Source organism: Ochotona curzoniae, unplaced genomic scaffold (assembly GCF_017591425.1).
Source record: "Ochotona curzoniae isolate NIBS_2020 unplaced genomic scaffold, NIBS_Ocur_1.0 contig_2688, whole genome shotgun sequence".
Lineage (NCBI taxonomy): Eukaryota > Metazoa > Chordata > Mammalia > Lagomorpha > Ochotonidae > Ochotona > Ochotona curzoniae.
Genome location: NW_024465553.1, coordinates 25,855,668 through 25,927,756, shown reverse-complemented (window position 1 = coordinate 25,927,756; position 72,089 = coordinate 25,855,668). Strand labels below are relative to the sequence as shown.

General features: G+C 45.7%; 1 protein-coding gene and 1 pseudogene across 1 annotated transcript; one reads left to right on the top strand and one right to left on the bottom strand.

Annotated features, from left to right (window-relative positions):
* Window positions 1–18,136: 18,136 nt before the first annotated feature.
* LOC121153247 lies at window positions 18,137–36,873 on the bottom strand (annotated as a pseudogene).
* On the top strand, window positions 36,872–43,371 carry CUNH2orf78 (chromosome unknown C2orf78 homolog). Its single transcript, XM_040975719.1, has 3 exons — window positions 36,872–36,878; window positions 39,300–39,995; window positions 41,744–43,371. The coding sequence occupies exons 1-3, from the start codon at window positions 36,872–36,874 to the stop codon at window positions 43,369–43,371; spliced, it is 2,331 nt and encodes a 776-aa protein (XP_040831653.1).
* Window positions 43,372–72,089: the final 28,718 nt, after the last annotated feature.

The window sequence follows — 72,089 nt, the reverse complement described above, 5'->3', positions numbered from 1 at the left end:
GTGGCTGGAACTTCCCAGCATCCTGGTCGGAGAGCGGCCCGTTTTCTTCTCGGTCTTCTTGCCCAGTGCGTGAAACACCTGCACAGACTCCATCATGTGCATGCCGAGGCGGCTGCGAGGTTTTTGGAAGGTCTCTTGTGTAAGTGCCGGTGGGTTTCTCTTCCTCGATGTCTTGGGGATGGGTGGCTTGTCTTGAGCCTTGCCTTTTTCACCTGAGTGCTTGCTGTTCCCAGGTCTCTTGGTGTCCTGTCCTTTTGTGGTGGTGTCCTTCACCTGGCGCTGGCTCTTGGTTGTCCTGGATCTGCTGGATGCAGGTTTGTGAGGCTTGTTGGTAGCTTGCTGGGCCTCTTTCACAGGACTGCTGTGACTGTCTGCATTGTCGCAATCGACCACTTCTCCCTCCTCTATGAGGTGCTCTGGGGTCTTTGGCGGGATCTTGGCCCTGGGTGCACCGTGGAGAGGCTCTGTGGCTTTGTGCTTCTTCTTCGTGCTGAGCTGATTGGAAGGAGCATGTATGTCCGTGACACTGTCCTGTACCTCACTCTCTTTGGTGGCTGCAGGCTCTGTGGCACTGATTTCCACGGAGCCTTTGGGTTGGTCCAGATCTATCAAGGGACTGAAGGTTTTGGGCAGGCAGATGTTCTTCAGCAGCAGCGCAGGAATGTCTGCAAAGCCATTGCTAGCTGGAGTGTCACCTTCTGATCTGTGTTGGCCATCAGGAGATGGGCTGCTGTGTGGGAGGTCAGCCATGGTGGGACCAGGCTGCTCCTCTCGGCCAGGAGGAGCATCACTGCAAGCCAGAAGATGACTGTCTGGGATTTCCAAAGGCAGCAGTGGAGGAGCTTGGATTTGTGCTGGGCTCTGCACAGTATGCAGAGGTTGTGGAAGCTGAGTTTCAGTGTCTGGCAGATTAGCCTTGTGTGTTTGCTCCTTGCTTAGGGCTGGTGGCAATGCCCAAACTTGAGTGGGACTCTGTCCGGGAGCTCTGTTGGAAATGTGACCTAGCTCAGGTGGTGGGTCACTGTCCACTAAGTGGATCATTGTGCTCCTGCAGGACCTGGAAGCTTCTACCGTTTGGGGCACACAAAGGGTCTGCCTTGAAGGTTGCACTCCCTGAGAAGTCTGCGTCCCCAGGGAGTTTTCCATCACTGCAAAGGAACCAGGAAAATCAGCGTGTGGTATGTGACGTGCTCCCACCCCACAGCCATGCGGCATTCAGGTAACGTCCAGAAACAGGCCCAGCTTTTCAGCTCACTTTTTCTAAGGACCATGGACTGAGCTCTGGGCATTCACTGTTGTATTTGTCCCTGTTGTGATTATGGGCTTGATTGTTCTCCCCACAGTGCGGTTAATAGCAAGTCCAAGGAAAATGTTTGCAAAAGGTTGAAATGTTTTCTAGGACCCACCATCCTCATAAGTGTGTTTTCATTTCTCACCTCCCTCCTGAGAGAACAGCTTATGATTTTTACTAAGAGAGGCTGGAGCTATTCCTCATGAGCTACCTAAACAAGGGCAGAGTGTGGACCTGTGTTCTTTGGACAGACTCTCTGAACACAAGCTCTTACATCTGGTTCCAGTGAAGGACACAGATGGTCACGACCACATGAAGAACTCTGAAGTTCTTGACAAGGGTTGCTGAAGCAAGGCAGATTGGGAAGGCCTGGGATGATTTGGGGAGGTGGATGATCTATGGCTGTGGAAATTGTCTTATCTGTCAGAATGGCCCTTTTGGATTTATTTGTAGTTGCAATCAGTTTCCTCTCTATTTAGCTGTTCTTTTTTTTTTAAATAATGTATTTATTTTTTTTGGAAAGCCTGATATACAGAAAGCAGGAGAGTGAGAGGAAGATCTTCTGTCTGATGATTCACTCCCCAAGTGACCTCAATGGCTGGAGCTGAGCCAGTCTAATCCAAAGCCAGGAGTTCTTCCTTGTCTCCCACGTGGGTGCAGGGTCTCAAGGCTTTGGGCTGTCTTTGAATGCTTTCCCAGGCCACAAGCAGGGAGCTGAATGGGTAAAGGAGCTGCCAGGATTAGAACCGGTGCCCATATGGGATTCTGGGTGTGCAAAGCGCAGACTTTAACCACTATGCCATCACACTGGCCCTATTTAGTGTTTTTGTATAGAGGCTGAACTGGAGAGCCCTGAAGGCTGGTGTCTGGCACAGCAGGTGCATCAACATGAGCATCAGGATGCGCCCCCCTCAGGGTCCAGCTCTCCCTGCTAATGCCTGGGAAAGCAGCCTCTAGTGCCCCCAGTCCTTGGACTCCACACTCTGTTGTGAGACTCTGAAGAAGTCCCAGAGTCCTGATTACAAGGCCTGAACTAGCTCCAGCTGTCATGTGCTTTTATCAAAATACAGCAGTGCATCACAGAAATCTTTCATTCTCTTCCTCTCATTCTCTCTCCTTCTCTCTGTAGTGCTGGTTTAATAAAGTAAGTACTTGTTTTAAAGCAACAGAGAAAGAGAAAGCAGAGCCTGAGCTAGGTGATGGTTGCTGTCCTGTCCCTCTGAAATGCAGGTTTGACCTCTTTGGATGTTCTTCCTTTGCTACCGACTTGATTCCACTCACCTTGAAATGTTGTTCCTGTGGCAGGTTGCGACGAGGCAGAGTAGTAGGTTGCAGAGGTTGAGACTGGTGTTGTGTCATCAGTTGGCTGAATCTGCCTTAGCACCATCACCATTTCTGGGTAAGGTGCAGAGGCCACAGTTGCTGTGTGTGTCCCAGGGGCATAGGTTTGCAGGCAGGGGCCAGGTTGTGCCGAGAGTAGAGAGCCTACTGTGGCTTGATGATGGTCATGGATCTGGCTTGCTTGCAGGTATGGAAGTGACAAGCCATGTCCCTGCTGAGTAGGAATGTGAGCTGCTGTGCCCGGAATGAGTGATGGAAAGAGAGGGACCGTGGCATTGGCACCTGTGGTTTGGTGATATGGGGCTGTCATCAGTGTGCAAGGAACAGCTGTGTTCTGGTTGGTGCGAGTGCCCTGAGTGAAGTGCCCGAGTGCTGAGGTGTTCTGTGCAGTGCCTGCTGTGAGATGCCATTGTAGAGCAGCTGGGTAGGAGGCAGCAGACATGGAGGTCTGGCTCTGGGCAGGCACTGCAGAGAGCATGGTTGTGGCTGAATGTTGTTGGTAAAGGTAGGCACTGCCCCTGAGTGGCTGGAAAGAGGTGGCAGCAGCTGATGACAGTAGCCATGCTGAGCCGACCGTCGGGGCAGACACTGTGGAGAAGTTGGTGACGCTTCCTGTGTGGGAAGCTGCACTGCTCCCTGCAGGGATGGAGAGTGGCAGGGCAGTTGCAGTCCCAGGGAAAGGTGGATTTGGGGGATTCTCTGTAGGAAGCAAGAGGCAGATGGGAAAAAATGGATGAGCTGGAGGAAGTCTTACCATGATCCACACAGTATTGCAATTGGAAAGCATCTAAGCACACTACTCCCTCAGTCTCCAAGAATCAGTTTGTGTCTGGCTGTAAGTGTTCCAGCAGGTTCGTTCCCTTCTGATGAGCTTGCTGGATTCTTGACTTGTGCACAAAATGGAAGACACTCAAGTCAAAGTTCATGGTGTAGACTAGAAGCACACTTGGCCCTTCCTTGTTTTTCCCTGGAGCCTGCCTTTCTATTGGCTCATAAAGATTGCTGGTGCTGAAGCCTTATAAACTGGAAGGGCTCTACAGAGCGTCTGACATTCTCAGTAGAGAGGTGAGGGAAACGAGTGTCAGAGAGGTCAGGCTGACTAGCTCAAGGGCTTCTGTGCTGTGATCATCACTACCAGCTGACAGCGCATTCCCCTCCCCAGGACCCTGGTCTCTATGGACACTAGAGACCGTGAGAGGTACAACTGTGGATATTGGCATCCTTGTGTCCCTTTAAATTTAGTCCCGTATAAAATAGCACAGCACTGACCAAGTTCATCTTTCGTGTGTGAGCTTGTTTGTGCTGGCTGCTTGGCAATATTTGGTTGGGTTCTACCTAGACACTAACCCTGCTGCTCAGTCCAAGGTTCCTTCTGTGTCGTCTTCAAGCCTGACTTCTGATCCCAGGCTACATGACCTGCTTAAGGTAGCATTTCATCACAGCTGTGATGTCTGGCACCTGAGCCAATGGGATATGTTACATGTGATGTGTGTGGAGAGGAATGAAGTCAGTTCCCAAATGGCAGATGGACTAAAATCCTAGAAGACCAGCGAATATCCCAGACCTCAAATGAAGATTGATTGATTAGTTGATATTTTGAATTTCATGGTACAATTTTGTAGTGTCTGGGATTTCCTCCCCACCACTGTGTAATTCCCAAGCCCTGACTGATTTTCACTTATTGTTATAAAAGTATTATCCTTCCTAAGGAGTTCCAGTTGCATAGGTCTGTTTTTGACCTGTGCCCAGAAATTGCTGATACAATCTGACAATCCAGCATCCCATTGTCTAAACATGTCAGAGTTACATTGAGAGCCCATCTTTGATGTGGCAGTAGAGATGCATATTGTGTTGTGTCTTCACATCTGAATATGTTTGAAGACTGGCTTTGAATCTGTTAAGTTCTCTGTTTTAGGCAAGGACACAGTTACATGGATGAAAAGTGGATATGATATGAAATCGGTCCTATGAGGGAATTTGTCCTCCAGTTGCAGGGTAAGACACAGTATTTTTAAAAAATTTTATTTAGTGACATAAGTATACTTTACCAATCAGGATGAGCTAGAATCCTGAGAACCCCATTTCTCCCAGCCTGTAGATGATTACTGTAGCTAAGATGCTTGTCTGGTGGAGGCATCATTCCTAATACAGATTTCTAATATTCATTTTCATAACTGTCAGGAGTCAGAGATGTTGAAAGAGGCAATGGAAAAAAAAATTGGAAGCCCCGACAACTGAATGTAACTTTTCTGAGAAGCTGCTTTCCCAGGGATGCTCTATGTTCACCTTGCTTTCCTTGCTGGTCAGTGATTCAGGAATCGTAGTGCTCTGAGCGCATTTGACCCACTGCTGCTGTCACTACTTCCAGCTCAGTGTCTTTGTTCCTCCTCAATACTCTGTGCCAAACCCAGCTCTCGTTCCTTGAGAAGTCCTCTGCACTCCCCATGGCTTAATTTTCCCAATTTCCCCTTCATCCTGTGTTATCTTTGCTCCTCATCTGTCCTGTGGTCCCCAAACTCCTGTGCTAGAATATCTTTCTCCCCAAAGCCCAGGTCACCCCATCCAGCCACTGTAGTTTCCATTTGACTCTCCCTGAAAGAGAAAGTTCTAAAATTTGTGAAGATTACACTTTAAAAATAATTTTAAAAGTTGAAGTATTGATGGAGGGAGATGCTGACCATTGGAGCATCGTGGTCCACATGGACAGTTTTCTCTACAGCCTGGGTTTGTAAAAGCTGTTTCTCAAGGAGTCTCTGATGTTCATTTTCTATGTGAATAGCCTCTAGGATTCAACAACAGAGAAGAAATGCATCACAGAGAATCACCGGTCTACACTTGGAATGTGTCATATGGGGACAGAGGTTTCACACAAGAGTACGGGTATATTCAATCACCTGGTAGCCATTCAGTGTCAAAATCAAGTTGAGATCCAGTCTCCTGATTCCTTACTGTGATACATTCCTCATTATTCCAACCTGTTTTGACTCTACTACTCAGTTTGACAAATTATCAAAAATAAGCAAAAATCTTGGTGGGCTCCTTGACAGTTTCTTTCCTTACCTGACATGGTCAGAGAAGAGGATACGTTGAGTGTAGGTAAAACCGATGAGGAGACGATACCAGAGGACGTCTGGGTAGCAGGTGCTGAAGAGCGCATGTGTCCAGTACGAGGGTCACTGGTCACTGACAACTGACCACTGGTCACTTGCCACTAGTGATGATCCAAAGTTGTTTACCAACAACTCCATGGAAACCCCAAGATTCCCCGAAGGGGGGGGGCAGTTTAGCCTGTAGAATGATGTCACTGGAGAGGCAGGTGAAAGGTCAGAGATAGCCAATAGGAAGGCGACATTCCAGGGAGAGGAGAAGATTGGCTGGAGGGAGGTGGGTAGAGCTGAGGAATGAGGAAGTGGACATCCATAGGGAGCAATTGGAGCTCTTCAGCAATCGTTTTGTCTGATAGTGAAATCCCTGCAGCTTGTAAAGACCAAAGGAAAGACTGCACTAATTCCTGTAGTGATTTTGTTGAAGGGTAGAGTGAAGTGTGATGGGTGCACCTTGTAGGGAGTGATGGAGTCTGACACTTTTGTGCTGCAGTTTCTCTGTTTGAGTCCTACCTTGCTTGGGCAGGGTGTGCCCTGCTAGTGGGGCATTGTTTTTCTGCTCTCCCTGTCCCATTCCTCTTAGCCATTTCTTTGGGGACAACACTTCCTCTTACTTTCTTGCACTAGTGTGGTTCTTGTTGTCCCCATAGGAAAGCTGGGTAACTTCTTACGAAGCTCACAGTGGAGAGGAAAGAGATCCAGGTGATTGCCAGCCAAGCTGCTCTGGGCCATTGGTGGTGATCCTTTGCCCATCATTTGTGAACGCTGGCATGCTGGGATGTGCGGACGTGTCACATTCCTTCTTCAGTGATAGAGACATTTAGGGAACTCTCCCTCCCCTCATCAGGTTCGTGCAGTGTGGCAGTTTCTGCCGAAGCATAACAGTAAAAGCATCATTAATGTTACATATAGGCTTGTCATGATCTTCAACATCCAGGAAATTTTCATCTCTAAGATCTAGAAAAGTCCATAGGTTTTTCAACATGGTTTAGATGATTTGGGCCTCTCTTCATCTCCCTTGCCCCATGCCTCTTCCTCTTTCTCCTATCTCCATCCGCATTCTCCCTTTCTGTCTTTGTCTGTCACTTTGCCTTTTTGAAATACCAGAATAATTCTTTAAATAAGCACCTGTGCCCTGCACAGTGACACTGTGAGCCTTAGTCATGTGAGGGATCAGTTAGGGATGGCATTGTCCAGATGAAAGAAGATGCCCATGATTCTTCTCTGTCAGAGCCTGGGTAAACTTCACGGCTGAGCTCCCTGCCCTTGGGATGCACTGAGGACAGGCAGAGAAGCCTCCATTCTGGACTCTGAGAGCCAAGTAGGAATCCCATTGACCTCTCTCTTTGAACATGCTGGTTACATAATACCATGTCAACTGATTCCATTACGTTATCAATTGTTACTGGTATAATGTCGGGGCTTTTAATTGATGGGGATGATACTCTGAGGGCTCTACCTTCAGACCAGTGACGGTCTCCCCATGAAACTGTTGAACTTATCTGGACAATAAGATGCTGGACTCTCTGCTTTTGTAGATGCTTGCAAGGAAAGAATCTCAATTGAATTGGACCTGTGGTAATACAACAAGATGGAAGAATACACCATGGGGTGGAGCAGGTTTTGGGGACGGGAGGGGATGGGGGAATCCCAGTGCCTGTAAATGCATGATGCAATGTAGTCAATAAAAAAAATACAGAATACAAACAAACAAACAAATGAAAAAAAAATGAGGATTAGCCAGTTGAGCTGTCACGCTGGCCCCATAATATTTTTCATTATGAGTCTTTGTCACCCACTGGGCTGCAAGACACCAGAACCCATAGCATTGAGCCTACAATGTTTTAACATCCATGGTTCATTATTGCCCCACCCTTCCACTTTCCTCAACCTCTAGTAATTGCTATTTAAAATTTGAATCAAATATATGTGCATATATATGTATATATGTATAAATTACATGCAATATGCTTATTTTTTAAATCCTCATATGAGAAAGGACATGTAATATTTGTCAAATTTGTTTTGCTGCCTGGCTTATTTTACTTAATATAATGGTCTCCATTTTCTTTTCTTTTTCTTTTTCTTTTTTTTTTTAATATTTTTTATTTTAACAAACTTTACATGGTTAATTTGTGCATAAAGTGTCTTGTGTGTGTAAGACGAGGAGTTTAACCAGTATGCTATCCCACGGGACCGTGACTCCATATTCTTAAATTTACTACCCACCTGGGCAGTTGTTCAGAAAATACTTCTTCAACATATACACTTGGAGTTGCCTTTTTTCCTCTTCTGATTTACAAAAGTAGGATTGGTTTTGTTCAAACCCAACTCATCATCTCCCCTTCAACCCAGCTTCACATTTTCACTTATGAACTTTAAATAAATTTCAAATACTAGGATCATCTTGAATTGTTTCTTTTTTTTCTTTTTCTCATCTTAATCATCCCAAGTGTTTTCTGGTCTTTTGTGGAAGAGTGTTGTGACCAGTGAATTAAACAGGTCTCAGTGGTTGATAACCGCAGCCTGTGTGAAAACAAGCAAGCATCATCATCGTGAAGCCATGAGCACCTGTGGCTCCTTGGGATGGGCTGAATCGGCTGTGGTGTCCTCAGATTGTACAGGCTCAAAACTTCACTCCTTCCCATGGCCACATTCCACCAGCAGGTGCAGAGCGGGAACGTCCCCTTCCTCATCAGTATCAGAGAAGAGTCTTTATTCTAAATGCCCCAGGTGGATCTTCCTCATTCTCACGCAGCAGAGGCTGGGAGAGCATGAAGTGGGCTCTGCCAGCAGGATCAAAGGTGCAGAGAATTAATATTGGGCAGAGCATCAATGTCTCATTGTCTTCTCACATCAAGAATCTACATCCTGTTTGCTGTATGTCTAAGACAATCCCTTCATGGCTAAGGAAATCTCTCCCTAAGAAGCTAGAAAACTGGCGTTACGAGCCAATGGAATTCTTGAAAACCAATGTGCCTGATACTTGGGTCAAAGCTTTTGAAGTTTAAAAGCAAGATTTTAGAATCCAGTGCAGTAGTTTGGTCTCTAAAGTCTCATTTGGGCACCAGGTCTAATCCTGGCAGCCCCATTTCTCATCCAGCTCCCTGCTTGTGGCCTGGGAAAGCAGTGGAGGACAGCCCAAAGCTTTGGGACCCTGTGCCCGTGTGGGAAACGTAAAATGAGGTTGCTGGCTCCTGGCTACGGATGTGATCACCTCTGGCTGTTGTGACCTTTTAGGCAGTGAATCAGAGACGGCTCTTCCTCACTGTCTCTCTTCCTCTCGGTATATCTGATTTTCCAATAAAAATAATTTTTAAAAAAGCCAAGATTACAGTTCCTTTGATATCATATAAAATCATAGCCTTGTAGATGCAAAGATTAAGTTAGAAACAAGGGAAGAAATGTCAGTGGCAAATGGGACAGATATGGATAGATGATAGAGACATGAAATGAAAAAGACACAGGATTCAATAAGAAGCAAAGTTGGAAGCCAATGCCTAAGGAGAGGAAGGAGGTGAGTTATAGCTAAACATGGGGATGGGTATTGGGTAAGGAGCCCCGAAATCACCGGAGCAGAGAGGTGCATCCTGGAGAAAAAGAAGCATCTTCAGTCCAAGAATCATGAAGTGATAAAAAGAGGATTCTGTGGTCAGAAGAGGGTGCTAAGGGAAGTTGGGCATGTGGGGTGGGCTCAGTGTTTTCTCTCACGTAGTTTGCAGGGTAAGCTTCTGAGAAGGAAAGGATAAGATTTAGGAAGAGGAAAATTAATTCAACTGCCTCTATCAGACAGAAGGGAGGGAGGACGCAATGAGTGGATGAGGACTTGCAGCAGAGTGAAAGGCAATCCGTAGTGGACATAAAGACAACATTAGTTCTACGGGATGAATAACCGAAGAGGCTCAAACATTTGTGGGGAAAATGAAACAAAGTTCTGTTAAGGGGAGGTCTTAAACATGCCAATTAAAAGCACCATATCCTACATTTGACTAGCTGGGTTGGCCTTCTGCCTCATATTCCCAGCTACAGCTTCTGTCCATGTAAACCCTGAAGGGCATCAGTGATGCTCAAGAGGATAGATCACTGCTGTCCAAATGGGAGACCCGGGTGAATCCCTGGCTTCGGCTATGTCTGGTTGCAGCCATTTTGGACATGAGAGATCATCTATTTCTATTTCTATTTTACTCCTTTTTTCGCTAAATTTTTTATTTTAGATGATGCTTATATAATTGATCAGGATGTCAGGGTGGGTAGGATAGAAGGTAAGGGATAGGTGAGTGTGATCATTGTTTTCCAAGTTTTTCATTTTTGTCTTCTTGTGTCTATGGGGAGGAGGGAGACCAGGGGAGAAGCCACACCCAGTCTTCAAATTGCCTTATTACCTGGGGATGGGGAACAGCCACCAATAATGACCCAGGCTCCTGATGTGGCATATGCTCCAAGGGTTCTGACCAGGTGGTTTCCATTGTTTTGAAATGTTGTCGATCTTGCCTACCCAAAGATAAGAGAACACACATTCGATGTCCATTGGCTGACATAGTCCGATTTGGAGTCTCCATCTGTAGAAATATTTGCTGTCATATTTGGGCTGGGATTCTGTTCTGTTCTTCCTCTGCTATGGCAACAGGTGTTTTCTGAAGGCCCCAGCTGGGCTGCCATTTCCTCTATGTGGATCTGGGCCAGACATCCACTACTCTGTGTTTTCCACTGAGGATAATGAGTTCTTGGAGGCGAGCCTGGCAACCCAGACCCCACTGGACACGTGGACCAGGTGACAAAGTCCCCACCAGATACCCCACCCCCTGGGGCTCACAGACCTGGTACCTACTGCTCTCATGACCCAAGGACTCCAGGCCAGGTGACCCAGGCCCCACCAGATGCCCTGACCCCGGGATTCACATGTCTGGGACCCACCCTGCAGACAGGCCTAAGGAACCTTGTGTAGATAGGCTCCAATGGCCCACCTGCATCTGGGGCTCATGGATCCAGCAAGCATCATGTTGACAGGCCCAAGGACCCAGGCCCATCGAGGCCACTCATGCCAGACCCACACCCCACAGCTCCCGGATCTAACACCCAGTGCTCAGGTGGGCCCAAGGACCCAGACCAGAGACACGTGCCCCATCAAAAATTGAAGGACTCTAACCAGTAAGTCTTTTCTGCCACACTTTTTCTAGAGGGCAGCATGGGGTATCCCATGTAGTGGGGGCTGGCAGCACCACGGACGTTATGGAATTCTGACATCTTATCAGGGTCTCTTTACAGGCAGAGAGTAATTGTAAAGTTAATTTGTATCACCTGGAGGTGTGGTGGGGGGACACAAAGATTCCACTTTGGAGAAGAGAGTCCTGGATTACAACCTATTGCAATAAAAAAACATGCACAAGCAAAGTGTAGCACAAAAAAGGATGAAATTAACTCTAAGCAGGAACTATTAGGTCACACTGAGAAGCACTACGTGCGTGTTATCTGAGTTTTAACGGGCTACAAGAGTTCCCTTAGGCTGACACTTAATACAGGAAACACAGCATTTCAACAAGAGGGAAGAGCAGGTCCCAGAGTACTTTCAAAACTCAATGGAAAATGGAATAAAAAGAATTCAGTTTATTTTGGTGCAAAAATAACTTTAAAATCTATGCACCTTTTTCATAATACACCCTTTCCAAGTGTTGTTAGTAAAACATATTTTGTGTCCTCTGAAATTTACAGCAAAACAAACTCACCTTTTATTTCCATGAACTTTTCCTCATTCAATAACACTATATAATAAAATCAGATGGTCTTCATGGAAGTATGTAAGATTTGAAATTGCTGAGTGATAAGAAAGGGCAAAGTGGGAACAGCAGAAGGAAATGAAATCAAGGGGCAGAAGGAAAAGGGCTAGCAGTGCCCAACTGCACCTTGACTTAAAACAGGCACCAAGTGACCCAGTGATGAACATGATGGAAATACATTGGAGGAACTGGTCAGAGGACAACTGACCAGTGCGGCAGATGGCACAGCTGACAAGACATGAGGAGGACTCAGAGGACAGCGAGGGGACTGAGACAGGAAAGGAGGGCACACAGACAAGAAACATCCCCTGATGCTCCAGGAGGCTTGGCCATCCCCAAGGAAATGGGTGGGATATTGTGTAACACAGCTGCAAGCAACTTTGAAAAATTGATGTGGAATGAAACAAATCTCAAATCACTACCTAGGAACAGATACTTCCTTGTGTTTTCAATTTGAATACGTACATAGGAGTATACCCATTTGGGAGACTATAGAGTTAAAAAAAATCGGGCCTGGCGTGGTAGTATAGGAGCTAAAGGAATAGACTTGGACACGCCAGAATCCCTTATTGTCACAGGTTCTAATCCCAGCTGCTCCACTATCCGTCCAGCTCCCTGCTTGTGGCCTGGGAAAGCAGTGAAGGACAGCCCAAAGCTATGGTACTCTGCACATGTGTAGGAGACCCCAAAGATATTGGGGACCTGGCTTCAGATTTGTTGTCTCTGGCCACGGTGGCCACATGGGAAGTGAATCAGCAGACAAAAGATCTTCCTGTCTGTCTCTCCTCCTCTGTATACCTGACTTGAGAATAGAAAGAAAATAAATGCTGGGGGAAAAAAAAAAGGAAAAAAGGAGTAATAAATATGAATCAGAAAATCATTTTGGATGGAAGCTTGGGGGAAAGAGGCTAAGGGGGATTAGATGGTCTCTAATATTCCATTTCCTGGATTGGGTACCAAATTCATGCGTTTATCAAGATTCAAACCGTAAATTGATGCAGTCCTTTGAGGGCTCATCAAGAAGACAGTGTCAGGACTAAAGATTGTGCTTACTTCTTTTTCTGCAATAACGGTTCTATTGAAGCAAATGAATGCGTTTCCTAAGCAGTTTGCGATTTGAATCCTTTCCTTTTGAGGCCCCTAAGCTGGTTTTGGATGAACTGCGAAGGAAGGAAGCATCTTCACTGTGTGGTGCCCACCTGCTTCTCCCTCCCGCACTCTCTCCCCTTTCCCTTGGCCAAGGTCTGCTGGGTAAGGAGAATGCGGCGCCCCCACTCAGCAGTGCGGGATGGGGGAGCGGCCAAGGATCTAAACGGCTTCCAGGGGACAGTTGGAGCAAGAACGAGGTTCCAGAGGAGACCAGGAGAAAAGGGGCATTGGGGATGGACCCAGCTGGGACTGGGCTAAAGGAGCAAATCCGGTGTGAGGCCCAGGTGTAATGTCCTCAGCTCCACCACCGGGCAGGGCCAGGCCACTGGAGGCTGAGTCTCCCCTCAGGAAGCCGCCTTCTCTGCCGCCTCCTCGCCCACAGGCAGCTGGGACGACTGTGAGTGTGCCCACCTCCTCCGCCACTACCGGCCCCTCTGCCCACTCACTGCCCGCGGCCATGTCACAGCAGACAGCCGCCCTGCCCTCAGAGAGGTGAGTTCCCTTCCTAGTCTCGGGGACAGCGCCATCCCCTCTGCTGCCTTTCGTCAGCCAGGCCTAAACCTGGCAGGGCCCATTTTGCTCCATCTCAGCACCGCCCACCCCGCACAAGTCCTCCAGGACTCAGTGAAAGCCTCAGGTCTCACGGCCCATCCCAAGGATGAACTTACAAGCTCCACCTCCACCCCAGTGTGCATGATTTGAAGCAGTGAGGGTGTTCCCTTGATCCCACGCAAGGATGGAGGTCCCCAGGCAAAGAAACTGAATGTACTTCCAACTTGGATGGAAAACAAGCTTGCAAGGAAAACAAACAAGCAACAACAAAAAACAATGTTTCTCAGGGGCTTTCATGGCCTGAGCGGTGTTCTGTGGGGAGAGGAATGAGAGGCTCCAGGTGCTGTGGCCTGAGGGTCAGGGAAGGGGAAGTGCTGGAGAAAGGCCAGAAAAAGAAACTGGGAGAAAACCCATTTGCTGGGAAAATTCCCCATCCTGTGGTGTAGAGGAGGGATGGACTGTGGGAAGGTTAGCACACCTACTTGAGCTTTAACATAACGTGCATTGGATTTTAGGGGTGTAGGGGCTGGTAAAGTGGGCTCTGCTGGGGAGACAAGTCAGTCACAAAGTTTGGTGGAAACACAGGCTTCTCCCATCACTTTGGAGAGTTTCCTTTGGCTATTTCAGGTTGTGGCCTAGTCAAGTAAGGTTTAAGGACCCATATGTGTTTAAGAAATGCTCTGATTATTCCTAACAGATAGTTCTTGCTTATCTCAATGTCAGTACGTTTTAAACATTTGTCTTTATTTTTATTGGAAAGTCAGATGCATAGAGAGGAGGAGAGAAAAGAAGATCTTCTGTCTGCTGATTCATTCCCTAAGTGGCCATTACACCAGGAGCCATCCTGAAGCCAGGAGCCAGGAACCTCCTCCAGGTCTACCCATGGGTGCAGGGTCCCAAGGCTCTGGACCGTCCTTGACTGCTTTTCCAGCCCACAAGCAGGGAGCTGCAAGGAACATGAACCGGAGACCATATGGGTTCCAGATCATGCAAGGTAAGAACTTGAGCGGCTAGGCTACCGTGCCAGAGCCTCAATGTAAGTACTTGAATTCACAGGAAGTATGATTTACTGTAAATATTGCCATTGAAATGCATCTGAAAGAAGTTTTGGAGATGTTCTTCGATGGCGCAGGCCATTCCCCTGCAGATCTCCACAGAGCATTTTGTTGTCAATGTACATTGTCGTACACTGAGTAATGTCTATGTAGGTGAGTTACCTTTTCCCCCCCACTTGCCTACAAATGGAGAGATTGTGGATGCGGACAGACAGAAAAAATAATTCAACTTGATTTCTGCTTAAAGAAAAAGAAGAATGTTGTTTGGTACTATGCTAATGTCTTTTGCTTTTGTTTTTCAGTTGTAGTTTTCGCATTGGTGTACAAGATGTCAAAGAATTGTCAGGTTTGTAGCGATGTGTTTACTGCTGGGGTCACTAAAGGTGCCTGCAAGGAGCGTGGGCTCATCTGTTTCAGCTGGAGCTGACACTGTGGAGGAGCTCCTTGATTTTAGGATTGGTACTGAGCACCTGTCAGGGGAGGTCAGACACTGCCAATCAGGGAATATCAGAAGCCTTCAAACATTACAAGTGGATATTGAGCCATAAACTGAAACAGCAAGAGAAAAGAAATGCCTAATCAGAAGCCCTAGGGAAATAAGCGTGTATGCTCAAGACTTGTTGGGAAGGGGATCAGGCGGCTTGGTGGGACACTTAGTGTCTCGTTAAGTCAAACTTTCCAGATGTTGAATGACTCAGAAAAGCATGGTCACCCAGTAATGATGGTACCGTGTACTCAGAGTAGAAAACCACCACAAAAACAAACAAGACCCTTTCGCTCATTTACTTCTTCCTTTTACCAAGAGCAATTGTATAAACCCCGTTTCAGAGTAGAAGAAATTCCGGCTCTTTATTTAGTTATTAATGATTTTGCATAGCAGTTACATACAAGACTCTCCTTTGTCTCACATTATTTAGTAAAGTTTCAAGTGGAGCAACAGTGAACCCACAATAAGAAAATCCAGCTAACAACCTTTCCTTCATTGACTCCCATCTGTGAGTGCCAGACATCATGCTTCATGCTGAGGACATACCGATGAATTTGATGAAGCTCCATTAAAGAGCTCAGTATGTGCAAAGAGCTCAATATGTGCAGTAGTGAAATAATTTTTAAAATAAGCAGGGAAATGGATTACCAGGCTATGAGGACTGTTCCACTGTTTATTATAAATCTTCCCAGGGTGTGTTATAACCTGCAAGCACATGAAGGCATAGTATGGTGTAAATGGAACAGTGGCGTCTGGGAAGAAGAATTAAGAAACTTTTAGAATGAACTTTTCATTCTCTTCATCTGGCAGGTTGGGAATGTCTTCAGAGAGATGAATGGCCACGTGTTAGCTCCAGATTCTGTTAGAATCCGGCATGTGAAAGTTCACTAAGCTGCTCTGACCGCCAATGTAAGTGTGCTCCTTAGTGTGTTCCTCGCACCCAGGTAGGGTAGAACCTTCATTATTTGCCACCTGACACAAGTCTGGCATATTCATTCCTGTTTATTGCCCTGTTGGCATGAATGACATGTATTTAGTGGCTTCTGATGCAAACTCTCTGTCATGGGATCAAGGAAATTGATGGATTTGGGTAGGACCTCTACTCAGTTACTGATTTAACAAGCAGAACCCCTGATTCCTAGCCACAGAGTTCTTATGAATATAAAGGAAAGACACTGTTTCAATGAAACACTATACACATACACACATAAGAGCATTGCTCCCAGCTGTCTCCTTAATTCTGTTGTATTCTGTAGTTACTATGCAGTGGGAATCCATGTTTGGAATCGTGATCATCTAAAACTTGTGGAACTGCTTAGCCATGTGCTAGTTTCATAACATGAGAAGCCAAGACAGAAAGAATTATGGCTCTGAGTGTTCATCGAGCTGACAAGACAGAGCTGAATATCTTGGACAATTGTGATTTCTGAAAACTTTCGAAATGTGAAATGACTTTTAGGGGGGAAAGAGAGTCAAATTGCTTTAGAAAAGGCTAACAGAATACCCCAGTCTGCTACATCTTAGTGATACACTCTACTGATTCTTTGCTACGTTTATGATGGTTTTAAAAGATTTGAAAGGTTAAGTAAGGTTGTTTCAATGCTTGTAATTAAGGATGTTTAATTAAGGAGGGTTATCTCTAAAGGTATAATCATGAAAAATAAGTCACATGTGCTCTTTGCAGAACTAAAATGTTTTCTCTCTTTTTCCCCAGATTTTAGAAGTCATTTATTTGAATGGAAGGGTGAAAGGGAGAAGAGTGAGAAACAGTGAGAAGAAGAAGAAAAAGAGAGGATGAATGCACGGCTGGGCCATGGAGTAACCAGTCGTCAGGAATTCCATCTGTATCTCCCATGTGGGTGGCAGGGGCCTAAAAAGCACCAGAGTCATATTCTCTTGCTCCCAAGTGCATTGGCAGGGAACTAATGGGAAGTGGAGCAGCTGGGACCTCACCTAGCATTCTGATACGAGATGGCAGCATTTCAGCGGGCAACTTGGCTCCCTGCACTGCAATACTAGTCAGAATTCTCTAAGCTTTTCTTTGTAAAAAAGATTTCTTTATATATCAGTGAGGCAGAGTTGTACAGAGGGAGGGAAAGGCACAGAGAGAATCTGCGGACTCACTCCTCAAACAACTGCAATGTCAGAATCCAGGAGCCAGAATCTTCCTCTGGGTCTCAGCACATGAGTGCAGGGGTGCAGGTACCTGGGCCATCCTCTGCTGTTTTCTCAGGCATGTTAGCAGGGAGCTACACTGAGAGTGTGGCAGATGCCAAGAACCACTCATATGAGCCGCCAGCACTGCACCCAGTGCCTTTACTCACTGTGCCACAGTGCTGGTCCCTCCCCATCTTGCTCTGTCCTACTGTTCCAGACACTCTCCATTTCTCTCCACTCTACACGTCCATGTTGATCGTGGTCTCTCCAGGAGCACCTCATTCTCACAGATACCTGGGTGATTTCGTTAGGCCTGGTGCGCATGTGCCTTCCCTCTCTAGACATAGCAACTGCAAGCTTTGTGCGCTTCATTGAACAGAGATGGGTCACCTTGGAGACACGTGCACATTGGAGAAAGAAGACAAGTTATGTTGTTCACATTAGCATTTAGGATCCTCTGGTTGTCTGATGCTGTGTTCTTGGCTCGCTGTTGTAAATGGAAAGTCAGGTTAACTGCAAAAAGGCTCTTGGAAATTGAGGAGCTAGGAGGCCCCCAGGCTGCACATGCAGTCCTCCCTCCTGTTACGCTGTGTGACTCAGCCCCCTCCTCTTCCTCACTACTAAAAATGCATTGGTATATTGCTCCTGGCCTTCTGCTGTTGATTATGGGGTGATCTGAGGAAGGCTGTCGTCCTGCCTTCATTTGTAGGGTCTAGAGCAAATTTTGTTGTTTTTTCTCCCTGTTCTGGTTGGGCCTCTGCTCTGCCATGCACTCAGTGTCTCCTGTTAGTGCCTGTGAGAGAGCTGCAAGCCCTTGTCACTCCCCTGGTAGATTTTCTGTGATTTGTATTCAGCTTTTCCTCGTATAATGATGTGGGGACTCAACTTTGTTAGCAAGGAGTCTTGAATCTTACTTCCTAGATTACCTATCTGGTAGGTAATAGGATGCTGGCCAATATTTTCAGAAACCGACCTGATTGCATGTGTTCTGATCAAGCAATAATCTTCTGTGATTGTCAATTTTAAAGCATTCTATTTACTTAATTTTAGATCTTACCTTGGGTTCTCTGCATTAATCCAAGTTCACACTAATTCCTCTTTCCTTAGTGTGTTTTCCTCTAATTTTCCTCATCCAGGTTTGCATTCATTGTTACTAATGCAACCTCTAGGGTCTACCAATATGAAAACATGAAAAATAAAAACATGAACAACAGCTTCTGAAAAAAGAATACTTCTTTATTGAATATTTATTACTTTGATTTCAGCTTTTGACTGCTTTAACTATATCAATAGTAGAGAAATTTCTATCTATCCTAATGAACCTGACTTGAAGAATCTTAGTGGGTCTTCTATTGCATAGCCAGAGTATTGAAAATTACACATCTCTTTTTTTTTCTTCTCAATGAAATACTGGAATTTTCCATAAGAGATGTATTTGGCAGCTTCTTCACACTGTAGTTGAGCCTGCCTCTTCATGGCCCCACGCTCTGTCCTCTGTTCTTCAGTGATGGGAGTTGACACTAAAAGCCCAAGCATCTCAGGTTTCCTTCCTGGGATGGAGGCTGAAGTCCTGGATGAAATATGGATTTTGAGGCTTGGGTCGTTGCTGGAGCTTGGGTACAGCAGTGAAAACAGGTTGCAACTTGAGAGAGCTTGAAGGTAACTTTTGGTTGGATGCAGGCATAGCCACAACCGATGGAGGGATACTGCATTGGGGAGGGTTGACCAAAGCCGATTGGGTTATATTGGTTGAAACAGGAAGAGTCGGTGTGGCTGGACACTTGTAAGATGCATTGGCAGATGCAGATTGGTCATATTATTGCAGCAGGCTAAGCTGGGGTGGCAGAAGTAGGCCAGACATGGGTAGCCACTGCAGGTCTGTGGAAGAGGTTGAACTTGAGGCCCCTCATGGTGGGAAAAGTCAGGAGCATCAACTTCACCTTTCAGGAGGATATCCTCTCATAAACGGGTGGGGACGTGTGGCCTTTCTCAGCTTCCTCATCAGGGTTCTGGGCTTTGACTGGAGCTTTCTCAAGGTCTCCCCGCCACTTCCAGGCGGTTCAGCATGGTTTTGTAGCTGAGGATGCACACTGGTCTTTGATGAAGCTTGAACTTCCCAGCATCCTGGTTGGACCTAGTCCCATTTTCTACTCACTCTTCACTCCAGTGGAATGAGAAGTGCATAGCCTCTAGCATGTGCATGCCTGGACAGCTTCAAGGTTTCTTGAAGGTCTCTTGTGTGATCTCAGGTGAATTTCCCTTCCTCTTTGTTTTGGGGATGGGTGGCTTTTCTTGGGTCTTGCCTTTGTTGCCTGACTGCTTGCTGTACTCAGGTCTCTTGGCGTTGTGTTCTTTGGTGGTTGTGTCCTTTACCTGGTGCTGGCTCTTGGTTGTCCTGGATCTGCTGGATGCAGGTTCTGAGGCTTGTTGATAGCTTGCTGGGCCACATCCACAGGACAACTGTGGCTGGCTACAGCCCTGCAATCACCCATTTCTGCCTCTCTCATTCACTTTGCTTCCTTCAGCTGGCTTATGGCTTTGACCTACTATGGACAGGCTCAGCATCTTTATGCTTGTTCTTCACCTATTTGGAGAGAACCCTTATGCCCACATTCATAGGACTGCTGTGCCTGGCTGCAGCCCTGCAAACAATCACTTCTGCCTCTATCATTGTCTCTTGTTTCCCTCAGCTGGCTTATATCTTTGTAACAGTTCGATGGGTTCTTGTTCTTGACCTAATTGGGAGGAACCTTTATGTGCACATTCACAGGACTGCTGTGACTGGCTATAGCTCTGCAATCACCCACTTCTGCCACTACCATTGTCTCGGCTTCCTTCAGCTGGCTTATGGCTTTGGCCTATCATGGACAAGCTCAGCATTTTTATGCTTCTTCTTGACCTAATTGGAGGGAATCTTTATATCCACATTCACAGGACTGCCGTGACTGGCTACAGCTCTGCAATCACCCATTTCTTCCCCCCCCCCATTCACTTTGTCTCCTACAGCTGGTTTATGGTTTTGGTCTATAATGGACAGGCTTGGCAGCTTTATGCTTGTTCTTGACCTAATTGTAGGGAACCTTTACAGCCACATTGACAGGAATGCTGTGACTGGCTACAGCTCTGCAATCACTCACTTCTGCCTCTAAAATCATTGTCTCTGGTTCTTAGCTCACCTGTTGGTTAGGCCTGTTATAGTCTCAGCAGCTTTATGCTTCTTCTTCCTGACCTGATTGGTGGGAGCCTGTATGTTCCTCACCTGACATGCACCTTATTCACTTCAATGGCTCCAGTGTCTCATGTGTAGCATTGAATTCTCTGGAACCTATGGGCTGGTCAACATCTATCAGGGGACTGAATATCTGAAGATGACCAATGCCTTCCAGCAGTATAGCAATGTCTACAAAGTCACTGTTCTCCTGTCCCATCATCAAATCACTCAGATTGCTCAAGACTTGAACAGTTCTTTTTTAGATCAGCATTTGTGTTTTGCTCCTGTTGGCCAGAGAAGCATCAACACTCCTGTATTATGGTGAATATCAATCATTTCCAAAGGGTCTGAAAATTTGGTTTTCATCTCTTGCATATTATGCTTCTGTATGCACCTTGCTTGTACCTGGCTTCAATGCCAAAAATGTTGTAGGACTCGGGCCTAGATCTATCATGGAAATGTTTCTGACACACATGGTGGTTCACATTCAAGTGATGACAGGACTTGTGTAGGACTTGGACAATTTTCCTGCAGTTTGTGGCAGAAAAATATAACCTTGGTAAGAGGTTGTATGACCGAAAATTCTGTATTCTTAGGGATTTTGAGATGCTCTGACTACAAACTGATGCAGTGCTCAAGTACTTTCCATGTGAGCAAAGAATTTCTAGCAGATCTTCCTAAGAATCCTGAATAGCTAGTCTGTGATTGTTAGTAGTTGTCACTGGTGAGATTTTCGTTGCTGTTGTTTTTCCCTGCATGGGATTGTTATGTGAAATAGCAAAAGTGGATGTAAAAGCCTGCTATTCCATTTACAATGCTTAGCATTCTCCTATTAGGTCACTCCTTCCCTGAGAGAACAAGAACACATGATGGACTCTGAGTAAGTAGAGTTCTTTGTCTTGCACTATTATGCAAGGACATACTCTGGGCCTCTTTCCTTTAGACATGAGGTCTGAACAAAGAGCTTCAAGATGGTGCCAGTTAAGGAAACTAAAACTGTCCCCAGTAAACTATGTCATTATTTCAAAACAAACTGAAAGAATTTCAAGGAGAAGGGAAAGTGATGTTTTGGTGAAGGAAATTGAATGGTTAGGGCAGTGGAAGGCATAGCATCCCTCGAAATGCTCATGCGCTGTGCTCATTATATTATACAGATGTCTCGTCTGTATCAGGTGTTCTTCGCTGGAGTATGAAAAGAGAGGACTCTTGGCAAGTATAATTTTTGAAGACCCTCTGCTTGGCTGGTTGGGTTATGCATTGATCTCCTTCCTTCCCAGCTTTCTGCTTGCACTAATAAACACCAGAAGTTGAGATTAGTGATGGGTTAAGATTGTGCTGAATCTTCTTTAGCACCATCACTATTTCTGGGTAATGGGTAGAGGCCAAAATTCCTGGGCATGCCAGAGAATCATAGGGTTACAGGCAGGGACCAAGTTCTCCAGAAAGTAGAGGCTCCTCCTGTCCTTTGTAATAGTAATCAAGGTGGCTTTCACCTGCCATGAATGCAGTGGGATCAATGATTCTCCTTGCAACAGGCCCTCTGTGTTGTTTTGGCTCGGATCGGACATTGAATGCACCATGGCCTGGCTCAACAACATTATGCTTTTTCCCTCCTGATCTGATTGCAGTGACCCTGATTGTCACTTGCACTGTCCTGTATCTGATCCTATTGATAGCTCCAGGATCTGTGGCACGGAGTTCCACAGGACCTTTGCAGTGCTGCAGATCTTTCAAGGGACTGATGATGTATGGAAAGCAAATGCCCTCCACCAGTGTAGCAATGGGTGCGAAGCTGTTGCAATCCTCAAGCCTTTCTTCCAATCTCCTTGGGCCTTCAAGATTCAGGCTGGTCTTTTCTCGACTGGCATTTGCAGGATCAGGCTGCTTCTCTTAGCCAGAAGGAGGATCAGTGCATAAGATGATGAACATTAGGGATTTTCAAAGGGATCAGTGGAGGTTCTAAAAACTTGCTTTTATTCTTGTCCAAATCATTACCCTTCCGCATTTGTTCCTGTCTTGAGCTAGAGAGGCTGTGCCAAGACACAGATTATGCAACTGAGCTGTCATTGAAATGCTTCTTGGATTAGACAGTGATTCTTGCTCAACTCTATGAATACTACCACACTAAGAATTCTGAGGTGCTCTATGAAATGCAAAAGCAGGTAAGAAAAGGATGTCACTTGATGTTAGGGAGACTCACTAGGCATGCAAAGTGTTGTTTCCCCCAGAATCCTCCTTGGCTTCTATGGAACACAGACATCTCTTCTGTGTTAAGTGTTTTGGATAGAGTTGCAACTATATATACAAGGACGCTCCACATTCAGTGATCCTCTTTGGATCATACTTCTTTGAAGTTTAAATTTGCACTCCCCTTGAATACTTGTTCCTGTGTTGGGTTGTGCAGGCGTAGGACTGCAGATTTCAGGAGTCGAGGCTGGTAATGACACTTCCATGAGCTGAATCTCCCTTAGCACCATGACCAGCTCTGGATGATGGCCAGAGGCCAAACTTTCTGTGTTTGTCACAGAGCCTTAGAGCTGAAGGCAAAGGATGAGTTCTCCGGACAGTAGATGCCTTGATTATAGTATTGGATCTTGGTAGCTTGTGGTATGGAAGGAATTTGAGATGTCATCCTCTGAATGAGGGATGGAAAGACAGCGACCATGGCATTGATGTCTACAGTCTGGTCATTCCAGGCTACCATAGTTGGGGCAGAAACACTGTGTTCTGGACTGTGAGAGTTCTTCCAGTGCAGTCCTCTTGTGGTAACGACTTCTTTACAGTGCTTCCTATCATCGACCATGTTAGAAGAGCTGGGTGGCAGGTAGCAGACATGGAAATCTGGTTCTCCCCATAACCGCAGACAGAGTCATTGTGCTGGCATGTTGGCACAGGTAGGCATGGCCCATACATCATGCCTAGAAAGAATTTCCAGAGGCTGATGGCCTTGGTTTTATTTGTTGACAGCTTGCTTTCTGCAGCTACTTTAGAGATGTTTTCTTGAGTTCTTTCAGCCTTTTTAGCCCACGGACCTTGGTTCCTAAGGATTACATGATAAAACATTCTGAAGTCTCTCATTGGAATTGAGGGACATGTTGACTAGATCCCTTTTACTCACTGGCTATAACACTGGCATGAGTGACTTCTCCCTCCAGCAGGACCTGTAAGTCCTTTGCCTGGTTTTGGGCCTTGAGCACACCACGGACATGTCAAGATTTTGTTTTTCTTCCTGGTCTGGTTGGAGAAATCCTGTTTGTTACTTGCACTGTCCTGTATCTGATGTGCTGTGATAACTTAAGGAACTGTCACCTTGATTTCTGTGGGACTTCTTGGTTTGCTCAGATCTTTCAAGTGGCTGAAGTAATCAGTGGAAGACAAATATCCTTCACCAGGGTAGAAATGTATGCAAAGCTGCTGATAGCCTCGGTGTTATCTTCAAATCCCCCTTGAGTGTCAAAACTCAGAGCATTCTTTCCCAGATTGTCATTGGTGAAGCCAGGCTGCTCCACCTCGCCCACAGGATCCTCAAAGCCAAACTAAGTAAAAAACAATGATTTGCAAGCCAGAAATGATGAATATCAGTTATTTCCAAATGTAACAGTGTAGAATCCTGATTTTTCTCCTGGGACCAGGGAGAATCCAGAGCCTCTGCAAGCTTGGTTTCAATGTCTTCCAAATCATTATACTTCTATGGCTGAGTTCAGCTCCAAGTTCTCAGTAAACTCTTTGCCACTGGGCTCCTGGTGGAGCTCAGATCCTGCTGGGCTATATCACTGCAGCTTCACTCTGCTGTCTCTGCTGCTTCCCTGTGTCCACAGGTGTCCAGATGTCCTTCCATCACTGACCTGTACTCTCCTATTTTCAGAATTGCGCCTGTTCTGCTTCAAATTTGCTAATGATTTTCAGCTCTTTAATCCTGTCCTCCCCCATTCCACCATCTTCAAACTTCTCTCTTGGTTTTTGCTTCATAGGATAATACGATGATAAAAGAAAAAAATAGGACAATACAATGAATGCAGTCCAACAAGAAATATTAAGTATAGGGAAGCAGATTCCCATAGGGCCTTTATCTCCTCTCCCATAGAGGGGTAGTTCATGTCACAGCACGAAGGTTGAGTAGGTGGAGCTCTTCCTCATGAATTGTATGAGCATAGACAGATTCTGGACTTATCTTCTTTGAATATGCTCTATGATCAAAAGATATTTTATCCCGGTGTCAATTAAGAAAACTTATAGCTGTCACGACCCTGTTGTTGAGAGACTGAACTGTTGTCACAATATAGGGGCAAACAGTGTGGGGAGGGACTGGCGGAGGGTGAAAAGGGTGGAAATCATGTGCCTAAGGGACTGTGTCATTAAGAATAAAGAATTTATATTAATTAAAATAAAGTAAAATAAAATTGTCACTACCTCCCTATGAACTCTGAAGTGCTTCATCAAATGCTAAAGCAAGGGAGCAAAGGCTGCCATATGATGTTTAGGGAGAATCATTAGGGCAAGGAAAGGGTTGTATCCCCCAGTATCCTTTTGGATTATGTTATATATAGCACAGACTCTGAGGTTTGCAGTGGGACACATGTGACCTAAATCTGCCATAGCACCATCACTACTTCTGGATAAGGGACAGAGGCTAGACTTCCTGTGTCACAGAACCTTGGAGTTGCAGGCAGGGGTCAAGTTCTCCATACAGTTGAGCTCCTATTTTAGCTTGATTATAGTAAGAGATCTGGCTTGCTTCCTGGTATGGAAGTGAAAGGATACATCCCTGAGTAAACATCTGAGTTACCATCCCTGGAATAAAGATGGGAAGAGAGGACAATGGCATCAGCATCTGTCATTTGCTCCTTCAGACTGTCCTTGCTGTGTTCTCCTGGGTGAGATTTACCCAAGAGAAGTCTCTGAGTGATGAAGATTTCCTTGTAGTGTTTCCTGTGATATCCCATCCCAGAAGAGCTGGTTATGAGGCAGCAGACTTGGAGGGCTGGCTTGGTCAGTAACTCCAGAGAGCATCATTATACATGTTAGCAACCACAGGCTCTGCACAGGAGTAGCTGGAACAAGATGCCTGCGGCTGATGGCAGTATCCATGCTGAGCTGACAGGTGGGGCAGACACTGGGAAGTAGACAATGCTTCCTTTTAAGGAGACTGACTGTTGACTGTGGGAATAGAAAGCTTCAGGGCCATTGAAGTTCCAAGTAAATGTGGACTTGGGAAATGCCCTCTAGAAACAAGGAGAAAAGAAAATGGATGAGCCTGAGGAAGTGTTACCATTGTCTCAACACAGAAATCAACAGATTGCTAACACCAATACTCTCTCGGTCTCACATAAGCTTGCATTGTTGACTCTAAGTGTTCCAGCAGTTGGCATTCTTTCCTTGGTCTGGACTTGTGTAGCAGAATAGAGACGACTCCTCTCCTACATGTTCCCTTGACTAGAAGCTAGCTTCTCCCTATGTTTTCTCTGCCTTGATCTTGCTTCAGTATTGACTCACAAAGACTTCCTAAGCTGAAGCATTGTGTAAGAACAAGGGCTCTACGGAACTTTGAATGGTCTCAGTTAACAGGTGAGGAAAACAAGTCAGACTGACTTGCTCAATTTCTCGCATAGTGTTATCAACATTACCCAGTTACAATACCATCTCCCTTCCCGGAGCCATTCTTTGTACAACACTGGAGGTGAGAGAGGTAGAACTGTGAATATTGGCATTTTCAGGTCATTTTAAATCTTCCCCTTCAAAAATATTAAAGTATCTAATGTTTGCCTTAATTTAACCTGTATTTTTTTGATCCTGTCATTGATACTGTCTCAACACATGTGCTTCGAAAATTTGAACTTGCATTATTTTTTTTTTAAAATGGAGACCATTATATTAAGTAAAATAAGCCAGACACAGCAGGACAAATTTGACAAATATTACATGTCCTTTCTCATATGAGGATTTAAAAAATAAGTACATGCATATTGCATGTAATTTATACATATATACATATATATGCACATATATTTGATTCAAATTTTAAATAGCAATTACTAGAGGTTGAGGAAAGTGGAAGGGTGGGGCAGATAATGAACCATGGATGTTAAAACATTGTAGGCTCAATGCTATGGGTTCTGGTGTCTTGCAGCCCAGTGGGTGACAAAGACTCATAATGAAAAATATTATGGGGCCAGCGTGACAGCTCAACTGGCTAATCCTCATTTTTTTTTCATTTGTTTGTTTGTTTGTATTCTGTATTTTTTTTATTGACTACATTGCATCATGCATTTACAGGCACTGGGATCCCCCCATCCCCTCCCGTCCCCAAAACCTGCTCCACCCCATGGTGTATTCTTCCATCTTGTTGTATTACCACAGGTCCAATTCAATTGAGATTCTTTCCTTGCAAGCATCTACAAAAGCAGAGAGTCCAGCATCTTATTGTCCAGATAAGTTCAACAGTTTCATGGGGAGACCGTCTCTAGTCTGAAGGTAGAGCCCTCAGAGTATCATCCCCATCAATTAAAAGCCCCGACATTATACCAGTAACAATTGATAACGTAGTGGAATCAGTTGACATGGTATTATGTAACCAGCATGTTCAAAGAGAGAGAGAGAAAAAAAAGAGTGCAATGAACTTGCATTATTTTTAACATATTGTTTACTCAATACTATGTCAATTAATTCTGTAATGTTGTATATTGATACTGAGGTTTTGTTGGGGCTTTTACCTGACCGGGGTTTTACCTTGTTAGCTTTGCCTTCAGACCAGGGAAGGCCTCCCCAAGAAGCCGTTAAAGTTATTAGGACAATAAGATGCTGGACTCAATGCTGGGTATGTGCTTGCAATGAAGGAATCTCAACTGAATTTGAACTGTGGATATACAGCAAGGTGGAGGAATCCACCATGGGGGCAGGGTTGTGGGAGGTGCAGGGAAACCCAGGTACCTATAAAACTGTATCACATAATACAATGTTATTAACAATTTAGAGTATTGATCATTGTCATTTTGGTGGGGAGTGTTCAGGCCATATAGCATTGCCTAGAATCTACCTATTAGCTAATCCAAGTATTATTTCTAAGGGTCATCTGTCCACTTGAAGCCTGGGTTCCATTCTTTATTCAAGAGAACTTCCTTATAATTGTGATAGCCAGTACAATAATTCACACATTAATAAATGGCATTTGTTTCATGTGATGTATTTGAAACAAAATCGAGTGAGTTTCAGAAAATCTAAAAACCAAATATTCTGACAAACAATGTGTCAGAACTCCAAAACATACAAGGGTACTCCAAAAAGTTCATGGAATTGGGGTGAAATGATAAATTGAGCTTGCTGCAAAGTATTTGGAATTTATATAATGTATTCTCAAATTCATGTCAAATTGGCTTTTTCTTTCAGGGAATGTATAGTAACTGTATAAAACTGTCACATTCAGATGTGAAGATACAATGCAGTATACATCTCTGCTTCTAAGTCAAAGCTGGACTCCCAATAAAAGTGTCAAATATATTGTGAGAATAGGATGCTGGATTCCCTGCTATTGCCCATCTCTACAACATGAGGATAAAATGTATAGCATGAAAACGTACTTATGACTGCTTCAGAGGGACTATCCTGTTGTAATGATATAGGGGAAAACAATGGCGGGGTGGGGATTTGAGGAGGATGGAAGAGAAATCCCAGGGCCCATGGAACTGTATCATGAAATAACAAACTACATTTAAAAAGTATATAACATTAACAAAATATTCATAGTTAACACATTCTGCCACCAAAATAAACTTACCTTCTTCTCTCGATGAGATGTTTGTTGTAACCCATTCTATAAATCTTACTGAGAATTGGGATATGTTACCATACATCAAAAAATAATAAACTTACTTTGAAGTTCTATTCTCATGCCTGCCATAATGTACATGTGAATATTATCTACCTTGTTTTACTGAATACTGTTCCCCAAAACATGGCCGATAACACATCATCTTTGAATGAATTTTAACTGGTACATACAGAGAAATTAGTTATCAATTTAGAGCTAAATAGTTCTGTTCCTAGTGCTTCCCAATTCTGGCCTTGGTTTTCTTCCTAGTTCATGTAGTGAAAGGCTTTCACTCCTCTGAGTAATGTTCAACCTGTCCTCTCTGCCTTAATTTCTACATCCTGTGTCCCCTTGTCAACATTCATGCCAAAACAACTCTTCTTGCCTCGAGACTCTGTGAGCCCCATCTCTGTGATTCTGATATGTTCTCCTCCAGCATGTCTATCCTTCCTGCTTCCTCTCAGTTCCTGTTGTCCCAAACTTCCTTCCTCACATATCTGCCCATACAGCCAGGCATTCTCATTGAGATGGAACAGAAAACTCCAAAATATATCACTGTCATTTTTTGAACAGCATCCAGTTTGTAACACAAACTAGAAATACATGTAAAAGATAGCCAATAATAGAGTTTTATCAACCAGATAGGTAGTGCCAGTGTTTCTATATAATCAGGATTTTTTCCCTCTCTTTCTGTTGAAAAACACATTCTCAAGCAGTTTCTGATTTCCTTTTCTGTGAATACCCTCTAAGGTTCAATATGAGAAAAAGATGGAGGGAGGTGTCAGAGACAGGATTCAATCTGTTTCCTCGGGTTTCAAAGGAAGCCACAGATTTTGTGTGAGAGTGCTGATTTGTTCAAAGTGGGCATTCAATGTCAAAGCCAAATCAGTAATTAAGTCTTCAGCTTCCTGACTCAGTGTTTGCTCCCGTTAGTAGTGGTGTATGGACACCTTGATTGTGGTTATGCGGAAAAAATCCATCTGATAAAGAACACGGATGATTTCTTCCCTTACCTGAGATGGTCAGAGACAAGGAACCACCAACTATAGGAAGGAAGGGTGAGTAGAGGATTCGCGAGGATGGCTGAGAGACTGGTGCCCAGGAGCCCATGTGTCCAGTATGGAGGTCCCTGGTCATGTGACATAGTCCAAATTGGGTGACAGACAGCTCCATGGACACCCACAAGGTTCTATCATGAAGTAGCAAGGTTGGTGGTAGAATGATGTCACAAAGCAGCCAGCTCAAAGTTGTGGGATAGTCAACAAGGCGTTGAGGTTTCCAATGAGAGAAGATTTGGTGGAGGCAGTGGTGGAAAGTGCCAATGACATCTTCAACAGAACCTGTAGCACTCATAGTGTGCATGAATTGGTTCACTGATAAACTCACCTTTAAAAATAGTAAAATGGGCTCCGATGTAGTGGCATGGTAGGCTAATCCCCCACTTGAGGAATCCTCAGACCTTGGACTACTTTCAAGGGATCAGAGACATGGGTTTTTAACAGTCACATCCACAAGGAGTTTGTGTTCGGTGCACTGACTCCAGTCTGGAGGTGCATGCAGCACCCATGGGTGCCCCAGAGGGATTAGCCCACAGAGGTGGGATTTGCCACAGAGCTAGAAGGGAAAACTCCTGTGGTAAGGATCTCCTGGTGTTCTGGGCCTGATTTCCCTCTACATCAAAGTCAGTGATAGAGGAAAATGAGGAGAAACTGTGTCTAGACTGTCTTACCAAATCAGTGTGGTGATGGAGAGGAGCTGTGATGAAGACTAAACTCCTGGAGGGCAAGGCATCTGTATCTTCCCTGGAGCTGAAGCCTAAGCTACGCAGCACATGTTTGCCTGGACTTGCGATTCGTTTTTCTCCAGAGTAATGCAGTGAGGGGCCAAAAGCTCACTACGTGCTTCTGTCCTCCTTCCTAAGCATCCTGTAATTTTGAAAATCTCATGGAAGTTTCGTAAAGTCAAGAGGGCTGGGGAGAAGAGCCTTTCTTTCCAGCTACTGAACCTGAGATTTGGGTGATCTTGGGTCAGCTCTGGACCTCAGCTTGCAGCTTGCAGTTTGTGGATCCAACATGATGACACTTGGACAAATATCATATGTTCTCTGTGATAGAAGACAACTTCTTGCAAAATAAATAACAGACAGAAATATAGGTAAGCAAGTATATACATATATACACATAGATGGAGTCTATGATGAAGACAAGCACACTGAAAAGCAGAGCTATGTTGCAAAATGCATCTCTACTCCCGAATAAAGAATTCTCAGTGGATCAGTTAAATTTACCTTGAAAATACGACACTGCATTTTCTACCTTTGCCTAGATCCTAAGTGGAAGAATGCTAAATTCCTAGTTAGTAAAGGACCATAATACCGTGACAGTATAGGAGAAACTGGTGGAAGAGGGCAGTGGGGAGGGAGCAAGGAAGGGGGAAAGAGAGATCCTATACCTACAAAGTGTCTCATGGAAAACAATAACATTTTAAAATGATATTCGAAAGCAGGCATGTTAGCAAGAAGCTGACTGGGCAGCAGAGGAGCCAGGATTCAAATCAGGCACTCTGATACGGGTTACAGGCATGCCAAACAATGGTTTAACCCACTAGTCCACAAAGCCAGCAGCAGACCTTGATGATCAAAGCTCTTAAAACGGAAAAGCTGAGAAACAGGAACGAAACAATCTGAAACAAAGACTGAATTTTCCAGAAGATTGGGTAAATTTCAATTCATTTAGCTTTCAGCAAGCACATCCTGTCTTCCTGATCAGAGTTCTGGAGGGTTAAATACTGTATTTATTAGTTCAGGCCGCAATAATATACAGCTGCCAGACTGAATCCAGGAGGGAAGAATAAAGCCAGTGTCTCCTGTACTGGTAGCAGTGACAGGCTCACCAGTGGGAACAACTGATAACAGAAATCCATTTGTGCCATCATACCTGCCCTCCAGGGACTGTGTCTGTAGAGAGACAGAGTTACAAGTCAGAGAGAATTCAAGGCCAGGTACTCACATAAGGATATCTTAACTCACATGCTACAAATGCCCATCCTGATAATGAGTCACATTGAGTTAATCTGGCTAAATCATGGTACACAGTTATATGGGCAAAGCAGTTGAGGACGGCCCAAACCTTGGGACCCTGGACCTGCGTGGGAGACTTGGAAGAGATCTGGCTCCCGGCTTTGGATTGGTACCAATAGTTGTGGTCACAAGGAGTGGATCATCGGACAGAAGATCTTTCTCTCTGACTCTCCTCCTCTCTGTATATCTGACTTCCCAATTTTGAAAATTAAATCTATTTTTTATAAAAAAAATAGAACCTATGCCCTTCACTCTGCAGTTCTCTATTTCCTTGAAGATGAACATTGCCCGTTTCAATGTCTAGGAGAGTACTTCACAAGGTTTGTGGAAAATCGAATCATGAGATTATGAGCTTGGGAGTGGGCACTGGGGGACAGCAGGCTAAGCCACTGGTTCAACACCCATATCCCAGATGCAGATTCTGGCTTTACTTCCTGTTGAGCTCCCCGTTACTGTTCCCTAAGAGGCAGGAGATGATGGTTCTAGTGCTTGGGTACATGACATCCATGTGAAGGATCAATGGCAATTCCTAGTTCCTGGTTTCAGCTTGAACTAGTCCTGGCTAATGAAGGCTTTCAGAGAATGAATCAACAAATGAAACACTCTTATCTTTCTCTCTTTCTCTTTCACTCTGTTGGAGCACTCCCCAAATGGCCACACTGGCTGGAACTGGAACAGACTGAAACCAGGAGCCAAAACTCCACAGGGTAAGTGGGTGGCCTGGGCCTAGAAACTTGGGCCATGTCCCCATGCTTTATCAGGAGCCTTAGCATCGAGCTGGATTGAGAGCAAAGCAGCCAGGCTCAGCTCAGCACTTAATGCGATATAGGCTTCACAGGTGGTCTAACTTGCTGTGCCATAACACTGACCCCATACATATCATACTATATATATTTAAAAGGAATTTGTAAAGTGGTTTTGTGCTTAAGACATGATTCTGGATTCCCACATTCCATATCAGAACAGCTGAGTTTATGGTGTTTCTCTACTTAGAACTTCAGAGAGAGAGATGCTCCATGTGCTGGTTCACTCTCTGAAATGGCCAGAGGACCCATATCAGGTTCTGGTTGAATCCACAAACTAGTTTCCAGCTAATGTGCACCCCACTAATCTGGTGCCCACTAATTAACATTTCTGCATATTCATCTATCATAAGACTCATACAAGAGGACTGATGTATGCCTGAAACGGTGGCCTAGCAGCTGAAGTCCTCGCCTTTGATGCGCCAGGATCCCAGTTGGGTGCTGGATCTAATCCTGTGACCCTGCGTTCCATCCAACTCTTTGCTTGTGTCCTGGGAAAGCAGTCGAGGACTCCCCAAAGCCTTGAGACCCTGCACTCTGTGAGAGACCTGGAGGAATTTCCTGGCTCCTGGACTGTGATCAGCACAGCACCCGCCATTTCAGTCACTGGGGAATCAAACATTAGACAGAAGTTATTTCTCTTTGTCTCTCCTCTCTGTATATCTGACTTTGCAATAAAAATAAAATAAATCTTTTTTTAAAAAAAGAGGACTGATGTGAAGACGTACACTGCCTGCTAGAACTGTCATCACCCGGGCCTACATTTTGTGTTTCAGCAAGTTCACTTTTATTACACCTCCCTACCAGTGGCCTGTGAAAGCATTAGGGGATGGTCCACACAAGCTCTGGGGCCCCTGACCCTACAAGAGAGACCCAGAAGAAACTCCTGGCTCGTGGCTCTGGATCTACCTTGCTCTGGACATTGTGGTGACTTGGGGATGAAAGATTTTTCTCCCTGTCTCTCCTACTTTTCCCTCTGTAGCATTTCCTTTTAAATCTTAAGAAATAAAGGATTGAGTAATAGACCAAATTTTCCTAGCTGTACCTGGATACATCAGCACTATTTAATGTCAGAAACAATATCTTGTTCATGAATTTGTTTCAGTTCCAGAGGTTGCGATTTGCTCAGGGTGTCTACTCAGGGTACACAGATTTGCTTGAACATAATTTGCCTGAAAAGATTCGTTTTTTCAAAATGAGGAAACCTACTCTGCAACATGAGGATCAGTTCTATTGTGGGATAAATGTCAATTCACGATTCCCTCTCATCTGGAGGATTTTTTCTTCCTGAAAGAGCACTGACTGCTGGACACCTATCAGCTGCTTTTAGACTCACAGCTGAGAATGACTGAACTGAAAAAGAAAGTAAGTGACAAAGATTCACATCTACAATTTTACATTTATCAAGAAAATCTTCCTAGAATTGATATCTATAAAATGTGGGGGGGACGACATTTTCCTAGATGATGAAAATATAGATGTTCTTGACTTTGAGTATAAAGTTAAAATTATCCAAGGCACTTTCAGGGGCTTTTTCTGGATTTTATGGCTGTACACATTAAAACATGCATTTCTGTTAGCGCAGATGTCAGGCACATGATGGGACATTTGCTGAGGAAAGCAAATAAGCACAATTAAAAGAAACTTTTTACACTGTTTGGCTCTTAGCCTTGGAACATTTTGGATGAACAAGGGGAGAGAGAAGGATAAACACAGCAGCTTGCAGCATCCCAGCCACAGGGAGGAAGGACACATGCAGAGAAACTGCAAGGGAAAGCCATCTGACCGCATGATGCCCTGCATGGGACACCCTGCGACCTCCACTCGACTCAACCTTTCAGCGACAAAAAGAACTGTTGGTTTCACTTTTGGCCCTTTCAAAGTTGCAAGGGTTCACTAGGCAGATCACCTACATGGTTTCAGTGGAGCTGAGATTGCTCCATTGGAAATCTATGGCATTTTTGCCAACACAGGTCAATGTAGCAATGTGTATAGTGTGATGTGCTTTTAAATATAACACAAATCTATCGAAAACTCTGACGTGGTTATACTAGTGATGACAGTTGAGATAGGCTGAGGAGATCTCCCTACCGTACGTGCTGGTTGGTTGGGGAAGTCTGTCTTTACAGGAATCCACTTCCCCAGGAATGAACAGCACCAGCGTTCTCAAAGAAGCTCTTACAGCACTCCAGACTCGCTCCACTCAATCCCCTCATCTCACTGGGAAGCTGGCCTGCCTGTTGGCCATTCTAGACCTTCAAACTGCCAGCTTTGTGACATCATTCAGCCACCAAAACTGATACCTCATAGCAGAATCTTGTGGTTGTCGTGGAACCATCTGTGAATTAATCTGGATCATTGGACACTTGCCCAGTGAGCAGTGTCCAACATCCAGTAACTGATAGTAGCCAATTGGCCGGTGACCTTCACACGGGATATAGGTGCTCTTTAGTACTGCCTACTCAGACATCCTCTGGTATCATCTCCTCAGTTGACGTTAGCTTGCCTTTCTCAACCACATCAAGTAAGGGACAAAAATGTAAACAGTTTTTAGCCTCAAGTAAGAAGTAGGGCCAAAACTGCTGGTTCTGGGAGAAAGTATGGAAGCAGAAATGTGGATAATTCATTTCACCTTCGGATTTGACATTTCATTGGCTATGTGACTTTGCCACAAACATCTCTCTCAGATAAAAATCAGTTGCTTCCTTTTAATTCATACAAGGACAAATTCATGATAGCATGGATTGCCACTAAGGATGTAGCATCCTAAAAATCCGCATTGTCTTGGCTTGTTTGTTGTTGTTGTTGTTTTTGCGTTACCTATATCAGTAAGGATGAACCTTCGAAGGTTCATCCTTCTAAGGATGTAGTCTTGGAAACAACACTAATAGTTGATCTTAGAGGCCAACCTGATGGCATGGAGGGTCAAGCTGCTGGATTCTTCCAGGAATGGATACCAGTGATGATTCAAATCTCAGTTCCATATCCACGAATCTCAAAAAGCCAAGGAATCTGCTGTGTACCCTTCTGTCACTGGGGGCATTGGGAGACATGGATCCAGCTCCTGGATCTCTGCCCATGGTGGCCACCTGGGGAGTGAAGCAGTAGACACAATATCAATAGCCTTCTCTTCATCTATTCCTTACCTCCATTAATCTGACTTTCCAAAAATGACAGAAACCATTTGACTACTTTTACTCTTAAGCATCAGGTTGAAAGGATATTTGCTTTAGACAAATTCTTCGACTCTAATCATGTGAAAAACAGAGTTTTCAGTGTTCTGGTTCTTTCTCCATTTTAAACTCTGCACCAATTTCTACCCCATATCTTTCAGGGGAAGTGTCAGAGAGAGGTTTTTCCTGGATAGGTGCAGGAGCAGGGCTTACTGACCTATCAAGGCAGGCTCCAGAACTTCAGTCCATGCCACACCCTAGTCTTCAGCTCTTACTGCTCAGCACCAATGTCACATGTCTCTTTTTTGTGCACGTTCCAATGGCTGACATCTGCCTTCAATTTGCTCCTCTCTCAGTAAGGCATATCTTGACTTGCATGATTTAAGGAACCAGTTTCATAATGATCAAATGTCCTGGAAATAACACGATAATCCCATCTTGACAGCTTAATTCTACTAGTATTACAGAATTGTGTACTTAGAAAAACAGGCACTTAACTGGCATAACTCGGGTCACTTGGGATTCCTACTTGGCTCTCAGAGTCCAGAATGGAGGCTTCTCTGCCTGTCCTCAGTGCATCCCAAGGGCAGGGAGCTCAGCCGTGAAGTTTACCCAGGCTCTGACAGAGAAGAATCATGGGCATCTTCTTTCATCTGGACAATGCCATCCCTAACTGATCCCTCACATGACTAAGGCTCACAGTGTCACTGTGCAGGGCACAGGTGCTTATTTAAAGAATTATTATGGCATTTCCAAAAACCAAAGTGACAGAGAGACAAAGACAGAAAGGGAGAATGCGGATGGAGATAGGGAGAAAGAGGGAGAGGGATGGGGCAAGGGAGATGAAGAGAGGCCCAAATCATCTAAACTTTGTTGGGACAAATATGTACTATTGTGGGTCAGGAAATGAAACTTTCAAGGATGTTGAAAATGATGACAAGCCTATATGTAACATTAATGATGCTTTCACTGTTATGCTTCGGCTGAAACTGCCACACTGCACGAACCTGATGAGGGGAGGGAGAGTTCCCTAAATGTCTCTATCACTGAAGAAGGAATGTGACACGTCCGCACATCCGAGCATGCCAGCGTTCACAAATGATGGGCAAAGGATCACCACCAATGGCCCGGAGCAGCTTGGCTGGCAATCAGCTGGATCTCTTTCCTCTCCACTGTGAGCTTCCTAAGAAGTTACCCAGCTTTCCTATGGGGACAACAAGAACCACACTAGTGCAAGAAAGTAAGAGGAAGTGTTGTCCCCAAAGAAATGGCTAAGAGGAATGGGACAGGGAGAGCAGAAAACCAATGCCCCACCTGCTGGGCACACCCTGCCCAAGCAAGGTAGGACTCAAACAGAGAAACTGCAGCACAAAAGTGCCAGACTCCATCACTCCCTACAAGGTGCACCCATCACACTTCACTCGACCCTTCAACAAAATCACTACAGGAATTAGTGCAGTCTTTCCTTTGGTCTTTACAAGCTGCAGGAATTTCACTAGTCAGACAAAATGATTGCTGAAGAGCTCCAATTGCTCCCTATGGATGTCCACTTCCTCATTCCTCAGCTCTACCCACCTCCCTCCAGCCAATCTTCTCCTCTCCCTGGAATGTCGCCTTCCTATTGGCTATCTCTGACCTTTCACCTGCCTCTCCAGTGACATCATTCTACAGGCTAAACTGCCCCCCCCTTCGGGGAATCTTGGGGTTTCCATGGAGTTGTTGGTAAACAACTTTGGATCATCACTAGTGGCAAGTGACCAGTGGTCAGTTGTCAGTGACCAGTGACCCTCGTACTGGACACATGCGCTCTTCAGCACCTGCTACCCAGACGTCCTCTGGTATCGTCTCCTCATTGGTTTTACCTACACTCAACGTATCCTCTTCTCTGACCATGTCAGGTAAGGAAAGAAACTGTCAAGGAGCTCACCAAGATTTTTGCTTATTTTTGATAATTGGTCAAACTGAGTAGTAGAGTCAAAACAGGTTGGAATAATGAGGAATGTATCACAGTAAGGAATCAGGAGACTGGATCTCAACTTGATTTTGACACTGAATGGCTACCAGGTGACTGAATATAACTGTGTTATTATGTGAAACCTATGTCCCCATATGACACACTCCAAGAGTAGACCGGTGATTCTCTGTGATGCACTTCTTCTCTGTTGTTGAATCCTAGAGGCTATTCACATAGAAAATGAACATCAGAGACTCCTAGAGAAACAGCTTTTACAAACCCAGGCTGTAGAGAAAACTGTCCATGTGGACCACGATGCTCCAATGGTCAGCATCTCCCTCCATCAATACTTCAACTTTTAAAATTACTTTTAAAGTGTAATCTTCACAAATTTTAGAACTTTCTCTTTCAGGGAGAGTCAAATGGAAACTACAGAGGCAGGATGGGGTGACCTGGGCTTTGGGGAGAAAGATATTCTAGCACAGGAGGATGGGGACCACAGGACAGATGAGGAGCAAAGATAACACAGGATGAAGGGGAAATTGGGAAAATTAAGCCATGGGGTGTGCAGAGGACTTCTCAAGGAACGAGAGCTGGGTTTGGCACAGAGTATTGAGGAGGAACAAAGACACTGAGCTGGAAGTAGTGACAGCAGCAGTGGGTGAAATGTGCTCAGAGCACTACGATTCCTGAATCACTGACCAGCAAGGAAAGCAAGGTGAACATAGAGCATCCCTGGGAAAGAAGCTTCTCAGAAAAGTTACATTCAGTTGTTGGGGCTTCCAATTTTTTTTCCATTGCCTCTTTCAACATCTCTGACTCCTGACAGTTATGAAAATGAATATTAGAAATCTGTATTAGGAATGATGCCTCCACCAGACAAGCATCTTAGCTACAGTAATCATCTACAGGCTGGGAGAAATGGGGTTCTCAGGATTCTAGCTCATCCTGATTGGTAAAGTATACTTATGTCACTAAATAAATTTTTTTAAAATACCGTGTCATACCCTGCAACTGGAGGACAAATTCCCTCATAGGACCGATTTCATATCATATCCACTTTTCATCTATGTAATTGTGTCCTTGCCTAAAACAGAGAACTTAACAGAATGAAAGCCAGTCTTCAAACATATTCAGATGTGAAGACACAACACAATATGCATCTCTACTGCCACATCAAAGATGGGCTCTCAATGTAACTCTGACATATTTAGACAATGGGATGCTGGATTGTCAGATTGTATCAGCAATTTCTGGGCACAGGTCAAAAACAGACCTATGCAACTGGAACTCCTTAGGAAGGATAATATTTTCAAAAGAATAAGTGAAAATGAGTCAGGGCTTGGGAATTACACAGTGGTGGTGTGGATATCCCAGACACTATAAAATTGTACCATGAAATTCAAAATATCAACTAATCAATCAATCTTCATTTGAGGTCTGGGATATTCGCTGGTCTTCTAGGATTTTAGTCCATCTGCCATTTGGGAACTGACTTCATTCCTCTCCACACACATCACATGTAACATATCCCATTGGCTCAGGTGCCAGACATCACAGCTGTGATTAAATGCTACCTTAAGCAGGTCATGTAGCCTGGGATCAGAAGTCAGGCTTGAAGATGACACAGAAGGAACCTTGGACTGAGTAGCAGGGTTAGTTTCTAGGTAGAACCCAACCAAATATTGCCAACCAGCAGCACAAACAAGCTCACACACGAAAGATGAACTTGGTCAGTGCTGTGCTATTTTATAAGGGACTAAATTTAAAGGGACACAAGGATGCCAATATCCACAGTTGTACCTCCCTCAGTCTCTCGTGTCCATAGAGACCAGGGTCCTGGGGAGGGGAATGCGCTGTCAGCTGGTAGTGATGATCACAGCACAGAAGCCCTTGAGCTAGTCAGCCTGACCTCTCTGACACTCGTTTCCCTCACCTCTCTACTGAGAATGTCAGACGCTCTGTAGAGCCCTTCCAGTTTATAAGGCTTCAGCACCAGCAATCTTTATGAGCCAATAGAAAGGCAGGCTCCAGGGAAAAACAAGGAAGGACCAAGTGTGCTTCTAGTCTACACCATGAACTTTGACTTGAGTGTCTTCCATTTTGTGCACAAGTCAAGAATCCAGCAAGCTCATCAGAAGGGAACGAACCTGCTGGCACACTTACAGCCAGACACAAAATGATTCTTGGAGACTGAGGGAGTAGTGTGCTTAGATGCTTTCCAATTGCAATACTGTGTGGATCATGGTAAGACTTCCTCCAGCTCATCCATTTTTTCCCATCTGCCTCTTGCTTTCTACAGAGAATCCCCCAAATCCACCTTTCCCTGGGACTGCAACTGCCCTGCCACTCTCCATCCCTGCAGGGAGCAGTGCAGCTTCCCACACAGGAAGCGTCACCAACTTCTCCACAGTGTCTGCCCCGACGGTCGGCTCAGCATGGCTACTGTCATCAGCTGCTGCCACCTCTTTCCAGCCACTCAGGGGCAGTGCCTACCTTTACCAACAACATTCAGCCACAACCATGCTCTCTGCAGTGCCTGCCCAGAGCCAGACCTCCATGTCTGCTGCCTCCTACCCAGCTGCTCTACAATGGCATCTCACAGCAGGCACTGCACAGAACACCTCAGCACTCGGGCACTTCACTCAGGGCACTCGCACCAACCAGAACACAGCTGTTCCTTGCACACTGATGACAGCCCCATATCACCAAACCACAGGTGCCAATGCCACGGTCCCTCTCTTTCCATCACTCATTCCGGGCACAGCAGCTCACATTCCTACTCAGCAGGGGCATGGCTTGTCACTTCCATACCTGCAAGCAAGCCAGATCCATGACCATCATCAAGCCACAGTAGGCTCTCTACTCTCGGCACAACCTGGCCCCTGCCTGCAAACCTATGCCCCTGGGACACACACAGCAACTGTGGCCTCTGCACCTTACCCAGAAATGGTGATGGTGCTAAGGCAGATTCAGCCAACTGATGACACAACACCAGTCTCAACCTCTGCAACCTACTACTCTGCCTCGTCGCAACCTGCCACAAGAACAACATTTCAAGGTGAGTGGAATCAAGTCAGTAGCCAAGGAAGAACATCCAAAGAGGTCAAACCTGCATTTCAGAGGGACAGGACAGCAACCATCACCTAGCTCAGGCTCTGCTTTCTCTTTTTCTGTTGCTTTAAAACAAGTACTTGCTTTATTAAAGCAGCACTACAGAGAGAATGAGAGGAAGAGAGTGAAAGATTTCTGTGATGCACTGCTGTATTTTGATAAAAGCACATGACAGCTGGAGCTAGTTCAGGCCTTGTAATCAGGACTCTGGGACTTCTTCAGAGTCTCACAACAGAGTGTGGAGTCCAAGGACTGGGGGCACTAGAGGCTGCTTTCCCAGGCATTAGCAGGGAGAGCTGGACCCTGAGGGGGGCGCATCCTGATGCTCATGTTGATGCACCTGCTGTGCCAGACACCAGCCTTCAGGGCTCTCCAGTTCAGCCTCTATACAAAAACACTAAATAGGGCCAGTGTGATAGCGTAGTGGTTAAAGTCTGCGCTTTGCACACCCAGAATCCCATATGGGCACCGGTTCTAATCCCGGCAGCTCCACTTCCCATCCAGCTCCCTGCTTGTGGCCTGGGAAAGCATTGAAAGACAGCCCAAAGCCTTGAGACCCTGCACCCACGTGGGAGACACGGAAGAACTCCTGGCTTTGGATTAGACTGGCTCAGCTCCAGCCGTAGCAGTGAAATGGGAAGTGAATTTCAGAAGGAAGATCTTCCTCTCTCTCTCTCCTGCTTTCTGTATATCAGGGTTTCCAAACAAATAAATACATTATTTAAAAAAAAAGAACAGCTAAATAGAGAGGAGACTGATTGCAACTACAAATAAATCCAAAAGGGCCATTCTGACAGATAAGACAATTTCCACAGCCATAGATCATCCACCTCCCCAAATCATCCCAGGCCTTCCCAATCTGCCTTGCTTCAGCAACCCTTGTCAAGAACTTCAGAGTTCTTCATGTGGTCGTGACCATCTGTGTCCTTCACTGGAACCAGATGTAAGAGCTTGTGTTCAGAGAGTCTGTCCAAAGAACACAGGTCCACACTCTGCCCTTGTTTAGGTAGCTCATGAGGAATAGCTCCAGCCTCTCTCAGTAAATATCATAAGCTGTTCTCTCAGGAGGGAGGTGAGAAATGAAAACACACTTATGAGGATGGTGGGTCCTAGAAAACATTTCAACCTTTTGCAAACATTTTCCTTGGACTTGCTATTAACCGCACTGTGGGGAGAACAATCAAGCCCATAATCACAACAGGGACAAATACAACAGTGAATGCCCAGAGCTTAGTCCATGATCCTTAGAAAAAGTGAGCTGAAAAGCTGGACCTGATTCTGGACATTACCTGAATACCGCATGGCTGTGGGGTGGGAGCACGTCACACACCACACACTGATTTCTTGGTTCCTTTGCAGTGATGGAAAACTCCCTGGGGACGCAGACTTCTCAGGGAGTGCAACCTTCAAGGCAGACCCTTTGTGTGCCCCAAACGGTAGAAGCTTCCAGGTCCTGCAGGAGCACAATGATCCACTTAGTGGACAGTGACCCACCACCTGAGCTAGGTCACATTTCCAACAGAGCTCCCAGACAGAGTCCCACTCAACTTTGGGCATTGCCACCAGCCCTAAGCAAGGAGCAAACACACAAGGCTAATCTGCCAGAGACTGAAACTCAGCTTCCACAACCTCTGCATACTGTGCAGAGCCCAGCACAAATCCAAGCTCCTCCACTGCTGCCTTTGGAAATCCCAGACAGTCATCTTCTGGCTTGCAGTGATACTCCTCCTGGCCGAGAGGAGCAGCCTGGTCCCACCATGGCTGACCTCCCACACAGCAGCCCAACTCCTGATGGCCAACACAGATCAGAAGGTGACACTCCAGCTAGCAATGGCTTTGCAGACATTCCTGCGCTGCTGCTGAAGAACATCTGCCTGCCCAAAACCTTCAGTCCCTTGATAGATCTGGACCAACCCAAAGGCTCCGTGGAAATCAGTGCCACGGAGCCTGCAGCCACCAAAGAGAGTGAGGTGCAGGACAGTGTCACAGACATACACGCTCCTTCCAATCAGCTCAGCACGAAGAAGAAGCACAAAGCCACAGAGCCTCTCCACGGTGCACCCAGGGCCAAGATCCCGCCAAAGACCCCAGAGCACCTCATAGAGGAGGGAGAAGTGGTCGATTGCGACAATGCAGACAGTCACAGCAGTCCTGTGAAAGAGGCCCAGCAAGCTACCAACAAGCCTCACAAACCTGCATCCAGCAGATCCAGGACAACCAAGAGCCAGCGCCAGGTGAAGGACACCACCACAAAAGGACAGGACACCAAGAGACCTGGGAACAGCAAGCACTCAGGTGAAAAAGGCAAGGCTCAAGACAAGCCACCCATCCCCAAGACATCGAGGAAGAGAAACCCACCGGCACTTACACAAGAGACCTTCCAAAAACCTCGCAGCCGCCTCGGCATGCACATGATGGAGTCTGTGCAGGTGTTTCACGCACTGGGCAAGAAGACCGAGAAGAAAACGGGCCGCTCTCCGACCAGGATGCTGGGAAGTTCCAGCCACAACAAAGACCCCTGTGCAGCCTCAGCGACAAAGCCATGGCTGAAAACTGCCCAGGAAGGCAAAGGACCTGAGAAAGCTCCAGCCAAAGCCCAGAACCCGGACGATGAAGCTGAGAAAGGCAACACGTCCCCATCCGTCTATGAGCTGCCACCACCAGGAAAAGTCAAGTTGATTCCTCTGCCTTTCCCCACCGTCGAGAGGCCTCGGCCTCGACCTCGCCCTCGACCTGTTCAGCAAAGGCCACAGTCTCTTGCCTCCCAGAAGCCCACAGGGGCTACCCATGACCATGCCCAGCCTGCGTCCACTAACCCAGCTCAACCGACTCCTGACACTCCGGCTCCACCAACTGCTGCTGCCACATCACCCGTAGCTTCTGTTACACCAGCTCAGCCCACTTCAACCAACGCAACCCGACCAGCTTTGAGCAACCCTCCCCAGCCTACCATCCCTCCATCAGTGGTGTCTAGGCCTGTGCCTCACCACACAGCATCTTACACTTCGGTCAGGCCGCAGCCTAATTCCACTGCTCTGCCCAAGCCACCACCCATGCCTCAAAACCCTTTTCTCATCCAGGATTTCAGCCAACAACGAAGACCATGGAGGAAACCTGAGATGATTGGGCCTTTAGTGTCAACTCCCATCACTGAAGAGCAGAGGCCAGAGCGTGAGGCTATGAAGAGGAGGGCTCAACTAGAGCGTGAGGAAGCTGCCAAATACACCTCTTTTGGAAAGTTCCAATATTTCATTGAGAGGGAAAAAGAGATGGATATCTCTCTTTACTATGGTTATGTAACCAAGAGCTGTTTCCAATGCTAGGACCACTTGGGTTCCACATATCTGCACACCTATAGGTAGATACCAATTTCTCTATTTCTTTCTAATACTTCAATGATTTAACATTATTAAGATAATACAATTAGCTGGAAATAGAATTGGTAGCATTTAGCATTGACAGGATTAGACAATGGGATTAGGTAATAAGTAAGTGTTTTGCATTTTGTGATGCTGTTAATTGTGGGATTTTGTTTAGTTTTGGGCATTATTGCTGTTTTGGTGGATGTCTTGGTGGCTAAACATCTGCATTAGAATGAATCAACTCAAAATTCACTGGACAAATAGGAGAAAACAGCTTGAGAACTCAGGAGGAAGGAGAACGGGAGGAGAACCTAATTAGAAATGCTAAGGGAGAGAGACTTTAGGGCCTTAAGAGTTCAGCTATGAGGAAATGGCAGTAGAAAGAAACTGAATCTAATGCTAAGACTAAACAGCAAAAAACAAAGTACAATTTGTATAACTTTGACAATGGCAGAAGAAAGGTCAAGAGAGCTCTCAAGCAATGGGCTCTGGCCCATGCCCTCCTAGCACACAGGTCATTCACAAGGGAAGATTCAGGACACATCTCTAGCAAACATGGGATGCCACATCATCACATCAGGGAAGGGCATGTAGAAAAATGCAGGGTCCCATATCAGGGCAGTGGCAAAATGTCACAGCTTTCCTAAGGGAGTTGAGTGAAGTGCAGTGGCACAGGCCTCCCAGACAGCGACTGGTATAGGTGAAAACTAAACACACATGAGCCCACCACTGGCCCCTCCCAAACAGTGATGGGCTCAGAAGCATCAGGGAAGCAGAATGTACTGACCCTGGACTCAAGAGAACTGACCAGCAGGGGAAATAGGCAACTCTCTCAGAGGCACTGTTCCTTTTGTCTGTGACACACAAAGGCCCTCTACCCCAGATTCTCAACCACACATTAGGGCACCTAACACAGAAGCAGGAGAGGAAGCAGAGGTGGTGGCTAGTGGTGTGCAGGTCTAGGACAGAGGAAGGGGAGTTTACATGGTGGTATCATCAAAGGTCCACAGCTGAGACCCTAGAGCCTTGTTTCACAGCCACACAGGGTTACACACATGAGTGATCTTCTGTTAGCTATCAAATGGGACAAGCACACTCAACACTTCACTTACAGTGGAAGTTTCCATGGCCCCTCCCTAATACTACTAGCCTAGTACAGTATAGTGGCTGCACCAGCCCAAGTCAAGTCATTGATGAAAACACACAGCAGTCATTTCTCACCATATATGACACACAAAGGACCAACTCCTATGTACCACACTAACATGGCACTCTACCTCAGATAACTTCTGCAACACCACAAGATGAGACTTCTCAGTCTACTGGATGTTTTCTAAGGAGGCAGTGGAGAGGGGTCCCAAACCTCTGTATTCCATCCTCAGGGACAGAGTGGACAGCAAGGGGAGAGGTGGGAGAGATGGTCCTGCTTAAATCTTGAGTGTGTGGAATGAGGGAGCACCATTCCCTGGTGCTTGGATACTCAGCAGCCTGGAAAAGGGACGTGAGTCCACGATGCCATCCTCAGGTCCAGGGAGTGTGGCAGTCCATCTCCCTGTGTGGAAAGGTCATCTAATAGACACTAGACAGACAGTAGTGCCTGGGCTGCAGGAGGATTGGCACTTCATGAGTGACGCTAAGCTAGCTACCTCCCTGCCAGTCCCATTTCCTGCCCTCTGCAGAGTTCTCCTATCCTTATGATAATGGATTACTGAAGAATGTAGATTCATCTCTTCTCATTTAGCTACATCCTGCTCATCAGGGCGATAGGTCATGCACGTCCCAGGATCCAAAAGCCCTCCCTAGCTCATCTAATGTGCCCAGTGCATAGGCTGGAGACATTGCAGCGGGGCCCAAAGTCTGTGTCCCCTCCAATGTCATCAGCACCCTCAGAAGTCATTGGCCCCTGTTGGTTTCTTGAGGTGACATCGGAGCTCTTTGTACAGTTCACAGGAGTAGGCTGACACCTGATTCATTTGCACCTGGGCTGGAATCCGTCTGTTAGAAAGACTCAGCACAGGGGCACTTCAACATACGCAGTGTCAACAGAACACACAGCCCTCAGCTCTGATCTCTGAGATCACAGAGCCCTTTGCATCTAAGATCAACTGCACATGAAATCACAGGCTCCATTTCAACACAAAGGGACATCAGTGGGACACCGCACAAGCCATGTCCCCATTCTTAGGTTCCTGCACTACAGTGGAGATGCCATGTAGGTTTAATTGCACCAAATCTTACCAGGACCCTGTCTTCCTGCTCCGTGTCCAAGATGGTAGCCCACCATCGGTGACGCCTACCTAAAACACACCAGCCTGCATAACCAGCTCCTGGACTGTCCAGTGAAGCAGACCAACGTGGTTCTGCCTGATACCTCTGCATCAGGGTCCTGGCCTATCACAGCTCATCTGTGAGTGTGTCCCTAAGTCAGGATGCCAAGCTCAGGCCTGTGCTTGCAGAGTAGTATCCATGGGTGCCACCTCCCTAGCACATGTGAAGCCCCAGGCCCGTCACCATTTTCTCATCCACAGCACTCTGTTCTTGGAAAACAGACTTTAGGCTTGGACAAATCAATCTCCATTCCATACTCCCTATGCACCACCACAAATATCTTAAGAATTTGCCTTCACTGTACAGAATTTGAACCAAATGGTCTAGCATATTAAGCTTATATTGCTCACCCTGCAAGTGCTGGCAACTTGTCCTGGAACCAGTGTTTTCTTGAGTCCTCAAACTCTTATTTAAATACCAGGTCATGGCCTGGGAGAACAGTGCAGGATGACCCAAAGTCTTGCTGCCCAGTATGTGTATGAGACACCCAGAAGCAGTTCCTAGCTCCTGACTTAGCATAACCTCTGTTATGGAGGGCCTGCCTATATGGGGACTGAGCCAGCTGTTGGAACATCTCACTTTCAGTCTCTTTCTCTACAAATCTATCTTCCAACAACAAGCAATAAATCTTAAAACCTAGGAAATGAAACCATAGCGAATCTGGCCACAAGTTTCTAAATGCTCTCACTTCACATAGCTTCACAATTTCTCTTTATTATCATGTGCATGCACTCTTCCCAGCCATCACTGCATACCACTCTGCTGTCAAAACAGACAAAAGGCTGCCATAGCTAAGAAAGTAGACAAAAAGAAAGCAAAACAAAAGACTTTGTGGCAGCCTGGAGCAAGTCAGTGTAACCAAGACAGTCTCTCTTGCTTCAGGACAAAGTCAAGTCCTGGCTGCCCCACTCCCTATCTAGCTTCATGCTCATGCACCTCAAAAGAGGGACATGGCCTAGTGTTTGGGCCTGCCATCCATAGGGCACCCTATACAGACCTGGCTCATGTAGTCACTGCAAAGTGAATAACAACAGGAAGCCCTCCTGGTCTTGCTCACTCCCTCACTCTCTCATTCTCTCACTCTCATTCTCTCTCACTCTCCCTCTCTCTGCCTGCCTCACACTCTCCCTTCTTCCCCAACACATTGCTCCACGTTTATATAATTATTAAAGGTTGAACAGAATATGGAATATTCCTTACAATGTTGAATCATTTATAAAAAAAACAAAGGCAAAAGGAAAAGTAGAAAACTCAGAGTATTTCCATGCAATTTCTATTCTACAGACATTACATTGGGTGCCCTAATCAGATACTGACATAAAGTGATAGGGCAAAATGCATCTAGGATTATTCCCTCAGAACAGAATTCATGACAGTTTGTCTAGAGTTACATTTCCTTCTTATTTCAACACTGAGTTTATTAGTGCACAATGTTAAACGTGGTATACACGTTTCAAGGTTCACTTTGTTTTAATCAAAAGGTAGAACAAGAAAGAGAGACAGAAATATACAGAGAGAGCTTCCATCTGCTGGCTCACTCCCTAAATACCTACAACCACGAGGGCTGGGCCACGCTCAAGCCAGCAGGACAGCAGGACAGCAGGACAGCAGAACACAACTCCTTCCAGGTCTCCCATCAAGGGGCAGGGATCCAAACAATTGACTCATAGCTGATACTTACCACAATGTGTTAGCAAGCAGCAGGACTGGAAACAGAGGCAGCAGGACTGGATCCAACTCTGATACTGGAGACAGCATTCTTCCACTGAGTACCTTAGCCCATAGCTCCACAATGCAGGCAGTGGTGGTCTGATGCAGGAAACACATAATGAATTCTCTAGTCACCTAATACAAAATACAGCCAATATCACATTATTGTCTACAGAAACCATGAAAAACAATGCACAGGAATCCCTTTTGTTCTATCCCCTCCAACCAACTATACCCTACCTTCACTACTGTCGTGTTATAATTATTGTCCTCCTTCACCCATGGGTGGCAGACAGAGTAGCCCGGAGGTCCCGGAGTCTCGTGTATTCACTCACCACTGTAATAGCACATTCATGATCCTGTTTGAGAGGGCAGAAGGTATCCCAAATGCCTCTCACATGGGAATGCACAGGATGGCGGAGGACCTGCCTGGCCCAGGGAACCAGAGGGGACAAACACGCACAAAGCAGTCACAACCAGTGGTACTTCAGAGAAGAAAGGCTGGCACTCATCAGGGTCGTCTTGCTCTCCAGGGTTGGTTTCCAATTTCTGCTTCCAGCAGCGGACACCAGGTAAACACCTGTGAGTGCAAGAACACAAGAGCAAGTCCTCTCTCAGAAATTCTGGCTCACAGATAAGGGACAAACAAGAAGTAATACCAGCCCAGGCCAGGCCAGCCCAGGCCAAGCAAGTTAGCACTCATGCAGAGAAACTGCAAGGCAAAAAGCGTCAGACCACACCATTCCCTCAACAAACTTCACTCAACTCTTCACTCTTGTTAGCAACAACAACACAAGAACTATTTCTTTTCTTTTTGAGTCTTTAAACATTCCAGGGTATTTCCTAGTCACATCACTAAATGGTTTCAGCAGAATTTTAATGGCTCAACCAGAAAGTCTCTCTCCTCCTTTAGCCAACACGAGTAAAAGTGTGAAGCTGTGAAATAGGATGTGATATTGATTATGCATGTGGGGTCCTGTATAGTAGCCCAATGACATCTTCCCCTGCTTGCAAGCGTGTCCCTATCATATGGGTTCAGTTTGTAGCCTAGCTGATCCACTTCTGATGCATGTCTCATCTTATAGCCTGGAAACTCTGCAGGCAAGTCCCTGGGACCCTGCACCCACATGGCAGACCTAGAAGAAGCTCTGAGTGGTGCATCTACAGCATGCAAACTATCTCACATTTGTGCATTCTCACTCCCTCCCTCTTTCACTTTCCAATTCTCGCTCTCTCTGACTTTCAAATAAATATTTAAGATATGACATTTTAAGTGTGATAGGAACGAGTAGAAAACATTTAAATGCAGATGAGGTAGATGACATAAAATAATACACATACATCATGTGTAGATTATGGCAGGTTCAATACTCTGCAGCTATATTCTGGAGCTATATTTTTTAGATTTGCTAATTCTTATTTGTAAGGTATTTTCTATACAGAGAAGGAGAAACAGAGACATCTCCCATGCACTGGTACATTTGCCAAATAATCACAAACACTTGTGATGAATCCATCTAAGGCAGGAATCAGAAAGAATGAATTGATGGGGAGGTTTGGTGAACTATGCCACTATGTGCACCCATGTTCTGATTATTAATGGAGCTTTGATTTGTGCACTAGTTGTATAAAGTAGAAATATTATTTGATTAAGTGTTCATTGGTTTCAACTTACATGCAAGGCAGTGCAACAAGGAAAGGGAGAGACACAGAGGGGAAAATGCAAAGGTTCTTCCATTCACTGGCTCACTCACAAAATGTCTGGCAAGAGACAGGGCTGGGCAAGGCTGACTGATTGTGAAGGCCATGACCTTGTAGTGACAGGATCCGGTAACTGCCACACTGGATGAGCCCTTTAGAAAGAGCAAAATGTATCCTAAATACCTCTCACACACGGAGGAACAGGATGCTAGCAAGTCTGCAGGGCCTAGGGAAAGACAGAGGACTGCACTGGGTCAATCTGTCACAGTTAATGGTGAGGAAAGAAGGCAGGCAGTCCCCTGAGCTTCCTGCTCTCTAGTGTTGGCTTCTTAAAGGACATCCCTGCTTCCAGCAGTGACAGCAGGCAACACCTGTGAGTGTAAGAACATCACTGGCAAAAGCAGCATTGAAAGGCCTAAAGAACTCGTATTTTGCATAAGGTTGCCTTGTATCAGAGACAAGATATGATGTTTGTGCTTTGGGGATTGGCTGATTTCACTGAGGATAATGGTCTCTAGTTGGGACAAGTTACTTGCAAATGGTAGAATGTCATTCTGTTTCATGGCCGAGTAGTTTTCTGAAGAGTAGATGTACCAACCTTTCTTGATTCACTCCTGTTTGGACGGGCATCTGGTTCGTTTCCAGAGTGTGCTGCCGCATAGGGAGGGTTACAGGTCTCTTTCTCATGGGCAGATCCCATTTATTTTGGCATACATCCTCACCAGTGGGATCGTTCTGTCACACAGCAGGAGTATTTCAGGTTAACACTTTCCATGCAGATGTCAATGGTTGGTCTACCTGAATATACTCCCAACGGCAAAGGATATGAACCATCTTCCCACAACCATGCCAACATGTGTTGTTAGCAGAGTTCTAAATGTCAGCCAATCTCACTGGAGCTAGGTGGAACCCCATTATGGTTTTCATTTGTATCTCCCTCAGAACCAGGGAGCCTGAGCATTTTCATATGTCTATTAGCCATGTGAGTCTGTTCTTGGCAGTTTGCTTCCTTTGCTGTAGAGCAGCTTCTTAGCTTGATGTAGTCCCATTTGTCTATTTTGGCTTTGACTCCCTGTGCTTTTGGTCTCTATTAGTCTTCCTATGTTTTCCTCTCATTGTGTGATGGTAGTTGGGTGTGGATTAAGGTCATTGGCAATATAGAGCTGATTTTGGTGTTTAAGGTGACAGGTGCAGCTCATGAGAAGCTCTGCAGGCTGCTATCCAATTGTCCCAAGAACATTTGTAGAAGATGCTGGGATTTATCCCTGGATTGTCTTCATTGGCCTTCTCAATGTTTACCTGGTTGTACACATGTGGCTCCTATTCAAGTGTTTCTACTCAGTTCCATTGAACTTCTTCTCTGTTTCTGTACCAGAACCAGAACCAGAACCAGACTGTTTGATGGCCACTACCCTGTAGTATGTTGGAGGTCGAGATTCCTTCAGCTGGATCTTTGTGATTCAGGATAGCTCTCACTATCTGTGGTGTCTCTGGTGTTTCCAGATGAACTTTGGCATCTTTGTTTTTATTTTTGAGAAGAATGTAGCTGGGCTTTTGATTGGCATTGACTAGAGTCCTGCTTGTGTGGGCCCTGGAGGAAAAGGTGATTGCCAGATTGCCTGGGTACCTGCAACCCACATGTGAGACTGAAACTGAATTCCTCCCTCCCAGTGTTGGTATCCCAGGTAACTCAGGCATTAGGGAATGAGCCAGTGGATGGAAGGTTAAGTCTCTCCCTCAAGCAAGAACATGATTTGATTTGCTGAGCAATTTTTGAAAAGCATAGCAACCAAGCCGCTCTACAATACTTTAAAAATTAATTGGCATATAGACGATGTTTGTGCGTTTTTAAGATAGACTGTTGTTACACAGTTTAGCTCTTCACAGTGTTGCTCGTGCAACTGAGTATAACTGCTGAATTGTCCAAGTGCACAGTGGTGTTTCCACGTACACAATCAATAAAGCATTTCCAATTGTATATGTAAGAATTAAAAACAAACAAAATCCAACGATATAGGAAATAAACAAAGGCAAAACACAAAGAACATCAGTGCAAGTCCTGTCCTAGGAACAATGACTACAAGAAATGGGAGAGAGAGCAAATGGAAGATGCAAAACACAGCTAGGTGCATCCCAGCCAAAGCAGCTAGGACACGTGGAGAGAAGCTGCAAGGGAACAGCACCAGACCCCATTATTCCCTGCATGAGACACCCAACGACTGCAACTCTACTCTTCCAGCCAGTTACAAAAAGAACTATTAGTTTCCTTGTTGGGCCTTGAAAAGTCACATGACATTCTCTATGCAGATCAAATCAATGGTTTCAGAAGAATTGTAATTGCTCCATCTGAAGTCTGTATCATTCTTGCCAAGACAAGAAAAGGTTAAGCATAAATAACATGATGTGCTATTCAATAGAATGCACACATGTCCATGAAACTCTTAATTGAATATATTAGTGACAAGATGTGAGAGAAACTATCAAACTCTTCCTACTGTAAAGACTGAGTGATTGAGGTCTGAATTGCAACTGTTCAGCTCTGTTGAACATGCCATGACAACTCTTCAAGGCTCCCTCACTGAATCTGCTAGTCTCATTGAGCAGCTGGCCCTACATGGTGGCTCTCACAGGCCTTGACACTGCCTGCTTTGTCACGTCACTCTGCCACCCAAACTGTGCCACCCAGGCACAGTCTTGCAGCATCCATGGCACTGTCTGTTCTTCAGTCTGCTGCATTAGACCAGAGTCCAGCCAGCAGTGCCCAAGGCCCAGTGACCAGTCAACAATGGCCAGGTGCCTTCATACTGGATACATGTGCTCTTTGGCACCAGCTACCCAGACATCCTCTGGTATCGTCTCCTCATTAACCATGGCTGCAGTTGATGTTTGCTCTTCTCTACCATGACAGATAAGGGAAAATCCCTGAATGTTTTCCATCCAATTTTTGCAGCCTGAAGTGAGCACTATGGGAACAACTCTGTCCATAATTGGGACAAAATATTGCACCGGGAGTATTCACCTTTTTGCTTTGCCAGCAAGGGGCTACGTGATTTTGCCAAAACCATTACTCACTGTAATAGCACATTCATGACCCTGTTTGAGAGGGCAGAAGGTATCCCAAATGCCTCTCACATGGGAATGCACAGGATGGCGGAGGACCTGCCTGGCCCAGGGAACCAGACGGGACAAACACGCACAAAGCAGTCACAACCAGTGGCGAGGAGAAGGAAGCCTGGCACTCATCAGGGTCGTCTTGCTCTCCAGGGTTGGTTTCCAATTTCTGCTTCCAGCAGTGGACACCAGGTAAACACCTGTGAGTGCAAGAACACAAGAGCAAGTCCTCTCTCAGAAATTCTGGCTCACAGATAAGGGACAAACAAGAAGTAATACCAGCCCAGGCCAGGCCAGCCCAGGCCAAGCAAGTTAGCACTCATGCAGAGAAACTGCAAGGAAAAAAGCGTCAGACCACACCATTCCTTCAACAAACTTCACTCAACTCTTCACTCTCGTTAGCAACAACAACACAAGAACTATTTCTTTCCTTTTTGAGTCTTTAAACATTCCAGGGTATTTCCTGGTCACATCACTAAATGGTTTCAGTAGAATTTTAATGGCTCAACCAGAAAGTCTCTCTCCTCCTTCGCCAACACAAGATAAAGAGTGAAGCTGTGAAATAGGATGTGATAATGATTATGCATGTGGGGTCCTGTATAGTGGCCCAATGACATCTTCACCTGCTTGCAAGCGTGTCCCTATCATATGGGTTCAGTTTGTAGCCTAGCTGATCCACTTCTGATGCATGTCTCATCTTATAGCCTGGAAACTCTGCAGGCAAGTCCCTGGGAACCTGCACCCACATGGCAGACCTAGAAGAAACTCTGAGCAGTGCATCTACAGCATGCAAACTAGCTCACATTTGTGCATTCTCACTCCCTCCCTCTTTCACTTTCCAATTCTCGCTCTCTCTGACTTTCAAATAAATATTTAAGATATGACATTTTAAGTGTGATAGGAACGAGTAGAAAAGGTTTAAATGCAGATGAGGTAGATGACATAAAATAATACACACACATCACGTGCAGAATTCATGGCAGGTTCAATACTCTGCAGCTATATTCTGGAGCTATATTTTTTAGATTTGATAATTCTTATTTGTAAGGTATTTTCTATAGAGAGAAGGAGAAACAGAGACATCTCCCATGCACTGGTACATTTGCCAAATAATCACAAAGACTTGTGATGAATCATCTAAGGCAGGAATCAGAAAGAATGAATTGATGGGGAGGTTTGGTGAACTATGCCACTATGTGCACCCATGTTCTGATTATTAATGGAGCTTTGATGTGCACTATTTGTATAAAGTAGAAATATTACTTGATTAAGTGTTCACTGGTTTCAACTTACATGCAAGGCAGTGCAACAAGGAAAGGGAGAGACACAGAGGGGAAAATGCAAAGGTTCTTCCATTCACTGGCTCACTCACAAAATGTCTGACAAGAGACAGGGCTGGGCAAGGCTGACTGATTGTGAAGGCCATGACCTTGTAGTGACAATGTTATGGGGCTAGTGAGGACAGGATCCGGTAACTGCCACACTGGATGAGCCCTTTAGAAAGAGCAAAATGTATCCTGAATACCTCTCACACACGGAGGAACAGGATGCTAGCAAGTCTGCAGGGCCCAGGAAAAGAGAGAGGACTGCACTGGGTCAATCTGTCACAGTTAATGGTGAGGAAGGAAGGCAGGCAGTCCCCTGAGCTTCCTGCTCTCTAGTGTTGGCTTCTTAAAGGACATCCCTGCTTCCAGCAGTGACAGCAGGCAACACCTGTGAGTGTAAGAACATCACTGGCAAAAGCAGCATTGAAAGGCCTAAAGAACTCGTATTTTGCATAAGGTTGCCTTGTATCAGAGACAAGATATGATGTTTGTGCTTTGGGGATTGGCTGATTTCACTGAGGATAATGGTCTCTAGTTGGGACAAGTTACTTGCAAATGGTAGAATGTCATTCTGTTTCATGGCTGAGTAGTTTTCTGAGGAGTAGATGTACCAACCTTTCTTGATTCACTCCTGTTTGGACGGGCATCTGGTTCGTTTCCAGGTCATTGCTCTAGCAGAGTGTGCTGCCGCATAGGGAGGGTTACAGGTCTCTTTCTCATGGGCAGATCCCATTTATTTTGGCATACATCCTCACCAGTGGGATCGTTCTGTCACACAGCAGGAGTATTTCAGGTTAACACTTTCCATGCAGATGTCAATGGTTGGTCTACCTGAATATACTCCCAACGGCAAAGGATATGAACCATCTTCCCACAACCATGCCAACATGTGTTGTTAGCAGAGTTCTAAATGTCAGCCAATCTCACTGGAGCTAGGTGGAACCCCATTATGGTTTTCATTTGTATCTCCCTCAGAACCAGGGAGCCTGAGCATTTTCATATGTCTATTAGCCATGTGAGTCTGTTCTTGGCAGTTTGCTTCCTTTGCTGTAGAGCAGCTTCTTAGCTTGATGTAGTTCCATTTGTCTATTTTGGCTTTGACTCCCTGTGCTTTTGGTCTCTATTAGTCTTCCTATGTTTACCTCTCATTGTGTGATGGTAGTTGGGTGTGGATTAAGGTCATTGGCAATATAGAGCTGATTTTGGTGTTTAAGGTGACAGGTGCAGCTCATGAGAAGCTCTGCAGGCTGCTATCCAATTGTCCCAAGAACATTTGTAGAAGATGCTGGGATTTATCCCTGGATTGTCTTCATTGGCCTTCTCAATGTTTAGCCGGTTGTACACATGTGGCTCCTATTCAAGTGTTTCTACTCAGTTCCATTGAACTTCTTCTCTGTTTCTGTACCAGAACCAGTACCAGTACCAGAACCAGAACCAGACTGTTTGATGGCCACTACCCTGTAGTATGTTGGAGGTCGAGATTCCTTCAGCTGGATCTTTGTGATTCAGGATAGCTCTCACTATCTGTGGTGTCTCTGGTGTTTCCAGATGAACTTTGGCATCTTTGTTTTTATTTTTGAGAAGAATGTAGCTGGGCTTTTGATTGGCATTGACTAGAGTCCTGCTTGTGTGGGCCCTGGAGGAAAAGGTGATTGCCAGATTGCCTGGGTACCTGCAACCCACATGTGAGACTGAAACTGAATTCCTCCCTCCCAGTGTTGGTATCCCAGGTAACTCAGGCATTAGGGAATGAGCCAGTGGATGGAAGGTTAAGTCTCTCCCTCAAGCAAGAACATGATTTGATTTGCTGAGCAATTTTTGAAAAGCATAGCAACCAAGCCGCTCTACAATACTTTAAAAATTAATTGGCATATAGACGATGTTTGTGCGTGTTTAAGATAGACTGTTGTTACACAGTTTAGCTCTTCACAGTGTTGCTCGTGCAACTGAGTATAACTGCTGAATTGTCCAAGTGCACAGTGGTGTTTCCACGTACACAATCAATAAAGCATTTCCAATTGTATATGTAAGAATTAAAAACAAACAAAATCCAACGATATAGGAAATAAACAAAGGCAAAACACAAAGAACATCAGTGCAAGTCCTGTCCTAGGAACAATGACTACAAGAAATGGGAGAGAGAGCAAATGGAAGATGCAAAACACAGCTAGGTGCATCCCAGCCAAAGCAGCTAGGACACGTGGAGAGAAGCTGCAAGGGAACAGCACCAGACCCCATTATTCCCTGCATGAGACACCCAACGAATGCAACTCTACTCTTCCAGCCAGTTACAAAAAGAACTATTAGTTTCCTTGTTGGGTCTTGAAAAGTCACATGACATTCTCTATGCAGATCAAATCAATGGTTTCAGAAGAATTGTAATTGCTCCATCTGAAGTCTGTATCATTCTTGCCAAGACAAGAAAAGGTTAAGCATAAATAACATGATGTGCTATTCAATAGAATGCACACATGTCCATGAAACTCTTAATTGAATATATTAGTGACAAGATGTGAGAGAAACTATCAAACTCTTCCTACTGTAAAGACTGAGTGATTGAGGTCTGAACTGCAACTGTTCAGCTCTGTTGAACATGCCATGACAACTCTTCAAGGCTCCCTCACTGAATCTGCTAGTCTCATTGAGCAGCTGGCCCTACCTGGTGGCTCTCACAGGCCTTGACACTGCCTGCTTTGTCACGTCACTCTGCCACCCAAACTGTTACATCCAGGCACAGTCTTGCAGCATCCATGGCACTGTCTGTTCTTCAGTCTGCTGCATTAGACCAGAGTCCAGCCAGCAGTGCCCAAGGCCCAGTGACCAGTCAACAATGGCCAGGTGCCTTCATACTGGATACATGTGCTCTTTGGCACCAGCTACCCAGACATCCTCTGGTATCGTCTCCTCATTAACCATGGCTGCAGTTGATGTTTGCTCTTCTCTACCGTGACAGGTAAGGGACAAATCCTGAATGTCTTCCATTCGATTTTGCAGCCTGAAGTGAGCACTAAGGGAACAACTCTGTCCATAATTGGGACAAAATATTGCACCGGGAGTCTGGAGACTTCATTTCACCTTTTTGCTTTGCCAGCAAGGGGCTATGTGATTTTGCCAAAACCATTACTCATGTAACAACTGTGGCTTTCTTTAAAACCTTAGAATACATTGGCTGTTGTCTTTGATTCCTTTTCTTTCTCACAGTGAGCCTTAGAGGCTATTAACATAGGAAATAAAATCACTCCTTGAGAGTATTTTCCTCATCAGAACATACAGAAAACCATCCAGGTGGTATAGAAAAGGATCTATAACTACCAATACATCTCTAGGGATACAATACTAGTATCCCTCCAGAAACATTGCACTGTGCTACTTTGATAACTTCGGCTATCAGTAGGGTCCTAGCATCTGAGCATCATCACATTGAGTTGTTGGCTTATTTCTTTGCATGCATTCTTTCAACAACGAGGAAACTTTTTGAACCTGTCATTGATACTGTCTCAACCCAGATGTTTCGAAGAATGGAACTTGCATTATGTTTAACATATTGTTTACTCAATACTATGTCAATTAATTCCATGATGTTGTATATTGATACTGAGGTTTTGTTGGGGCTTTTAACTGACCGGAACTGTACTCTGTTAGCTCTACCTTCACACCAGAGAAGGTCTCCCCATGAGGCCACTGAACTTATCTGGACAATAAGACGTTGGACTTTATGCTAGGTATATGCTTGCAATGAAGGAATCTCAACTGAACTTGAACTGTGGTTATGCAGCAAGGTGGAGGAATCCACTATGGGGGAGGGTTATGGGAGGGGTGGGAGGAATCCCCAGTGCCTATAAAACTGTATCACATAATACAATGTTAATAACAATAAAAAAAAACAATGAGGAATCTTGACAACCTTGAAAGGACAGAAATGAGACTTAAATGAGGCAGCCTTGTGGTATGAAAGGATAATCCTCTAGCTGCAATGTTGGCATCCATACAAGTACCGATCCCAAGGGAGGCTCTCTGTCAACAAACCTCTAAAATTAGATCATGCTCTGAAGCCTTTGTTTGTGGCCATGTGGAGATGTGAAGGAAGCTCCTTTGACTGGCCCAATGTTGGCTGCGGGGCCTACCTGGGGAGCCAACATCAATAACATCTCCCCCGACTCCTTACCAAAATGAATTTGAATTTCAAATCAATTCAATCAATCAATCTTTGGTGTCTTCTCATGACCACCATCCTTAAATGAAGCTTCCCCTAAACTAGATACTCAACGGAATCACTTCTCTAGCGTGCTAGGAATGGGTTTTTTCGTTTTCAAAGTACTAGGCCAATTTCTACCATCTATCTTTCAGCAGAAGTGTAGAGAATGATTTTTGTCTTGGGTAGGTGCAGGGAAGTGCTTGGTGACCCCTCAGCACAGCCTGCAGCCCTTCAGTCATCATTATCCCCAAGCCTCCAGCAGCTTCCTAGCAGCATCTGCTGTTGTGTGTACCTGGACTAGTGTATATTCCTTGGCTGATCTGTGTCTCATTTCTGCTGCTCCACTTCTCAGTGACTTTATTGATACTATATGCTGAAGGAATCAATCTCATCACAAGATTTTCTAGTAAAATTCAATGGCACGAAAGGAAAATGACAATGTTATCAACTGAATTCTGAATGTCATTGAAATACAAAGAAAAAAACCCAGCTGCTTGGATGGCAAAAAGCAGGCCACATTCAGATTCACGCTTGGCTTTCAGAGTCCAGAATGGAGGCCTTTCTGCCTGTCTTCAGCACATGCCCAACCCCAGGGAGCTCAGCAGTACAGCTGCCCCAGGCTCTGACAGTGCAGAATCACGGGCATCTTTCATCTGGACAATCCCTTCCCTAGAGTAGAGGAAGAACTCTTCCTCACATCACTAAGGGTCACAGCTTCATTCTGCAGGGCAAAGTTGCTTATTTAAAGATTTATTCAGGTAGTCAAGGAATCTGAATCAGAGACAGAGAGAGAAGAAAGGTGAAGGAGAAGGATACGGAGAGTCAGAGAGAGAGTAAGATGGCAAGGAAGACAGAGGAAGAGCGATGGGGCAGGGGAGATGGGCAGAGAGGAGAGATGGGGAGAGAAACAGGAAGGGGATGGGAGGGAGAGAGGGGGAGTGTGGAGAGGGAGATGGATCAGGCATGGAGCTCCCAGGACACAAACCTGCACCCAGACTGAGAGCCAGCCTGCAGGCAGTAGCTTCACCTTCTATGGTTCATCTCCAACACAAAGGGATCTGTTTCATCATTCCTCTCAGATTCCCTTAGTAAACAGAACTTTGTTTTGGTTTCTGAAGTAAAGATACTTGCTCTGCATTAGAAACACTTGGTTTGAAAATAATATGATTTTTAAAAATGATGTTTCTTATTCTGCAACAAGAGGAGAAATTCCCTTGAGTGACTCATTTCAAGTAAAACACTTGTCATTTTAGTACTGTTTCACTCCTGACAAAAGAGTACTTATGGATTAATAGTCACGGACTGTCTTTAAAATAGGCAAAAAGGGAAAGACCCACCTAGAAAGAAAAAGATACAAGGCCTACATGTATAATTTTTTGCACATCAAAATCCATCTTGGGACAGCTATGGCTATTGTAGGCCTTGGAGGCGACATTTTCCTGGATGTTGAATATGATGATGATCTAACTTTTGAGGATGAATATGAACACCTTATATTGTACATGTTGTATATTGTATAAAAATCTTATGCTTGCAGTGTTATTTTCTGCTTTGTATTATATAAAATCATGTGTTATGACAGCTGTAGCTTTGTGTATGCCTTAGGCCTGACATTTTCCTGGAAGCTGAAGAGGATGATATATGAAAATATATATATATATTAATCTTAATGAGGATTTTAGTGTTATGCTCTGGGTGTATTAATTTAAATATTATCTTATTCAGATTGGCAGCTATAATTAGAGATATTAACATATAGAGGAATGACACAATAAACCAATCTTTTCATCATACTATTCATGTTTTTGTAGCATCTTTTCATGTACCTGTTCACTCACATTCACTGTGTCTTGCTCTTTGTGATACAGCTCTAAATGAATAGACTTCCTCTGTATGTACTGATGGAAAGTCCTTCATTCCAAAGTGTCCTGGCTATGCTTTGGTTCACACTATTCACTAACAATGTAGTAGTCAATAGTCATCAGCATAGTAAATCTGGCATGATAAGAGCACTGCAAAGTAAATCCACTGTTCTTCCTCGTGTCTTTCATATCTCAATGACAATATGAGTCATCAGCTGGACTGGGGTATGTGTACACTCTGGGCAATGGCCTGTGGCCTGCACCTACAAAATCACACACCCAAAATCACACCCCTGGGCTTTGATGGAGCTCTCATCTCTAATATCCAATTTCCGCTGGGGTGTCTGGTCATTGCAACACCGCTCCACTGTCTGCACTGCTTCCCCATGTTCATGGGGTCTCCAGGTACTCCTCTCCCATCAGCCGGTCCCCTCATCTTTCCTAAGAATGTGCCCACTCTGCCTCACCATGACTAATGAATGATTCTCCATCTGTTTAAACCTTCCTCACCCTATTCCACCACATTTCCCTTGCTAATGTTCTTTTCTGTTCTTTATTTGCTGTAACGATTTAAATGTCTATTATATTAATATTTGTATCAGTTTCCATGGAATATTCAGAGGAAAGGGAACAAGCATAATAAAGGCATTTCTTTACACTTCATCTATCGTTATGTGCTATAGAACTGTTTCGGTTGAGATGATTGTGGACATAAGCTATGGGTACTTCTTGTGACTTTTTACATAATTTTCCCTGATACACTTTTCAAACAAACAATGATTAGCAATTTATTTTTAAAATATCCCTTGTGGGATACTCAGATAAAACAGCATTCATGAGAAACAGAGTGGATAATATTTACTTGCTTATTAGAGCAGGTATGAAAATGAAATTTCATATAAAATTTACTATTCTTTGTTTATTACATACCCTAACTTTCATCAATATCTACATATGCGTACACTTCAAAGAGTTCATTCAAATGCAATGAAACACAAGTTTATTATGACCTAAAAATATATCATGTAAGATTTAAATTAACTTTCTTGCTAGTTTTTAAAACCCTGTATAAGTTTAACAATGGTGTTACCCAGTTTCCTGTAGCGTTTGACCCATAATATCCTAATCAAATAAATAAGAATACTTAAAAAAAGAAATAAAATCTGACTGATTTTTCTATTACAGAGTAAGGAACATGAAATTTCTTTTGTTCTCCCACATTCATAATTTAAGTCTTCTCTCAGGATGGGGCATATATCATTGTCCTAGGGGTTACCTTGTTGGTGCACATACAAATACACTCTCCATGTTTCCATGAGGTCCAAGCTCTCACTTCATTTCTGCCAGCCACGTCATCAAGGACATCAAAGCAGCCTTTGCTCAGCATCACAGATCAAGATCACACCCCGTGTATCCTTGTAAAACGCATTCTCAACCTTCAGACACAAAGGACAGATGCATGAGGTGTAGGCTGTTGGTTTTCTAAGAATGGGTATTACAATTCACTAGCTTAGCAAAGCCATTCTTTCCTAAGAATGATCACAGTAGTCACTGTATGCCATTGTATACTGGTCTCTAGAGAACTTTTAACAAAATGAGTGACCTAATAAAAAATAAATTTATTACAATGAAAAGACTTATGGCTAGAAATAATGAGCTCCTCTCCCACCAATCCTCGTCTCCAGTTCCACTGCCCATGGACAATCCATCAGGAACTGTGGAAGAATAATTACAGGCCCAAAGCTTTGGGACCCTGCACCCGCGTGGGAGACCCAGAAGAGGCTCCTGGCTTTGGATTGGCATAGCATCAGTCGTTGCGCTCACTTGGGGAGTGAATCATGGGACGGAAGATCTTCCTCTCTGTCTATCCGCCTTTCCAATAAAAAATAATAAAAGTAAATCTTTAAAAAAAAAAACAGCAGCACAAAACAAAAACAGGGGGAAGTATATTTCACAGCAAGTTAAGCTGCTGAGCTGCTGCTTGGGCTAGCTGTGCCCCATATCAGAGTGCCATTTCCAGTCCCAGTGACACCAGATCCACCTTCCAACTAAAGCTCCTGGGAAGAGAACAGATAACGGCGTGAGTGCTTATACCCCTGTCACTCAAGTGGGAGACACAAACTGAGTTCCTGGCTACTGGTCTGGCCTGGTCCAGCCCCACCTGTTACAGGCATTTGGAAAGTGCACCAGTGGATGTAAGATTTCTCTTTCTCTGTTTTGCCTTTCAAACAGATGAAAGTAAATAAGTACACACACACACACACACACACACACACACACACAAAACACAAAACAAATCTCAAAACAGCTTGAGAGCATTTGAAGAACATCTGATGTAATTAATCTTCATCCTTTTTAACCTAGAGGGAGATACGAAGAGAGGGACGTATCACTATAGTCTTAGTGCTATATGTATAAACTAAAACCTTCTGTATTCTAATAAAAATACAAGTTTTTTTTTTTTAACCTTAAAAAGATGGCACCTGAGAAGGAATGGAACTTGCAATAAAGTGAAGGAAAAATGCAAGTGTGATCTCACACTGAATCTCAGCGGAAATCTGCTTCATTAGAAGCCAAACAGGAAACTAGGACAAAGTCATTCCTGATCTCAAGGCAGAGCTTCTCCTAAGCGTAGGCTGAAGGCACCTACAACAGAGTGTGCATTCATTGTGACACCAGCATGCCACTTCACAGTGCCAGTTCAAGGCCCAGCTTCCTGCTAATGTTCCAGCGAGATCTGCAAAGCTAAGTGAGTAGGCCCCTCATGTAGGAGACCACATGGAGCTCATGGCTCCTGGCTTCGGCCGAGCCCTGGCCTGGCCCAGACTGGATTGTTGTGGCCATTTGGAAAGTGATCCAATGGACGAAAGATCTCTCTCTCTCTTTCTTTCTCTCTCTCTCTGTGTTTCACTCACTTTGTAACCCTGACTTTCAAATAAAACAGCAAATATGGTGCTTCACTGCCAAATATAATGGTGTAGGCATAAAGAGTAGTGTTAGAATTAATTTTGTCAAAATTCTTAGTTATAATTTGGATATAAGTAGCAGTTTTCTTCCCTGATTAAAAAGTTTTTAAATTTCATCTCTACCATTCTAAACTGGTTTTTCACCCCAAAAATATGGAAATAGAGTCTGGAATTTTAAATTCCCAGAATTCAGATAATATTAAATGAAATAAACATTTTTTAAATGTTTAACATATACAGCAGTTAATAAAGTCTGTCTGCCTAATAATCTAGAAGCTTTGATCCTTTTAACTTAATGTTCTATATGATCATTGTATTTTATATCAAGTCTAGCTTGGTGATAATCTAATCCAGAGTTTTTCAGCCTCTGCACTGTTGTCACTTTCTGCCATTGTAATTCAAAGTTCTGAGATGCTGCCCCACTGTATCCTAAGACATTTGGCAGCATCCAGAGCCTCTATAATTAGAGATCTGTAGCATTCCCTAGTTGTCAAAACCAAAAACAATGACACACATTGTCAAATGTCACTTAAAATTGCCTCCAGTTGAAAACCAATTTATAGTTTAGTGTCCTGAAATCACAAAGTTGGAAACCAAGGTCCAAAGCAGTTATAGGAAATAAAGAATTGGCTAATCTAAAATTCAAGCTCAGGCTCCAGATTTAGTGCACACAATATTCTGGTAGTTTGGGGAGAAACACCAGTGATAGCAGAAGAATACTCTGAAGCCAGTGAAATACATTACAAGGCTAGTAACCATACCCCCAAACCCCACAATACCTACACTACAGTCTTGGTGACCTTGAAAACAATGTCTGGCAGTACTCCATCACTCATCCCGTGGCCCTGCTATTTTCTCATTTTAGGTTTTCCCTATTAGGAAAAATAGGGCAGCACTAGACAAAATTTCCTGACATTCTGCTTTTCACTGGAAAGGGCACAAAGATGACGGAATTTTTTCTTACAGCTTCAGCTGGTGCCTTCCAATATCTAATTCACCACCTAGCACATCCATAATATTGGGGAAGTTACTCTCAGCTACCTAAATCTCAACTTCCTGATGTATAAAACAAGGACAATTACACCTCATTTTAAGAAGCGCTTCACAGATGAAATAAATTAAGCCAAGAGGCATTACATCTACTAGTCGTTCATTAAACGCGTGGCCTTCGTCGTACAAGGAACCTCCCCTTTGTATATCAGATTTGTTTATAGAAAGAGAACTTTTCTTTTACTAAGCAGATCGGTTCTAAACAGGAAGTCTCATTCACTCATTTAGACCTTTCACATGCTATACTGAAGCTCCGCTAAGATGACGGAAAACTAGAAAGCCAGAACCATGAACAATGATGGGGCACTCAGATCACAGACAGACATCTCCTGAACCGGCATCGCCAACGGGCCCTGCCAGGGTCCACCGCAAGGGTCAGCTCAGGCAAGCAACCTGCAAGAGGGGTAAGGTCTGCGGACCGGCCCTCGGACTGCACCCTAGGCCTCCCCATCTGTGCTCACAGCCACGGTCCTTTCCACCCCTCAATCCCACTGAAACAAGCCAGCCGAAAGCAGACCACCGGACGCGACGGGCCGGACGGAACGGGCACCGACACCTCAGTCCAGACGGGAAAAATCTCCTTCTGTTCCGGGGCCTGAGAAAAACGAGGCCGGTTGAAGGCGTACGCGCAGGCTTGGGAAGGCCGGGGATGACCCACAGCAGGTGCGGGCGAGACCGCGCGCTTTGCAGGACACTGGCAGAGGGACAGAGACAGGGAGGGAGAAAGGGGGCCGCGCACCCAAAACAGCTACTGGAAAACGGTCCCGAACTTCACACAGCTGCAGAATTCCGTGAGGCCCGCACGCCGTCCGTCTCCTGGATGCGGTTCTGCAGCCACTCGCACTCGGTCCTCCAAGGCTCTCCTGAGGGACCCGCGTCGGGCCGTCGCCCAGGAAACCGCGCCCGCCCCCTGCGGCGTGACGCAACGCTCTCCCGAGCTCATTGGTTGACTCTTTTCGCTCCGCCTCCATGCGGGCCGTCCGCCCTCTGTGACGTGGCGCAACGCGCTTCGGCTCTCTTTTGCCAACCTCCTCGTTCCGCCCTCATCCGGGCCTGAGGCGCGCCGTTGCCTTGGAAACCGAGCCCGCCGCCCCGACCCTGCGGCATGACGTCACGCGCTTCCCGCGCGCTCTGGTGACGCCTTTGGCTGCGAGTTCTTCCGGACTAGGTAGGGCCCTCCGTTTCCCGCTGAAACTTGTCTTTAAAAGTTGAGTTTAAAAGTGAATGCACTGACTCTTGCCGTCCGTTCCTCAAGGATTTTACGCTTTGTTTTTGCCCCAGCTGTTGTAAATTAACTTCGCCATTACTCTGCCCTCCCGAGAGACCCTGACAGAAGTCTACTTTGAGAGCTGAGGAAAAACATTCCCAGTGAGCGTTTGTCCCACATGACCAGAAGGCAGAGGAACTGGGCCAGCGTTGTCCTGACCGCATTGTAGTCTGTGCCCGCATCATACCCCGTGGTGCTTTGCACAAGCGCGGCTCTCCTCGTCGCTGGCGACTGTCCACCCAGGCGTCCCCGCTGGGCAGCCTGTCCCCTGCTCATGGGTGTCCCCGCTGGGCAGCCTGTCCCCTGCTCATGGCCGTCCCCGCTGGGCAGCCTGTCCCCGCTACCGGGCGTCCCCGCTGGGCATCCTATCCCCAGCTCATGGCCGTCCCCGCTGGGCAGGCAGCCTGTCCCCTGCTCATGGGTGTCCCCGCTGGGCAGCCTGTCCCCTGCTCATGGCCGTCCCCGCTGGGCAGCCTGTCCCCGCTACCGGGCGTCCCCGCTGGGCAGCCTGACCCCACTCCCGGGTCCCCGCTGGGCAGACTGACCCCTGCTCATGGGTGTCCCCGCTGGGCAGCCATGCCACACACTCCCAGGCTGGTGATCCGGGGAAGGCGTGCACAGCCTGGCCCCTGGGAGCTGTTGGAGGCGGCGCAGGCAGGCCCTGGGAGTCCTGTAAGGGCAATGTGAGATGGACCTTCCAAGGGACAGTGGGAGCCTCACTTGGGCACCGCGGGAGCGTGCCGCGGGAACAGGATACCAGGGCTCGCAGCTGAGCTGGAGGAAATAAGCCTAGTGCATTTCCGAGCAAGCATTTCTAGGGCCGTCTAGTCACCTCTAAAAAGACGTAGTAACGGGGAAGGCGAAGTTAATCTACATCAACTGGGGAAAGACCTTCCAGGGCTGACTGCACAAAGGGTAGATTTCCTCCATGACATTTAAGGTCTGATTTTCATAGCGCAGATAAGCTAAGCATGAAATAAAGCTGTAGGAGTTAAGACAAGCAAAGTAACAACACTTGGAGGGGGGCACAGGTGGAGCAAGAGGACTCGATGAGCACATCTCCGGGGCGGGACTTGGCCGCTAGGGGCGGGGCCGGGCGGTACAGGGGCGTGGCGTGGCCGCTAGGGGTGTGGCGGGGCGTCGCCGGGGCGGGGCGGGGTGTGGCCGGGGCGGGGTGGGGCGGTGCCGGGGCGGGGCGGGGTGTCGCTGGGGCGGGGTGTCGCTGGGGCGGGGTGGGACGGGGCGTGGCGGTGCCGGGGCGTGGCGTGGCGTCGCCGGGGCGGGGCGTGGCGTCGCCGGGGCGGGGCGGTGGTGGGGCAGTGCAGGGACGGGGCGTCGCCGCGCAGGGCGTGATGTGGTGGGGCAGGGGCGGGGCGTCGCCGCGGGGGGACGTGGCCGCGCAGGGCAGGGCGGGGCAGGGGCGGGGTGGGGCGTGGCGAGGCAGGGCCGCGCAGGAGTGGGGGCGGGCAGGGGCGGGATGGGGCGTGGCGAGGCAGGGCCACGCAGAAGTGGGGCGGGGCAGGGGCGGGGCCGCGCAGGGGCGGGGTGTGGCGAGGCAGGGGTGGGGCATGGCGGGGCCGCGCAGGGCGGGACTGGGCAGGACTGGGCGGGGCATGACGAGGCAGGGGCGGGGCAGGGGCGGGGTGTGGCGGGGCAGGGGCGGGGCGGGGCGAGGCAGGGCGGGACTGGGCGGGGCGGGGCGAGGCAGGGGTGTGGCGAGGCAGGAGCGGGGCGTGGCGGGGTCGCGCAGGGCGGGACTGGGCGGGACTGGGCGGGGCGTGGCGAGGCAGGGGCGGGGCGTGGCGGGGCGGGGCTGCGCAGGCGCGGTTTTCCGAGCTGCTGCAGCGGCGTATCCAAGGGTAGTTACTCTGTCCAGGCGTCCCGGGATTCTTTCTGGCCCCATGTGGACGCTGCTGAGAGGCTTCCAGGAAGTGGCCGATATGCGCGTTGAGGTCTTGGCGGAGCTCTGGAGGAACATGAAGTTCAGGACCGTCTTGTAGGTGTTTGCAACCTTCTTTTAGGGCTCCAGCCTATGCGGATCAATCCTGCTTGCCCCCTCTGTCTTTAGGGGCAAGGCTGGACGTCTGGACCCTGGCCAGCCACGCCTTCCGTGCAGTCCCCTCCGTGCTGGGCCCTTCCCACTGCATAGGCTGGCCTGCCTCCATTTCAGACCTGAGTCAGGTGGCAGTTCCTCCTAAGATTGTCTTTCTCGGCTGGACTAAGCTGTCGGTGCCTGTCCTGTGCTCGTGGCGCCCCATGCATATCTGCCCTCGGCTCCCGGGTTTGGTTGGGGTTGTAGGGTGGGGAAGGACCTTGACTGCGGTCCAGGGTTGCCAGGGTCCACCAGCCTCTCCCTCTAGCAGGTTACTCACCTGAACTGACTGACCCTTGCAGTGGACACAGCGACGTGCCCAATGGCTGTGCTGGTTAGGGGAGGTGTCCGTCCTGGTGTGATCCCAGTGCCCCATCGCAGTTCGTGGTGGTTTCTTCCTACTTTTCCCTCTTGTAGACCGAGACAGTGAGAACCGGGACTGGAGGAATTTGCTTTTCCCATTTGTGTAACACGTCTAAAACTGAAGAAGGCATTGGGACTTGGTGTAGCCATTAAGACACTGTTTGGGATACCCATTCATTTCTGCAATGTTTCACTTTTATGTAATTAATCATGTGTTAACTTTTGTAATTAGAATAACTCATGAATTTCTAAAATGTAAAATAATGGTAATTCCAGGCCCGGAGCGGTGGCTCAGTGGTTAAGTCCTCGCCTTGCACGCCCAGGATCCCATATGGGCGCCGGTTCTAATCCCGCAGCCCCGCTTCCCTTCCAGGTCCCTGCCTGTGGCCCGGGAAAGCAGTCGAGGACGGCCCAAAGCCTTGGGACCCTGCACCAGTGCAGGAGACCCGGAAGAGGCTCCTGGCTTTGGATACGCATAGCATCGGCTGTTGCGCTCACTTGGGGAGTGAATCATGGGACGGAAGATCTTCCTCTCTGTCTCTCCTCTCTGTATATCCACCTTTCCAATAAAACAAAATAATAAAAATAAATCTTTTTAAAAAAGAATTGTAATTCCATAGACTGAGACAAGGAGAGGAACTGATGCGAAGTGGCAAGGTGGCTGAGAGCTGTATTGTGGCCAGGTCTCAAACATGTAAACTCAAGAGGTTTAGCCCTCGTTTGGCCCGCAGGGGCATGTTTTCTCAAATGCCTGCAACAGCCAGAGTTGGGCCAGGGTGAAGCCAGAAGCCTAGAATTTCACTCCCACATGGGTCAGGAACCCAAGTTCCTGAACCATCCTTGGCTGCATTAACAGAAAGCCTGGTTGGAAGCTCAGCAGCCATAACTCAAACTAGCACTCCAGTAGGGGATGTGGGTTCCCCAAACAGTGGCTGAACCTACTGCGTATTTTGCCCAGGGTTTGAGTCCCACTATAAGGTTGCTCAGGCTTTTTTGATACCTCACATTTATTGTGGTTTTGTATACCCATGTATGGCTTTTTAGGGAAAAATTCATAGGAGTGTAGGAAGCTGATTAGCAGCTAATTTTCCACATGCTAGGCAGGGGCCAGCCTTGCAATCAAGCATGTCTGAGAAGCCATGCTACCTCCTCTCTGCACAGTTTTGTTCACTGTCACCCTTTCCAAAATGGTACATTGACCTTTGAGTTGACATTGTGGCTGATTTCTGTTGAATGAATCTGCACATGAATTTACTTGATCACATCATCACATCATGTATACTTGACATTGCATTAATTGTTGTAAAAATTTAGCATCAAAAAGATTGTCAACTGATATTCCCATTGCCAGTATTTGTGAGCGATTGCATACTCCGTCGTCAATTTGTATCATTTAAAAATTATGTTTATTTATTCTGAGAGAGAGAGAAAGAGAAATCTTCCCCCTCCTCATTCACTCACTCCATGGCTGCAGTAACCAAGGCTAAGCTGGTCAGAAACCTGCAGCCAGGAACTGCATTCTGGTCTCCCACTTAGGTGGTAGGCACCCAAAGATTTTGGATACTATGTGCTGTTTTCCCAGGCGCAGTAACAGGGAACTGGGTCAGAGGTGGGGCAGCTGGGACTCAACACCTTGGAAGTAGAGGTTTAACAGACCACACCACAAAACTGGACCCTGTCAGTGTGGTAAATTCAATACAGTCTGATCTTAGCTGAGCTACAAACACCAGTAACAAAACTGGATTAAGCCAGTGGGAGCTGTCAGATGGTACATCTGAAACAGTGCTGCGCCCAAGCTTTGGAGGGCATTGTGTGAGTGAATTTTGAAAGTGATCCCTGAATCATTTGGTAGATTTGCTTTGAACATGAAGTTGAGACCGACTGAAGGGAGTCCAAGTGGAACATATTTTTGTTTCCCAATGGGTTTTCAGAGTTACAACATGTTTTCCAGTCGTAGGAAGCACTTGTGTTGCCAAGTTGTTTCATAATAAAATAACTTTCCCAAGTCATTCATGTTTCATTTAAACATTAAGTTAAATAAAACACTCAAATAAATATTTGTGGTAGAACGGGGGTTAGGACAGTGATTTTAAACAGAAGCTATATACAAAAATACCACTTTCAGAATTCCCAATGTATAAAAGTAGCGTTCAAAATAAATTGAAATTATGGTTTTAATATTATATACCAAGTTGAAGTGTCTGTTAAACTCATGAATAGAAAAGGTAGAATCATAAAGAAAATGCAGCTTAGAGTAATATCTGTTTCTTTGAAAATAAAATTTTGTAATGGTTTTTTGGAAGCACATTCTCCTGGGAATATACAGTTTTCTTTAAGAAGTCCTTTGTTTTCTTCCAAGGTGCGATGTTGCGTTGCTGTGCTAAGCACACTGAAGGTCCTAACTGACCACCTCCCCCGTCTCTGAATGGCTTAAGGATGTCCTCACCATGAAGGGAGGCGCAGGACTCAGGGAGGTGAGATACTCCCGGTCCCTAGAACCTCTAATTAAAGTGCTGGCTGATTCTGGACACAGATGCGCATGTAAAACTGCAGACCCGAGGGGAGGAGATCCATTCACCCTCAGAGACTCTTTTTTATGAGATTTCCCAGAAAATAAGATCATAGAGAAATTCATTCATAACATCCAAATGGCGCACAGTCATGAAAATAATGTTCAAAGATTTTAAAGACATATAGTGCTTTGAAACTAAGGAGCAGACTACTGAACTTTAACATAATTAGAATTTCAAAGTATAAGCTTAAAAAAACCTGCTTGGATGCCAAGGAAACCGACATGTTGATTATTGTTTAATGTGGCGCTTTTGGAATTAATTTTCCTGTCACAATAGTTGAAAGTTGGTGCATTTATTATTAATATTAGGCTGATACGAGAGCAGCTTCAGTTGACAGATTCACACACATTGAGACATGACAAATCTTTGAGTTGTATTCAGAAATAAACTGTGTGGGCTAAAAACTTTTGATGAAAACAGCCAAAAAAAAAAAAAAAACCAGCATAGCTGCTAATGCCTTCTGAGCTTACCCTTGATTGTAGAATTAAATTATAGTTTGGGTAATGTTTCGCTTTTAAATGACATTGAGAGAACTCTGTGGGTGCTTAGCTATTCACACTTTATCTTTTGAACAACTATGTAGTCATTTTGTGGCACATTTTTTTTCTGATTTCCTGTGTTAAATGTCAAAGCCCACACTTCAGGTTGTATAATCCCTTTTTAACGTACGGTTTATTGTGCTTGAATTATTTATTTTAATGTATGGTATATTTCAGATCTAGACACTTTTTAAAAATGACCTGTTTGTTGAGAAGTTAGAGAGAGAGGGACAGACAGAAAGAGAGACACATACCCTCCATCAGTTCATTTCCCAAGGAACTAAAATGGCCAGGGCTGGGTGAGACTGAAACTAGGAGCCAAGACAACATCTGAGTCCCCTACATAGGTGGCAGGAGTCCAAGACCTTGGGTAGTCTTCCATTGCTTTCGTAGGCGCATTAGCAGGGAGCTGGATTGAGTGGAATGGCTGGGACTCCAATGAATACTCATATGGGATGCTGGTGTTACAAGCTGCAGCTTAGTATGGCGCACCTCACAGCCGGGTTCTGGATTTTCTTCAAAGTTGCTTGTGCAGGTGCCCTTGGGTTAAAAGGATCAGAGTTAACAGTCCCACAATTATTAATGCTGGAGGCTGAGTGTAAGCATAGGGAGCAGGGCATTAGCCTCTGCCCAGGTGCAGCTTCCTGGAGAACTGCACTCGGGGTCCATCGGGTGGTGAAGACTCCAGTTCATGGTGGGTATGTCCTCGCTCCCGGGGTGAGCGTTCAAGGCTGTGCATCCCAGTGTGTAGTCACGTCTCCCCACCTTCCCCCTGCTTGCCTGCTTCTCCCTTTGCTCCTTCTACTGTCCCTGAAATAGGCTCTCATTGGTTCTAATAATCCAGCCCCCTGATTAGACAGAATAGACCACTCTGGCTGCTGCCTGCCTTGTGTCCAGCCCAAATCACAGCTGCTCTTAAAGAGGTTATGCGTAGACAGGATTTTGCAATGCCATGGGTTTCTCAGTTGCACTGTGCGTTTGATTGACACGATGGGACTGTTATACTTATTGTCAGTGTTGGCATGTGGTGACATAACCAAGTGTTAGCGACGAGGTTCATTCACTTGACGGTGGCACTGTGCATGGGTAAAGGGCATGTGTTTGTGGGCCAGATGCCCTGTATCTGCTCTGGGGTTAAAATGTTCATCTGTGATTTGCTATAATGTAAGAAATCAGAGCTGCATACTCTATGTTGCTTCATTCCTCTAAGCTCACCTGGGTCTGGGCCAGGATGAAGATGGGAATCAAGAACTCAGTGCAGGTCTCCTGTGGGATAGGAACTACACTAGAAAATTCATTAGAAAATAGACGTTTCTGCTTTTAAAATGCACTTTAATATCCGATTGCTAAATAATTCTGCATCATATGATAAAGTCAAAAGGTCTTATTACCACCCTGGGATATCCTCCATCTCTGTTCCTTTCTTCATGGCCACAATTACTGAGAGATTTCCTCACCCTGGGAGCATCTGCCTCATTGAAACCTTGCTCTCTCACTTTTTCTCGTGTGAGTTCTGCATAAACATATATACTTGGATTTGCCGTTTTTTCTCTTCTGATTCAGAAAAGTAGGTTTGGTTCCATTCAAACCCTACCCA

Coding starts and splice junctions, on each gene's coding strand:
- CUNH2orf78 (XM_040975719.1), top strand. Junction 39,996..41,743: donor CACAAGAACAACATTTCAAG/GTGAGTGGAATC, acceptor TGGAAATCCCAG/ACAGTCATCTTCTGGCTTGC.